Source organism: Rutidosis leptorrhynchoides, chromosome 7, assembly GCF_046630445.1.
Source record: "Rutidosis leptorrhynchoides isolate AG116_Rl617_1_P2 chromosome 7, CSIRO_AGI_Rlap_v1, whole genome shotgun sequence".
Classification (NCBI taxonomy): Eukaryota; Viridiplantae; Streptophyta; class Magnoliopsida; order Asterales; family Asteraceae; genus Rutidosis; species Rutidosis leptorrhynchoides.
In genome coordinates this window covers 21366274-21438362 of record NC_092339.1, presented here as the reverse complement: position 1 = coordinate 21438362, position 72089 = coordinate 21366274, and the positions used below count along the sequence as shown (strand labels likewise).

Below are 72089 nucleotides of genomic sequence, written 5' to 3'. Positions count from 1 at the left end.
TAATGTGGCCCGGTTTTCCACATTTATAACAAACTACATTGGCATAACTTGCTCCGACACTACTTGCTCCGCCATTACTCGTTCCGACACCATTTGTTCCTTTCGTTCTGTTAACCCCTGGTCCGTAGACCTCACACTTCGCCGCGCTATGACCATTTCTTTTACACTTGTTGCAAAATTTGGTGCAGAACCCCGAGTGATACTTTTCACACCTTTAGCATAGCTGCTTCTGATTGTTGTTGTTGTTGTGGTTGTTATTGTTGTTGGGATGATTGTTGTAGTTGCTGCTGTTGTTGTTGTTGTTGTTGTTGTTATTGGGCCGTTTGTTGTAGTTGCGATTGATGTTGCGATTGTTGGGATAATTGTTGCAATTATTATTGTAATTGCTGTTGTTGTTGTATTGGTGATTCTTATCACCGTTTTCCTCCCACTTTCTTTTGACTTGCTTCACATTGGCCTCTTTAGCCGTCTGTTCTTTAATTCTTTCCTCAATCTGGTTCACTAGTTTGTGAGCCATTCTACATGCCTGTTGTATGGAGGCGGGCTCGTGTGAACTTATATCTTCTTGGATTCTTTCTGGTAATCCTTTCACAAACGCGTCGATCTTCTCTTCCTCATCTTCGAACGCTTCCGGACACAATAGGCACAATTCTGTGAATCGTCTTTCGTATGTGGTAATATCAAATCCTTGGGTTCGTTACCCTCTAAGTTCTGTCTTGAGCTTATTGACCTCGGTTCTGGGACGGTACTTCTCGTTCATCAAGTGCTTGAATGCTGACCACGGTAGTGCGTACGCATCATCTTATCCCACTTGCTCTAGATAGGTATTCCACCATGTTAACGCAGAGCCTGTGAATGTATGCATAGCGTACTTCACTTTGTCCTCTTTAGTACACTTACTTATGGAAAATACCGATTCGACCTTCTCGGTCCACCGTTTCAATCCGATTGGTCCTTCGGTTCCATCAAATTCCAAAGGTTTGCAGGCAGTGAATTCTTTGTAGGTGCATCCTACATGATTTCCTGTATTGCTAGATCCAAGGTTATTGTTGGTATGTAGCGCAGCCTGTACTGCGGCTATGTTTGAAGCTAGAAAAGTACGGAATTCCTCTTCATTCATATTCACGGTGTGTTGAGTAGTCGGTGTCATTTCCTTCAAAATAGTCAAATGGAACAAGTTAATCATACAGAATATTAAGAGTAGTTAATAGTATTTCGTAGCATAATATGAACTCATTTATAAAAGTTTTTTCTTCATATTAGTGTTTTATAAGTTTAAATTCGGGTAATACCTACCCGTTAAGTTCATACTTAGTAGCTAATATACAATTCAACTACTACAATTCTATATGAAAAACTGATTATAATAATATTTCGCGTTCAAACTTTTATACAATATTTTACAAACTTACAATACCGCTTATTTTACATAAAGCATGAAATATAGCACACAATAACTTTGATACAAGATAGTTGTCAAGATAATTCTAGCTAGTACACAAGTCGTTCAGCAAAGGCAATAAAGACACGTAATTCATACGTCCAGAAACAAGTCATGCATTCTGGTTTTACTAGGACTACTTCCCATCCTTGGTCTTGTGGAACATAACCGTTATGGCCGTTGATAAGACAGCGTGTTGTAACGTCGTCAAAGAGACGAGGGTTACGTAATGAGCAACAGTCTCGTAATAACCTAAAAACCTCATTTCTTACCCCAATTACCGACTCCGTCACTTGTGGGAACGTTTTGTTTAATAGTTGTAGCCCGATGTTCTTTTTCTCACTTTGGTGAGAAGCGAACATTACTAACCCGTAAGCATAGCATGCTTCTTTATGTTGCATGTTAGCCGCTTTTTCTAAATCATGAAGTCCTATATTCGGATACATTGAGTCAAAATAATTTCTTAACCCGTTGCGTAAAATAGCATTTGGGTTCCCCGCAATATATGCGTCAAAGTAAACACATCGTAACTTATGGGTTTCCCAATGTGATATCCCCCATATTTCAAACGAAAGTCTCTTATAAACCAAGACATTCTTGGAACATTCTTCGAATGTCTTACAAACTGATTTCGCCGTAAATAGTTGTGCCGAAGAATTCTGACCAACTCTAGACAAGATTTCATCAATCATGTCTCTGGGTAGGTCTCTTAAAATATTGGGTTGTCTATCCATTTTGTGTTTTATACTGTAAAATAGACAAGAGTTAGATTCATAAAAAAAATACTTATTAATACAAGCAATTTTTACATATATCATAAAGCATAAGCATACTATATTACATATATTACACCACACGAATACAACTATCTTATTCCGACTCGCTCGTTTCTTCTTCTTTAGTTTTGGTTCGTTTTGCCAAGTTTCTAGGGATATATGATGTTCCCCTAATACGAGCTGTCGTTTTCCACAACGGTTTAGAAAAAACCTGGTGGTTTAGAGGTTCCCGGGTCATTGTTACAACTTAAGGGCTTCGGGGGTTGACGATACATATAAAGTTCATCGGGGTTGGAATTAGATTTCTCTATTTTTATGCCCTTTCCCTTATTATTTTCTTTTGCCTTTTTAAATTCAGTTGGGGTAATTTCTATAACATCATCGGAATTCTCGTCGGAATCCGATTCATCGGAGAATTGGTAATCCTCCCAATATTTTGCTTCCTTGGCGGAAACACCATTGACCATAATTAACCTTGGTCGGTTGGTTGAGGATTTTATTTTACTTAACCGTTTTATTATTTTCTCCACCGGTTCTATTTCCTCCTCCGTTTCCTCCTCTTCCGGTTCTGATTCTTCTTCCGATTCTGATTCTTCTTCCGGTTCTTCTTCGGGAACTTGTGAATCAGTCCAATATATATTCGACTCTTCGTTATTATTAGGTGAGTCAATGGAATTTGTGCTAGAGGTAGAAATCTATCACACAATATCAAACATGTTAAGAGATTAATATATCACATAATATATACATGTTAATAATATATAGTTTCCAACAAAAATGTTAAGCAATCATTTTTAAAGAAAACACGGTCGAAGTCCAGACTAACTAATGCATCCTAACAAACTTGATAAGACACACTAATGCAAATTTTCTGGTTCTCTAAGACCAACGCTCGGATACCAACTGAAATATCCCGTTCTTATTGATTAAAAACGTTCCATATTAATTGATTTCGTTGCGAGGTTTTGACCTCTATATGAGACATTTTTCAAAGACTGCATTCATTTTTAAAATAAACCATAACCTTTATTTCATAAATAAAGGTTTAAAAAGCTTTACGTAGATTATCAAATAATGATAATCTAAAATATCCTGTTTACACACGACCATTACATAATGGTTTACAATACAAATATGTTACATCGAAATCAGTTTCTTGAATGCAGTTTTTACACAATATCATACAAACATGGACTCCAAATCTTGTCCTTATTTTAGTATGCAACAGCGGAAGCTCTTAGTATTCACCTGAGAATAAACATGCTTTAAACGTCAACAAAAATTGTGAGTTATAGGTTTAACCTATATATATCAAATCGTAACAATAGACCACAAGATTTCATATTTCAATACACATCCCATACATAGAGATAAAAATCATTCATATGGTGAACACCTGGTAATCGACATTAACAAGATGCATATATAAGAATATCCCCATCATTCCGGGACACCCTTAGGATATGATATAAATTTCGAAGTACTAAAGAATCCGGTACTTTGGATGGGGTTTGTTAGGCCCAATAGATCTATCTTTAGGATTCGCGTCAATTAGGGTGTCTGTTCCCTAATTCTTAGATTACCAGACTTAATAAAAAGGGGCATATTCGATTTCGATAATTCAACCATAGAATGTAGTTTCACGTACTTGTGTCTATTTTGTAAATCATTTATAAAACCTGCATGTATTCTCATCCCAAAAATATTAGATTTTAAAAGTGGGACTATAACTCACTTTCACAGATTTTTACTTCGTCGGGAAGTAAGACTTGGCCACTGGTTGATTCACGAACCTATAACAATATATACATATATATCAAAGTATGTTCAAAATATATTTACAACACTTTTAATATATTTTGATGTTTTAAGTTTATTAAGTCAGCTGTCCTCGTTAGTAACCTACAACTAGTTGTCCACAGTTAGATGTACAGAAATAAATCGATAAATATTATCTTGAATCAATCTACGACCCAGTGTATACGTATCTCGGTATTGATCACAACTCAAACTATATATATTTTGGAATCAACCTCAACCTTGTATAGCTAACTCCAACATTCACATATAGAGTGTCTATGGTTGTTCCGAAATATATATAGATGTATCGACATGATAGGTCAAAACATTGTATACGTGTCTATGGTATCTCAAGATTACATAATATACAATACAAGTTGATTAAGTTATCGTTGGAATAGATTTGTTACCAATTTTCACGTAGCTAAAATGAGAAAAATTATCCAATCTTGTTTTACCCATAACTTCTTCATTTTAAATCCGTTTTGAGTGAATCAAATTGCTATGGTTTCATATTGAACTCTATTTTATGAATCTAAATAGAAAAATTATAGGTTTATAGTCAGAAAAATAAGTTACAAGTCGTTTTTGTAAAGGTAGTCATTTCAGTCGAAAGAACGACGTCTAGATGACCATTTTAGAAAACATACTTCCACTTTGAGTTTAACCATAATTTTTGGATATAGTTTCATGTTCATAATAAAAATTATTTTCCCAGAATAACAACTTTTAACTCAAACTTTATCATAGTTTTTAATTAACTAACCCAAAACAGCCCGCGGTGTTACTACGACGGCGTAAATCCGATTTTACGGCGTTTTTCGTGTTTCCAGGTTTTAAATCATTAAGTTAGCATATCATATAGATATAGAACATGTGTTTAGTTGATTTTAAAAGTCAAGTTAGAAGGATTAACTTTTATTTGCGAACAAGTTTAGAATTAACTAAACTATATTCTAGTGATTACAAGTTTAAACCTTCGAATAAGATAGCTTTATATGTATGAATCGAATGATGTTATGAACATCATTACTACCTCAAGTTCCTTGGATAAACCTACTGGAAATGAGAAAAATAGATCTAGCTTCAAAGGATCCTTGGATGGCTTGAAAGTTCTTGAAGCAGAATCATGACACGAAAACAATTTCAAGTAAGATTTCCACTCGAAATAAGATTGTTATAGTTATAGAAATTGAATTAAAGTTTGAATATGATTATTACCTTGTATTAGAAAGATAACCTACAGTAAGTAACAAAGGTTTCTTGATCTTGGATGATTACTTGGAATGGATTTAGAAAACTTGGAAGTAAACTTGTAATCTTGGAAGTATTCTTGATTTTATGAAACTAGAACTTCTGGAATTTATGAAGAACACTTAGAACTTGAAGATAGAACTTAAGAGAGATTAATTAGATGAAGAAAATTGAAGAATTAAAGTGTTTGTAGGTGTTTTTGGTCGTTGGTGTATGGATTAGATATAAAGGATATGTAATTTTGTGTTCATGTAAATAAGTCATGAATGATTACTCATATTTTTGTAATTTTATGAGATATTTCATGCTAGTTGCCAAATGATGGTTCCCACATGTGTTAGGTGACTCACATGGGCTGCTAAGAGCTGATCATTGGAGTGTATATACCAATAGTACATACATCTAAAAGCTGTGTATTGTACGAGTACGAATACGGGTGCATACGAGTAAAATTGTTGATGAAACTGAACGAGGATGTAATTGTAAGCATTTTTGTTAAGTAGAAGTATTTTGATAAGTGTCTTGAAGTCTTTCAAAAGTGTATGAATACATATTAAAACACTACATGTATATACATTTTAACTGAGTCGTTAAGTCATCGTTAGTCGTTACATGTAAATGTTGTTTTGAAACCTTTAGGTTAACGATCTTGTTGAATGTTGTTAACCCATTGTTTATTATAACAAATGAGATGTTAAATTGTTATATTATCATGATATTATGATATATAATATATCTTAGTATGATATATATACAGTTAAATGTCGTTACAACGATAATCGTTACATATATGTCTCGTTTCGAAATCATTAAGTTAGTAGTCTTATTTTTACATATGTATTTCATTGTTAATACACTTAATAATATATTTACTTATCATTTAACATAATTAACCAAGTGTATCAATATCTTAATATGATTCATATGTACCTAGTAAGACGTTGTTATAACGATAATCGTTATATATATCGTTTTCGAGTTTCTTAAATTAATAGTCTCATTTTTATGTATATAACTCATTGTTAAAATACCTAATGAGATACATACTTATAATAAAATCATGTTAACTATATATATAACCATATATATGTCATCGTATAGTTTTTACAAGTTTTAACATTCGTGAATCACCGGTCAACTTGGGTGGTCAATTGTCTATATGAAACCTATTTCAATTAATCAAGTCTTAACAAGTTTGATTCCTTAACATGTTGGAAACACTTAATCATGTAAATAACAATTTCATTTAATATATATATAAACATGGAAAAGTTCGGGTCACTACACATGCCGTCAACTTTCGATGTGATGAAAGTCTGTCTTTTAAAAACGAATGCAATGTTTGTAAAATGTATCGTATAGAGGTCAAATACCTTGAAATGTAATCAACTGTTGTGAATCATTTGTAATCGATATGGACTTCGTCCGGATGAATTAGGGCGGGTCTCTACACATTATGTATTGAAGAGTACCAATCTAAATTCTATAATCTATTTCATATCAAAAATCATTTCCCTAATTATACAAGATGGATCTCGTATCTAGTTCAAATTCCTTAATCTCCGACAGCTATTCTGATATGGATATTCACCTGAACTCCGAAGACAGTGTAACCGAAATGGATCAACCAATTAGCCATCATCTATTCTGGATGAATTGGGGATGGGTTCGTAATCTACTTAATCATTGGAGGCAAGAAGAAGGTAATCCCTTCCATCCACCACATTCCCCTCTTGGCGAAGAACCTGAAGCACTTACCGGCGAACCTGTTCGTAATACCATTTTCTCTCTCATTTCTAGAGTATCTCATCATGATTATATAGTATCTCAAATTCTAGATCTTATTCATCCGCTCGTCCGAACCGACAATCATCCCGGTGTAGTAGCAGAAGTCAACGAGCTTCGAGCTCGAGTATTGGCTTTGGAGAATATGGTGCAAAGATTACAAACACCATCAACAACACCAATACCACCAACAACACCCACATCGCAAGACTCAATACCACAAGCACCAGCGGCATCACCGGCACCAACAGGACCACCATCAGCAACATCAACAGTACCATTACCACCACCAACAACGTCCGTATTCCACACCTCCACATCACAATCTGTACCTCGAGCATCAACGTCATATGCACCGTAGATACCAAGGAGTACCAACAACAATAAACAACGAAGTATTCATTCATCACTTCATTGAAGAAATATTCTGCAGAGAATATGTAGTTTCTAAAAGTTTTAGAGATTATTAATTTCTAGCCAAAAATCAAATGAGTTTAATAGTATATTAACTCATTAAACCCGTATTACATCCGAAGAAAATATACATACATATATTTTCATAAAGATTGTAATAAAAATTATTTGGAACAAAAAAATCATTAACGGGTAGGTAATACTCGGGAAATATTTAAGTTCACAAGTAATATGTTGCACGGTACATTCTTCAAATACTCAATAATCACTAACTATACTCACTACTTTCGCAACGATATACATTCTTTCATAGAAATCAAAACAACCATTCGCATCCAAATTTGATTACATATTCTGATTTTGAAAAATCAGAATCCAAGCAATGATTTAACAGAAAACATCACTCTTAGATTCTTACATCTTTCAAATGCCATACTTTGAATTCAAAACTGTACTAGAACATCATATGTATACATATAACATCATCTCTTAGAATTATGAGCTTTCATTCTGAAATTCTGAAAAGCAACCAGTCTACGAATCAATACACTGAATGTTGAAAAAGCTGATGAAGCAGCAAAAACTGTAAACGATTTTAACAGTTGAAAGTTTGATGATAAAGAATAGTGTGTTGGCAAAGCTCAGAAAAGTTGGAACTGGAAAACGGATTGAGCAAACCATGAAGGAGGCTGTGGACAAATCACAAAGACTAAACCTGCCTTCAAAGAATCCAAATGATTCAGTGTCTGCTGAAGTCATTAAAAAGTACCTTGCTCCTGACTCTAAACCTTTACGGACAAATCTTCTTTATCATCTTTTGATATTAGAAATTCTAAGATATCATCATATCTTTCATTATAAATATCCTCGATATTTCTGAAGATATTGTCATAACTATCCTTATCTGAAATCATTTATCTCCTCGCGTTATCTGTATTACATCATAAAGGAAACTATTTTAGTTTCTAAATTCCGAAAAATTCAAATTTAAAATATGAATGTTTTTGAAGTAGTGTTGGGAACTGAAGCATGAGTTAGTATAATATAATGACACTTGATCAACGTGATTATATTACAGTAATTCATGCTGAGTTTCTAATGAAACATGATGATTCACAGACTATAACGTCATCATGTACCATGTTACACGACTCTTACATTCTACCAAATCTTTAAACATATCAAGAACATATTTCTTGATAGTTCTATCTTTTCTGTGACTTCTGGTAATTTAACCAATCAAGATCATGCTATTACAATCTCTCTCTTAGAACATTAGCCATGTTCATTCAAAATTTCATACCTACGAATTCTGGACCATTACTTGCTGTGCTTATTGGATAGAAGAGAAAACGGAGCATGAAGCTCCGAAATAGAAATGAGAGTATAAATCGCAGCAAATAGGAGAGAGCATTAACAGTGGATGTCAATGATTATTGAAAGACAGAAACCGGGATTCTGAAAAATAAGGAAAGATATAAAGCCCGGTGACAACACATAAATTACAAACCGTGTATATCGATAAGTATTGCAACGTAAAGACACGGGAGAACTAAAAACACTATAAAACCAAGAGTATAGTAGAAGTGAATAGATTCCTCCGGCGGCAGATGAAAAAGAAGAATGATAGATATGAAGGTTAGAAGTATATCAAGAATCAGAACTGGATGAAGCATATTGACGAATGCTTTAAATATATGAATTGAGGGAGAAAGAATAGAAGGTATGAGTTGTGGAGATAAGGAAACAAATAGGGTGGATTTATAGTAAAATATTCGACAGTGCAATCAAAACAGATGATCGCATTTAAAGTGGATCCTAATTCCCTTGATTACCGATGAATCAAATCTTATTACGAAGATTTTCTCCAAATCCCTTGAACTCTGGAAATCAATCTTATCTACATCAAAAGATATGACGAATATACACTTACTCATTTCACTATTTTATGATAGCTTCATTCGTACTCTTCACATAAATGAATTGTTTTATCCAAATTACTCGCTGATGATAAAACTCTAATTTTCAGCTTGTATGCGTCATGAAAACATACTTATTGTCAGCCATGACCATCGCAATCAAATTTCGGGACGAAATTTCTTTTACGGGTAGGTACTGTGACAACCCGGAAATTTTCAATCAAATTTAAACTTTATCTTTAGATGATTTAATGTTTCCGACACAATAAGCAAAGTCGTCAATGTTGGAATCTCAAAAACTTTGAAACTATATTCATGTAATCAATTACCCTTTTGACTGTGCTCGACGATTCACGAACATTTTTGTGTATATAGATATATATATATATATATATATATATATATATATATATATATATATATATATATATATATATATATATATATTAATTGGAGACATTAACAAAGTATTACGTGTATGATACCGTACATTAAACTTATTGAGTTCCATATTTATTTGATATATTGAACAATCAAAGTGAAAAGATAATGTCAAAAGATGGAATTAAAAGATAATTATCAAGTCTCTTAAGGATTATGATATTGTTACAGGTCTCTGTTACGAGGTCCATGTTGATTTGAGAAATCGTTTCTTTTAAACGATATTCGAAATGATTGGTAAAGTGATCTTCGAGTAAGGACAAAGTGTCAAGTAGCGAGAGCTAGACAGATTGGTGGAAATTCCCGTTGAATTCTAATACATGCCTTACAATAATTGCCTCGTGACTTTTGATAAGATAAACTATTTAACTTTCATATTATTTAATGTAAAAGTAAAATTGGGGAATATAGATAACTTGAAAAATGAATATCGATAAGTTAAGTAAACGATTGCAACACTTGTTTCTTGATTCGATTGATTTATAGATATGTTAATTAGAACGTTAGAGAAGTTAAATTAAACGTTGGCGCATAAATGAATCATATCAAATTATGTACTAGAGCGTAAAACGTAAGGTGATATAATAATAGCTAATATTTAAACGATTTTAAATATATTAAACTTTGAAATATAATTAGTTTTTGAAAAACTAAATATTATATTAGCAAGTAAATATTTCTAAAATATATTAGTTTATATTTTTAAATATCATTTGTTACAAAGTGATAAAATATAATATTAGCTTAGTCGTAAAACGTTTTGGATTTAAAATAGTATTATTATAATAATGGGACGTCGATTTATAGAAGCAAATGACCAAAACACTCAAATGAATAAGTTACATTTTGAATGGGATAATTTTTCATTGATTTGAGTCTAGTTATTGATAAATGTACATTACATGAAACGTAAAGTACCAGTTTTCTAAGAGTACAAAAATGCGTTCGAAAAATCGGAACCGGTACGTAAGTCGAGCAACAACGTACAATTCATCGGTGTAAAAATTACAAATTAACTATGCACGAGAATATAATATAATATTTAATTAATTCTAAAGATTAAATATATTGTATATTAAATATTATATATATATTTTTATAAATGTGTCGGCAGGCATTGTAGAACAAAACATATTATGAATTTAGGCCTCATGTGATCGCATGAGTGCCCCTCACACTCCTCATGCGATCGCATGAGGGGGGTAGGTGAACTAAGTTCTTTAAATTGACGACTTCGGTTCAGTTCTTCATTCTATCTCCCTCTTTCTATCTCCGCACTCCGTATTATTTATTTAAATTATTATTATTAATATTATTATTATTATTAGTATTAATAAAGATTATTATTATTAATTCTAATGTTATTATTAGTAGATTAATATTACTATTAGTATTATTATACATAAAATACTACGACGAGGTCATGAGTGCATTATTTTCAAAACGGATTTTATGAGCGGGATAGAGCTAAGGAAATTATGGGTTATGGCTATGGAGGTTATGGGTATTGTTGGGGGTATGCTCGTGATGTCAATCTAGTATTTATCATCTCCGTGGCGTCTACGTACTTTTCCTGCAATATTGAATTACAATATTGATACGTGAGCATTCATATCTTATCTTTTATATGTTAATAGTGTATCCATGTCTAGTGCTCGAGTATATATGTTTATGCATGCTTGTATGCTTTAATTTTGTAGTTAGATAGTTTATGATGAATCACGAATTTGATATATATGTTACTGATATAAACTATATGATATGCATGTTTTTGGAAAGCTGGCGAAAAATTATTAACTTTTCATTTAGAAATCGCGTGATTTCGATGAACGGATTAAAAGATATGGTCAACTGAATTATGTTTGACGTTAATTGAAATTGTGTTTGAAACTGTAAATTAATATTTAAACAACTTGTCTATGAGATTGATAAATTGGATTTTTAAATATTACTAATCGAGTAAATGAATTTCTATATAAGGCACATCTCGTTTTGTTGAACAATTGTCAAAGTTGACTGTCTTATCATGTTTTAAAGCTTTATAAACACTATAATCTGATTTTACAAGTATTGGAAAGCTATGTGAAATAATAAAATATTTTCGATTGCCATGATAATTCAAATATAATATAGCTCCTGAAATAAATAATATTTTGAGTTTGATAAACTATAGATTCGTTCAATTATCAAGACTTATACTATGATAATAAACATGTATAGATTTAAAGATTATATTGGGTCAGGTTGATTTTTGAGATGACTTTTGTTAACTTTTGCATGTCGGTCTCGAGCATTAGGATTATGATACACTATGACCTGACCTAGCTTGTTAGGCATGTATTGACCAACATATGTTCTCTAGGTTAAGATCTACGGTTATTTTGCATTCTGAGTTTCAGTCACATTTCGGTGAATGACCTTATGTGCTGCTAAGGTGAGTTTCATTTGCTCCCTTTTTAATTGCTTTTGAAACCTATATTTTTGGGCTGAGAATACATGCACTTTATTTTAAACGCAATGGATACAAGTACATACTAAATTCTACACTGAGTTTGAACCGAAAATCCCTTAGCTTTGGTAACTAGTAACTGCCGGTTATAAGAACTGGTGGGCGCGAATACTTGTATATGGATCCATAGGGCTTGACATCCCCGTCTGTTCCAGGTATAGAAACCCTAGCCTGAACTATAAAACAGACGTATACTATTTGAGTTTAATACACGTTGGATTGCGTGTATTGTACATGTTGGTTGCATGTATGTTAAAACAGGGGTACTTATTATATATACGTTAAAGTTTAGTTACCATGGTGCTCAATCTTGTAGAATATTTTGATAAACTTTTCTGGATGAAACAACTGAAATCTTGTGATCCACCTTTATATACAGATTATGCGCAAAATTAAAACTATGAACTTACCAACCTTTGTGTTGACACTTTTAAGCATGTTTATTCTCAGGTTCCTAGAAGTCTTCCGCTGTTTGCTTATACGTTATACAAGCTATGTGCATGGAGTCATACATGCTTTATTCGAGAAAACTTTGCATTCACAAAATCATCACCATGTATCTTATTTGACTGTATTGTCAACGTATGTATTGTTAAAAAACTATTACATACGGTGATTGTCTATACGTAGAAATCATCAGACGTCGAAAACCTTGAATTTATATATTCATTTATGGTGTACCTTTTCAAAAGAATGCAATGTTTACAAAACGTATCATATGTAGTGACCCGAACTTTTCCATGTTTATATATATTAATTGAGATTGATATTTACATGATTAAATGTTTCCAACATGTTAAGCAATCAAACTTGTTAAGACTTGATTAATTGAAATATGTTTCATATAGACAATTGACCACCCAAGTTGACCGGTGATTCACGAACGTTAAAACTTGTAAAAACTATATGATGACATATATATGGATATATATATAGTTAACATGATACTATGATAAGTAAACATATCATTAAGTATATTAACAATGAACTACATATGTAAAAACAAGACTACTAACTTAATGATTTTTAAACGAGACATATATGTAACGATTATCGTTGTAAAGACATTTAATGTATATATATCATATTAAGAGATATTCATACATGATAATATCATGATAATATAATAATTTAAAATCTCATTTGATATTATAAACATTGGGTTAACAACATTTAACAAGATCGTTAACCTAAAGGTTTCAAAACAACACTTACATGTAACGACTAACGATGACTTAACGACTCAGTTAAAATGTATATACATGTAGTGTTTTAATATGTATTTATACACTTTTGAAAGACTTCAATACACTTATCAAAATACTTCTACTTAACAAAAATGCTTACAATTACATCCTCGTTCAGTTTCATCAACAATTCTACTCGTATGCACCCGTATTCGTACTCGTACAATACACAGCTTTTAGATGTATGTTCTATTGGTATATACACTCCAATGATCAGCTCTTAGCAGCCCATGTGAGTCACCTAACACATGTGGGAACCATCATTTGGCAACTAGCATGAAATATCTCATAAAATTACAAAAATATGAGTAATCATTCATGACTTATTTACATGAAAACAAAATTACATTTCCTTTATATCTAATCCATATACCAACGACCAAAAACACCTACAAACACTTTCATTCTTCAATTTTCTTCATATAATTGATCTCTCTCAAGTTCTATCTTCAAGTTCTAAGTGTTCTTCATAAATTCCAAAAGTTCTAGTTTCATAAAATCAAGAATACTTTCAAGTTTGCTAGCTCACTTCCAATCTTGTAAGGTGATCATCCAACCTCAAGAAATCTTTGTTACTTACAGTAGGTTATCATTCTAATACAAGGTAATAATCATATTCAAACTTTGGTTCAATTTCTATAACTATAACAATCTTATTTCAAGTGATGATCTTACTTGAACTTGTTTTCGTGTCATGATTCTGCTTCAAGAACTTCGAGCCATCCAAGGATCCATTGAAGCTAGATCCATTTTTATATTTTCCAGTAGGTTTATCCAAGGAACTTAAGGTAGTAATGATGTTCATAACATCATTCGATTCATACATATAAAGCTATCTTATTCGAAGGTTTAAACTTGTAATCACTAGAACATAGTTTTGTTAATTCTAAACTTGTTCGCAAACAAAAGTTAATCCTTCTAACTTGACTTTTAAAATCAACTAAACACATGTTCTATATCTATATGATATGCTAACTTAATGATTTAAAACCTGGAAACACGAAAAACACCGTAAAACCGGATTTACGCCGTCGTAGTAACACCGCGGGCTGTTTTGGGTTAGTTAATTAAAAACTATGATAAACTTTGATTTTAAAGTTGTTATTATGAGAAAATGATTTTTATTATGAACATGAAACTATATCCAAAAATTATGATTAAACTCAAAGTGGAAGTATGTTTTCTAAAATGGTCATCTAGACGTCGTTCTTTCGACTGAAATGACTACCTTTACAAAAACGATTTGTAACTTATTTTTCCGACTATAAACCTATACTTTTCTGTTTAGATTCATAAAATAGAGTTCAATATGAAACCATAGCAATTTGATTCACTCAAAACGGATTTAAAATGAAGAAGTTATGGGTAAAACAAGATTGGATAATTTTTCTCATTTTAGCTACGTGAAAATTGGTAACAAATCTATTCCAACCATAACTTAATCAACTTGTATTGTATATTATGTAATCTTGAGATACCATAGACACGTATACAATGTTTCGACCTATCATGTCGACACATCTATATATATTTCGGAATAACCATAGACACTCTATATGTGAATGTTGAAGTTAGCTATACAGGGTTGAGGTTGATTCCAAAATATATATAGTTTGAGTTGTGATCAATACTGAGATACGTATACACTGGGTCGTGGATTGATTCAAGATAATATTTATCGATTTATTTCTGTACATCTAACTGTGGACAACTAGTTGTAGGTTACTAACGAGGACAGCTGACTTAATAAACTTAAAACATCAAAATATATTAAAAGTGTTGTAAATATATTTTGAACATACTTTGATATATATGTATATATTGTTATAGGTTCGTGAATCAACCAGTGGCCAAGTCTTACTTCCCGACGAAGTAAAAATCTGTGAAAGTGAGTTATAGTCCCACTTTTAAAATCTAATATTTTTGGGATGAGAATACATGCAGGTTTTATAATGATTTACAAAATAGACACAAGTACGTGAAACTACATTCTATGGTTGAATTATCGAAATCGAATATGCCCCTTTTTATTAAGTCTGGTAATCTAAGAATTAGGGAACAGACACCCTAATTGACGCGAATCCTAAAGATAGATCTATTGGGCCTAACAAACCCCATCCAAAGTACCGGATGCTTTAGTACTTCGAAATTTATATCATATCCGAAGGGTGTCCCGGAATGATGGGGATATTCTTATATATGCATCTTGTTAATGTCGGTTACCAGGTGTTCACCATATGAATGATTTTTATCTCTATGTATGGGATGTGTATTGAAATATGAAATCTTGTGGTCTATTGTTACGATTTGATATATATAGGTTAAACCTATAACTCACCAACATTTTTGTTGACGTTTAAAGCATGTTTATTCTCAGGTGAATATTAAGAGCTTCCGCTGTTGCATACTAAAATAAGGACAAGATTTGGAGTCCATGTTTGTATGATATTGTGTAAAAACTGCATTCAAGAAACTGATTTCGATGTAACATATTTGTATTGTAAACCATTATGTAATGGTCGTGTGTAAACAGGATATTTTAGATTATCATTATTTGATAATCTACGTAAAGCTTTTTAAACCTTTATTTATGAAATAAAGGTTATGGTTTGTTTTAAAAATGAATGCAGTCTTTGAAAAACGTCTCATATAGAGGTCAAAACCACGCAACGAAATCAATTAATATGGAACGTTTTTAATCAATAAGAACGGGACATTTCAGTTGGTATCCGAGCGTTGGTCTTAGAGAACCAGAATTTTTCATTAGTGTGTCTTATCGAGTTTGTTAGGATGCATTAGTGAGTCTGGACTTCGACCGTGTTTACTTGAAAAATGATTGCTTAACAAATTTTGTTGGAAACTATATATTTTTAACATGTGAATATTATGTGATATATTAATCTCTTAACGCGTTTGATATTATGTGATAGATGTCTACCTCTAGAACAAGTCCCATTGACTCACCTAATAATAATGAAGAGTCAAATGTAAATTGGAATGATTCGTGGACTGATTCACAAGTTCCCGAAGAGGAACCGGAAGAAGAGTCGGAACCGGAAGAAAAATCGGAACCGGAAGAAGAATCGGAACCGGATGAAGAAATAGAACCGGTGGGGGAAATAATAAAACGGTTAAGTAAAAGAAAATCCTCAACCAACCGACCAAGGTTAATTATGGTCAATGGTGTTTCCGCCAAGGAAGCAAAATATTGGGAGGATTACCAATTCTCCGATGAATCGGATTCCGACGAGAATTCCGATGATGTTATAGAAATTACCCCAACTGAATTTAAAAAGGCAAAAGAAAATAATAAGGGAAAGGGCATAAAAATAGAGAAATCTAATTCCAACCCCGATGAACTTTATATGTATCGTCAACGCCCGAAGTCCTTAAGTTGTAACAATGACCCGGGAACCTCTAAACCACCAGGTTTTTCTAAACCAATGTGGACAACGACGGCTCGTATTAGGGGAACATCATATATCCCTAGAAACTTGGCAAAACGAACCAAAACCGAAGAAGAAGAAACGAGCGAGTCGGAATAAGATAGTTGTATTCGTGTGGTGTAATATATGTAATATAGTGTTCGTATGCTTTATGATATATGTAAAAATTGCTTGTATTAATAAGTATTTTTTTTATGAATCTAACTCTTGTCTATTTTACAGTTTAAAAACACAAAATGGATAGACAACCCAATATTTTAAGAGACCTACCCGGAGACATGATTGATGAAATCTTGTCTAGAGTCGGCCAGAATTCCTCGGCACAACTATTTAAGGCGAGATCAGTTTGTAAGACATTCGAAGAACGTTCCAAGAATGTGTTGGTTTATAAGAGACTTTCGTTTGAAAGATGGGGGATATCACATTGGGAAACCCATAAGTTACGATGTGTTTACTTTGACGCATATATTGCGGGGAACCCAAATGCTATTTTACGCAACGGGTTAAGAAATTATTTTGACTCAATATATCCGAATATTGGACTTCGTGATTTAGAAAAAGCGGCTAACATGCAACATAAAGAAGCATGTTATGCTTACGGATTAGTAATGTTCGCTTCTCACCAAAGTGAGAACAAGAACATCGGGCTACAACTATTAAACAAAACGTTTCCACAAGTGACGGAGTCGGTAATTGGGGTAAGAAATGAGGTTTTTAGATTATTACGGGACTGTTGGACATTACGTAACCCTCGTCCCTTTGACGACGTTACAACACGCTGTCTTATCAACGGCCATAACGGTTATGTTGCACAATACCAAGGATGGGAAGTAGTCCTAGTAAAACCAGAATGCATGACTTGTTTCTGGACGTATGAATTACGTGTCTTTATTGCCTTTGCTGAACGACTTGTGTACTAGCTAGAATTATCTTCACAACTATCTTGTATCAAAGTTATTGTGTGCTATATTTCATGCTTTATGTAAAATAAGCGGTATTGTAAGTTTGTAAAATATTGTATAAAAGTTTGAACGCGAAATATTATTATAATCAGTTTTTCATATAGAATTGTAGTAGTTGAATTGTATATTAGCTACTAAGTATGAACTTAACGGGTAGGTACTACCCGAATTTAAACTTATAAAACGCTAATATGAAGAAAAAGCTTTTATAAATGAGTTCATATTATGCTACGAAATACTATTAACTACTCTTAATATTCTGTATGATTAACTTGTTCCATTTAACTATTTTGAAGGAAATGGCACCGACTACTCGACACACCGTGAATATGAATGAAGAGGAATTCCGTACTTTTCTAGCTTCAAACATAGCCGCAGTACAGGCTGCGCTACATACCAACAATAACCTTGGATCTAGCAGTACAGGAAATCGTGTAGGATGCACCTACAAAGAATTCACTGCCTGCAAACCTTTGGAATTTGATGGAACCGAAGGACCGATCGGATTGAAACGGTGGACCGAGAAGGTCGAATCGGTGTTTGCCATAAGTAAGTGTACTGAAGAGGACAAAGTAAAGTACGCTACGCATACCTTCACAGGTTCTGCGTTAACATGGTGGAATACCTATCTAGAGCAAGTGGGACAAGACGATGCGTACGCACTACCGTGGTCAGCATTCAAGCACTTGATGAACGAGAAGTACCGTCCCAGAATCGAGGTCAATAAGCTCAAGACAGAACTTAGAGGGTTACGAACCCAAGAATTTGATATTACCACGTACGAAAGACGATTCACAGAATTGTGCCTATTGTGTCCGGGAGCATTCGAAGATGAGGAAGAGAAGATCGACGCATTTGTGAAAGGATTACCGAAAAGAATCCAAGAAGATATAAGTTCACACGAGCCCGCCTCCATACAACAGGCATGTAGAATGGCTCACAAACTCGTGAACCAAATTGAAGAAAGAATTAAAGAACAGACTGCTGAAGAGGCCAATGTGAAGCAAGTCAAAAGAAAGTGGGAGGAAAACGGTGATAAGAATCACCAATACAACAACAACAGCAATTACAACAATAATCGCAACAATTATCCCAACAATCGCAACATCAATCGCAACTACAACAAACGGCCCAACAACAACAACAACAACAACATCAACTACAACAATCATCCCAACAACAATAATAACCGCAACAACAACAACAATCAGAAGCAGCTATGCCAAAGGTGTGAAAAGAATCACTCGGGGTTCTGCACCAAATTTTGCAACAAGTGTAAAAGAAATGGTCATAGCACGGCGAAGTGTGAGGTCTACGGACCAGGGGTTAATAGAACGAAAGGAACAAATGGTGTCGGAACGAGTAATGGCGGAGCAAGTAGTGTCGGAGCAAGTTATGCCAATGTAGTTTGTTATAAATGTGGAAAACCGGGCCACATTATTAGAAATTGCCCGAACCAGGAGAACACGAATGGACAAGGCCGTGGAAGAGTTTTCAATATTAATGCGGCAGAGGCACAGGAAGACCCGGAGCTTGTTACGGGTACGTTTCTTATTTACAATAAATCTGCTTACGTTTTATTTGATTCGGGTGCGGATAGAAGCTATATGAGTAGAGATTTTTGTGCTAAATTAAGTTGTCCATTGACGCCTTTGGATAGTAAATTTTTACTCGAATTAGCAAATGGTAAATTAATTTCAGCAGATAATATATGTCGGAATCGAGAAATTAAACTGGTTAGCGAAACATTTAAGATTGATTTGATACCAGTAGAGTTAGGGAGTTTTGATGTGATAATCGGTATGGACTGGTTGAAAGAAGTGAAAGCGGAGATCGTTTGTTACAAAAAAGCAATTCACATTATACGAGAAAAAGGAAAACCCTTAATGGTGTACGGAGAAAAGGGCAACACGAAGCTACATCTTATTAGTAATTTGAAGGCACAAAAACTAATAAGAAAAGGTTGCTATGCTGTTCTAGCACACGTCGAGAAAGTACAAACTGAAGAAAAGAGCATCAATGATGTTCCCGTCGCAAAAGAATTTCCTGATGTATTTCCGAAAGAATTACCGGGATTACCCCCACATCGATCCGTTGAATTTCAAATAGATCTTGTACCAGGAGCTGCACCAATAGCTCGTGCTCCTTACAGACTCGCACCCAGCGAGATGAAAGAACTACAAAGCCAATTACAAGAACTTTTAGAGCGTGGTTTCATTCGACCAAGCACATCACCGTGGGGAGCTCCTGTTTTGTTTGTCAATAAGAAAGATGGTACATTCAGGTTATGTATCGACTACCGAGAGTTGAACAAACTTACCATCAAGAACCGCTACCCACTACCGAGAATCGATGACTTATTTGATCAACTACAAGGCTCGTCTGTTTATTCAAAGATTGACTTACGTTCCGGGTATCATCAAATGCGGGTGAAAGAAGATGATATTCCAAAGACTGCTTTCAGAACACGTTACGGTCATTACGAGTTTATGGTCATGCCGTTTGGTTTAACTAATGCACCAGCTGTGTTCATGGACCTTATGAACCGAGTGTGTGGACCATACCTTGACAAGTTTGTCATTGTTTTCATTAATGACATACTTATTTACTCAAAGAATGACCAAGAACACGGTGAACATTTGAGAAAGGTGTTAGAAGTATTGAGGAAGGAAGAATTGTATGCTAAGTTTTCAAAGTGTGCATTTTGGTTGGAAGAAGTTCAATTCCTCGGTCACATAGTGAACAAAGAAGGTATTAAGGTGGATCCGGCAAAGATAGAAACTGTTGAAAAGTGGGAAACCCCGAAAACTCCGAAACACATACGCCAGTTTTTAGGACTAGCTGGTTACTACAGAAGGTTCATCCAAGACTTTTCCAGAATAGCAAAACCCTTGACTGCATTAACGCATAAAGGGAAGAAATTTGAATGGAATGATGAACAAGAGAAAGCGTTTCAGTTATTGAAGAAAAAGCTAACTACGGCACCTATATTGTCATTGCCTGAAGGGAATGATGATTTTGTGATTTATTGTGATGCATCAAAGCAAGGTCTCGGTTGTGTATTAATGCAACGAACGAAGGTGATTGCTTATGCGTCTAGACAATTGAAGATTCACGAACAAAATTATACGACGCATGATTTGGAATTAGGAGCGGTTGTTTTTGCATTAAAGACTTGGCGGCACTACTTATATGGGGTCAAAAGTATTATATATACCGACCACAAAAGTCTTCAACACATATTTAATCAGAAACAACTGAATATGAGGCAGCGTAGGTGGATTGAATTATTGAATGATTACGACTTTGAGATTCGTTACCACCCGGGGAAGGCAAATGTGGTAGCCGATGCCTTGAGCAGGAAGGACAGAGAACCTATTCGAGTAAAATCTATGAATATAATGATTCATAATAACATTACTACTCAAATAAAGGAGGCGCAACAAGGAGTTTTAAAAGAGGGAAATTTAAAGGATGAAATACCCAAAGGATCGGAGAAGCATCTTAATATTCGGGAAGACGGAACCCGGTATAGGGCTGAAAGGATTTGGGTACCAAAATTTGGAGATATGAGAGAAATGGTACTTAGAGAAGCTCATAAAACCAGATACTCAATACATCCTGGAACGGGGAAGATGTACAAGGATCTCAAGAAACATTTTTGGTGGCCGGGTATGAAATCCGATGTTGCTAAATACGTAGGAGAATGTTTGACGTGTTCTAAGGTCAAAGCTGAGCATCAGAAACCATCAGGTCTACTTCAACAACCCGAAATCCCGGAATGGAAATGGGAAAACATTACCATGGATTTCATCACTAAATTGCCAAGGACTGCAAGTGGTTTTGATACTATTTGGGTAATAGTTGATCGTCTCACCAAATCCGCACACTTCCTACCAATCTCTATTATCTCTGATAGGGATGGCAGATTTATTTCAAGATTCTGGCAGACATTACAGCAAGCATTAGGAACTCGTCTAGACATGAGTACTGCCTATCATCCACAAACTGATGGGCAGAGCGAAAGGACGATACAAACGCTTGAAGACATGCTACGAGCATGTGTTATTGATTTCGGAAACAGTTGGGATCGACATCTACCGTTAGCAGAATTTTCCTACAACAACAGCTACCATTCAAGCATTGAGATGGCGCCGTTTGAAGCACTTTATGGTAGAAAGTGCAGGTCTCCGATTTGTTGGAGTGAAGTGGGGGATAGACAGATTACGGGTCCGGAGATTATACAAGAAACTACCGAGAAGATCATCCAAATTCAACAACGGTTGAAAACCGCCCAAAGTCGACAAAAGAGCTACGCTGACATTAAAAGAAAAGATATAGAATTTGAAATTGGAGAGATGGTCATGCTTAAAGTTGCACCTTGGAAAGGCGTTGTTCGATTTGGTAAACGAGGGAAATTAAATCCAAGGTATATTGGACCATTCAAGATTATTGATCGTATCGGACCAGTAGCTTACCGACTAGAGTTACCTCAACAACTCGCAGCTGTACATAACACTTTCCACGTCTCGAATTTAAAGAAATGTTTTGCTAAAGAAGATCTCACTATTCCGTTAGATGAAATCCAAATCAACGAAAAACTTCAATTCATCGAAGAACCCGTCGAAATAATGGATCGGGAGGTTAAAAGACTTAAGCAAAACAAGATACCAATTGTTAAGGTTCGATGGAATGCTCGTAGAGGACCCGAGTTCACCTGGGAGCGTGAAGATCAGATGAAGAAGAAATACCCGCATCTATTTCCAGAAGATTCGTCAACACCTTCAACAGCTTAAAATTTCGGGACGAAATTTATTTAACGGGTAGGTACTGTAGTGACCCGAACTTTTCCATGTTTATATATATTAATTGAGATTGATATTTACATGATTAAATGTTTCCAACATGTTAAGCAATCAAACTTGTTAAGACTTGATTAATTGAAATATGTTTCATATAGACAATTGACCACCCAAGTTGACCGGTGATTCACGAACGTTAAAACTTGTAAAAACTATATGATGACATATATATGGATATATATATAGTTAACATGATACTATGATAAGTAAACATATCATTAAGTATATTAACAATGAACTACATATGTAAAAACAAGACTACTAACTTAATGATTTTTAAACGAGACATATATGTAACGATTATCGTTGTAAAGACATTTAATGTATATATATCATATTAAGATATATTCATACATGATAATATCATGATAATATAATAATTTAAAATCTCATTTGATATTATAAACATTGGGTTAACAACATTTAACAAGATCGTTAACCTAAAGGTTTCAAAACAACACTTACATGTAACGACTAACGATGACTTAACGACTCAGTTAAAATGTATATACATGTAGTGTTTTAATATGTATTTATACACTTTTGAAAGACTTCAATACACTTATCAAAATACTTCTACTTAACAAAAATTCTTACAATTACATCCTCGTTCAGTTTCATCAACAATTCTACTCGTATGCACCCGTATTCGTACTCGTACAATACACAGCTTTTAGATGTATGTACTATTGGTATATACACTCCAATTATCAGCTCTTAGCAGCCCATGTGAGTCACCTAACACATGTGGGAACCATCATTTGGCAACTAGCATGAAATATCTCATAAAATTACAAAAATATGAGTAATCATTCATGACTTATTTACATGAAAACAAAATTACATATCCTTTATATCTAATCCATACACCAACGACCAAAAACACCTACAAACACTTTCATTCTTCAATTTTATTCATCTAATTGATATCTCTCAAGTTCTATCTTCAAGTTCTAAGTGTTCTTCATAAATTCCAAAAGTTCTAGTTTCATAAAATCAAGAATACTTTCAAGTTTGCTAGCTCACTTCCAATCTTGTAAGGTGATCATCCAACCTCAAGAAATCTTTGTTTCTTACAGTAGGTTATCATTCTAATACAAGGTAATAATCATATTCAAACTTTGGTTCAATTTCTATAACTATAACAATCTTATTTCAAGTGATGATCTTACTTGAACTTGTTTTCGTGTCATGATTCTGCTTCAAGAACTTCGAGCCATCCAAGGATCCATTGAAGCTAGATCCATTTTTCTATTTTCCAGTAGGTTTATCCAAGGAACTTAAGGTAGTAATGATGTTCATAACATCATTCGATTCATACATATAAAGCTATCTTATTCGAAGGTTTAAACTTGTAATCACTAGAACATAGTTTAGTTAATTCTAAACTTGTTCGCAAACAAAAGTTAATCCTTCTAACTTGACTTTTAAAATCAACTAAACACATGTTCTATATCTATATGATATGCTAACTTAATGATTTAAAACCTGGAAACACGAAAAACACCGTAAAACCGGATTTACGTCGTCGTAGTAACACCGCGGGCTGTTTTGGGTTAGTTAATTAAAAACTATGATAAACTTTGATTTTAAAGTTTTTATTATGAGAAAATGATTTTTATTATGAACATGAAACTATATCCAAAAATTATGATTAAACTCAAAGTGGAAGTATGTTTTCTAAAATGGTCATCTAGACGTCGTTCTTTCGACTGAAATGACTACCTTTACAAAAACGACTTGTAACTTATTTTTCCGACTATAAACCTATACTTTTCTATTTAGATTCATAAAATAGAGTTCAATATGAAACCATAGCAATTTGATTCACTCAAAACGGATTTAAAATGAAGAAGTTATGGGTAAAACAAGATTGGATAATTTTTCTCATTTTAGCTACGTGAAAATTGGTAACAAATCTATTCCAACCATAACTTAATCAACTTGTATTGTATATTATGTAATCTTGAGATACCATAGACACGTATACAATGTTTCGACCTATCATGTCGACACATCTATATATATTTCGGAACAACCATAGACACTCTATATGTGAATGTTGGAGTTAGCTATACAGGGTTGAGGTTGATTCCAAAATATATATAGTTTGAGTTGTGATCAATACTGAGATACGTATACACTGGGTCGTGGATTGATTCAAGATAATATTTATCGATTTATTTCTGTACATCTAACTGTGGACAACTAGTTGTAGGTTACTAACGAGGACAGCTGACTTAATAAACTTAAAACATCAAAATATATTAAAAGTGTTGTAAATATATTTTGAACATACTTTGATATATATGTATATATTGTTATAGGTTCGTGAATCAACCAGTGGCCAAGTCTTACTTCCCGACGAAGTAAAAATCTGTGAAAGTGAGTTATAGTCCCACTTTTAAAATCTAATATTTTTGGGATGAGAATACATGCAGGTTTTATAATGATTTACAAAATAGACACAAGTACGTGAAACTACATTCTATGGTTGAATTATCGAAATCGAATATGCCCCTTTTTATTAAGTCTGGTAATCTAAGAATTAGGGAACAGACACCCTAATTGACGCGAATCCTAAAGATAGATCTATTGGGCCTAACAAACCCCATCCAAAGTACCGGATGCTTTAGTACTTCGAAATTTATATCATATCCGAAGGGTGTCCCGGAATGATGGGGATATTCTTATATATGCATCTTGTTAATGTCGGTTACCAGGTGTTCACCATATGAATGATTTTTATCTCTATGTATGGGATGTGTATTGAAATATGAAATCTTGTGGTCTATTGTTACGATTTGATATATATAGGTTAAACCTATAACTCACCAACATTTTTGTTGACGTTTAAAGCATGTTTATTCTCAGGTGAATATTAAGAGCTTCCGCTGTTGCATACTAAAATAAGGACAAGATTTGGAGTCCATGTTTGTATGATATTGTGTAAAAACTGCATTCAAGAAACTGATTTCGATGTAACATATTTGTATTGTAAACCATTATGTAATGGTCGTGTGTAAACAGGATATTTTAGATTATCATTATTTGATAATCTACGTAAAGCTTTTTAAACCTTTATTTATGAAATAAAGGTTATGGTTTGTTTTAAAAATGAATGCAGTCTTTGAAAAACGTCTCATATAGAGGTCAAAACCTCGCAACGAAATCAATTAATATGGAACGTTTTTAATCAATAAGAACGGGACATTTCATCATATAGAGGTAAAAACCTCACTATGAAATCAATGAATGGTGTATTCGTCCAAGTGGATTCGGACGGGTCATCACATGAACCTTTGACACATTTTATATAAGTAAATGGTTAGTATATTTTTTTGTTTAATTTTTAGGAAAGTTGCAATTTGATCATTTTTTTGCACCTTCAACCGCCTACGGGCTGTAAAAACTATTAAAACTCAAAATATTCAGTTTCTATACTATATAAAACTCAACAATTTTATTTCATCGTAACTCTTCAAATAACATTATAAATAATGTTTATCTAAATACACATCAACAAATGAACCAAGAGAATCAGGTAAAAAGAAAATATAGTTTTGGGTGTTGCTTACCTTTCACTCTTTGTTCATAAGAAGTTTTTCACGCATAAAAAGAGTCGCAACTTCTCCATTCAACGGATCTGAAGAGTTTGGGTACAACAAAAGTTGTGGAAGGATCACCTTAAACACGTTCACCAAGTCTAGAAACATATAACAACGACATATCACTTACTTTTGCTTCAGAAGTATAAATTCTTGTGGTTTAGGTTGTTCCAAAACGAAAATTAAACATACATTCCCTGTTTAAAAAAAGAATATAATTATGTATTATCGAACATTGGGCTCCACGTCTGATTGATCATATCCAAGCAAACTAAACCAGTGCTGACAATTAAAACTTATGAGAAATATGTGATTATATAAAATTATTTGCGATTTTTTTTCAGCTAATGAGTTCAAGATCATACTCTTAAACTCACATTTCATCCACATTTGGGTGGTAGATTTTATTAAAGAAACTGGTAGTTGGTTATCTTGTCCATGTCAGTAAGATAACCATCAAAGCTAAAGATCATATTAACCAAAATACAGTATAAAAATAATTATAAATATGAATAACGAAATAATTAAGATAACTTACGGTCAGCGGGTCCATGAAAATGCACATAATATCAAAAATTGAAAGCAACTTTTATAACATCCATAAACCCCTTAAAAATTTATGAATTAGAAAGGCTACAGTTAACTAATTTTCAAACTCACCAAAGCCATTTCACAATCTTTAAGTATAATAAAATCATTAGTAGATACAAATGAAACTGGAGAAAACAAACCTTGTGTGTGAGATTTTGAATCTTTTATACTCTTGACTTTTTTCAAAGCTCCATCTTTACTGCACCTATTAATGGAAAGATGGAAACTAATTTCGTAGAATAGATACAAATATACATAGAATTGATACAACAAAGAGCCAACACCTATTGAGTGAGTATTGAACTTTATATAGCCTATTTTCGTAAAATCTGAGTGAGTATTGAACTTTATGTAGCCTATTTTCGCTAGAAATACGAAGTTAACACTGATATCTAATAGAAACGATACAACAAAGAGCCAACACCTACATATACAAATATACATGGACACTATATTAAAAGAAAAAAGTGATTTTTTATTAAATTATGTAGGCTTAGCAAATGTTTTATCAGTCTAATCGATATCTCATGTCATGTTGAAGTAGAGTTTAAAGTCCAACAATGAATTTTCATGTGTACAGTAATCAACAAACTTATAAAACAAATAACCTTTTATATATTTTTGCATTAATATTATGTTTTGATACATACCCAATTTGATCATGCCCCATTTTGACCCATTAGACAACCTCTTATAAGTGGACACAAGCTTGCAGTATATATCTTTTACAAATACCTTTAGGCTTTAGCTGATGTTCGACAACATTTGCTGGGACCATCACATGAATAATAACCATTTGACATTACATGTGCAGCAGCAGACGATTGACTTTGTGATGGTTATCTGGATATAAAACTCACCGGGATCTGATTTTTGGGGCCACTTAGTGCACATGTCAACATCTAAAGCCAGTTCGTATTTGGTAATTGCACCTAAACTCACACAAGAGATGCAAACCTTTTGCTTGGTTAAAAAATGTATCCAACATCTTTTTTTGAATATCAAAATCAAAAGTGTAAATGTTAGTAAAAGCCCAATGAGAAAGAAATGTAAATATTGATACTGTAACTTGAGATTAACTTCTTGTCTTTTTTGATTTGGAACGATCTGTAAATTGGTATTGCAAAGGTAGTACCTATTACTCTATTAGGTTTAAAAAGCCATAGAGTATTACTAATGTCAAAGACACACATATCTTCATCTTTTATTGCAACTTTTTAAGATCAAATTGACCTCTTCCTACTTAGAGTTCACTATCTTTAACCTTGATAAAAAAAAAGTAAATATATAATAATATAACAGTATACAATAATCAAAATCTTGCCAATCAGCACCAACTAAATCATATATTTAAGACTTGAAACGTACATATTCGTGAAAATTCATTACCAAGACCATAGACAAACCTAAAACATTCAGCGAGTTTCAAAATTAAATACTCATTACATAAATTGGAACCCTAAATCAGTTTTACCTGTGAATTTAACCAGCGCGATGAATGTGAATTCGTATTGAAACCCGTCATTATTATCCTATCATTGTCGTGGACAATTTATACAGGAGTTGCATGAATCAGTGTCTCAAATGATATTAAATATGTTGGGTAATCATATATCAATAATTCAATTGTATTGTATTTGACAATCTAAAAAACAGAAAGAATTATGATAACTTTCTAGGATGAATCTGTTAGGAGATATATTTATCTATATTATGTATATATGCATTTAGCCCATGTTCTATAAGGGCCTTTTATTATGAAAGCCCATTAGGTATTTTGTTAGTATCTTGGGCTATTTAAACTACCTACTGTAATGTAGGAATCATCAATCAGTCTATCAATTATCAACTATTCATGTTAACATGGTATCCGAGCGGGTATGATCCTAAACCCTAAATAAATAAATAAATAAAAACTGCGTCTGCTACTCCTCACCGTACAACAAACAATCGTCGTTGTGCAAACTCACAAATACAAAGTCAGCCGCCAAGGAATTTCTTGTTCTTTCTTCCTTTTAATATTATTCCGATTGTCTCAAAAATAAAAAAAATAAAAATTATATAGAAAGTTACCAGCCGACTTCTTGCAAGAAAGATTCTTATTATCATGTATTGATCAAATTGCATATATCGATTTGCGTGAAAAGAAAAAAAAGGAGCAGAAAGTGGCGACCTAGCACCTGCATGAAGCACCTACTCAACCACAAAAAGTTAAGGTGTACAATATTATCCTTTTTCTCATCAATAGAATTTCACATTAATTAGGATAATGAATCAGACCGGATCAAGTTACAACAAGGCCCAACTTCTACAAATAATTCAGGCCCAACAACAACAATTGTTAACCTAAAATAGGTTGGTCCAACAACATGTCATAACTCAACAAAAAATGCAGCCACATCTTTCTACAACACAGAATACGTACAGTGGGCACAACTCCTATATTTATAATGGGCTGCAACAACATCCTTCTACTAGGCCTAGCTTCTTTAATCATCAGACAACTAGCCTTCCACAAGCTTTCAACAGTACGACACATGTGTGTGATCTTGCAAATTGGAACATGGACACAGGTGCTTCCACCCATCTTACGTCTAGCATTAATAATTTGAGTACAATTTTTAATTATTGCATGTACCCTTCGGTTGCCGTTGGCGATGGGAACACCATTCCCGTTACTAACACTGGCCATTGCGTGTTGCCTAATATCCACCGACCACTTCACCTTTCTAACGTACTTGTAACACCTAACATTGTAAAAAATCTTATTTCTGTTCGTCGTTTCGCCCGTGATAATAAAGTGTCTGTCTTCTTTGACGAGTTTGGTTTTTCTGTGAAAGACTACTTGACTCATCGACTGCTCCTCCGATGTGACAGCACCGGAGATCTCTATCCGTTCACACCTCACTCATCCACACCTGTTCAGCATGCTCTCCTCACTACCTCCACTACCTGGCACCAACGTCTCGGACATCCCAGCGTTGAATCATTTCGTCGTCTTGTTTCTAATAATTTCATCGTATGTAATAAAACGAAGCCTCCCGAGTTCTGCCATGCATGCCAACTTGGCAAACACGTGAGACTTCCGTTTAGTAGTTCTAGTTCGCATGTTACCTCTACATTTGATATCATTCATTCTGATTTATGGACCTCTCCAGTTTTAAGTCTTAGTGGTTTTAAATACTATGTTATTTTCTTGGATCATTATTCGCATTATTTATGGGTGTTTCCATTACGCAATAAATCTGAAGTATTCAATATATTTGTACAATTTCGTGCATTCGTTAAAACACAATTCAACACCGAAATTAAAACTTTCCAATGTGATCAAGGGGGAATTCGATAATACCCCTCTCCACCAATTGTTCCAATCAAATGGCATACAACTTTGACTATCTTGCACCCAAACTTCCCAACAAAATGGAAAATCTGAAAGAATGATCTGCACCATAAATAATCTCATCCGCACCCTCCTATTTCAAGAAAACCTACCTTCAACTTTCTGGACAGAGGCACTAAACATGGCCGCCTACCTTCTAAATCTTCTTCCATCTTCCGCCATTAACTACGACATTCCTCATACATGACTCTACAAAAATCCACCTAACTATTTCACACTACGTGTCTTCGGCTGTCTCTGTTACCCTCATTTAAACACAACCAACAAATTCGCTCCCTGCTCTACTCCATGCATCTTCCTTGGATACCCATCCAATCATCGAGGCTATCGATGCCTTGATCTCTCCACCAACAAAATCATCTTATCCCTCCATGTTACCTTTCATGAAAATTCATTTCCATACAGTTCCTCCCTATCCACGCCTACTCCTACCATCACTACCACTTCCTACAACTTCCTAGATCCACCACCTAACTTGTTCTCTCGTAACTTCACTAAAAATAACACTCCATCATCATCACCACCTACCTCCGATCACACAACACCACCCTCACCCGAAAATACCACACCTCCTGCACCTCCACCCTCACCACCACCGCAACCACCTCATATCCCATCAAATCCACCAAATCCAACCACTACTAACACTTCCTCCACTCATCCTATGGCCACCCGTCACCGCCTTGGCACCACTAAACCCATACAACGTCTAAATCTTCATGTGTCCACCACATCTCCCATTCCTACCTCTTACTCTCACGCGTTTAAAGACCCTAAAACTGGCAACAGGCTATGACCGAAGAATATAATGCTTTAATTAAAAATGGTACTTGGACTCTTGTGCCCCGCCCTTCGGACACAAACATAGTTCACTCCATCTGGTTGTTTAAGCACAAGTTTAATGCAGATGGGACTTTGAGCAGGTACAAAGCTCGACTAGTTGCTAATAGTCACAGCCAGCATGTTGGTATTGATTGTGATGAGATGTTTAGCCCGGTTGTTAAACCGGCCACCATTCGGACTGTTCTCAGCCTTGCTATTTCTCGACACTGGCCCGTTCATCAGCTAGATGTCAAGAATGCTTTCCTTCACGGTCATCTTTCCGAGACTGTTTATATGCATCAGCCTCCAGGTTTTCGTGACCCTTCACGACCAGATCATGTGTGTCTCCTGCAAAAATCCCTATACGGATTGAAGCAGGCTCCACGCGCATGGTACCAGCGATTCGCAAGCTATGCTCATAGTGTCGGTTTTCAAAAAAGTCGATGCGATACTTCCTTATTTATTTATCGACATGGTACTGATACTGCATATCTCTTATTATATGTGGATGATATTATTTTGACTGCTTCATCGACAGAGTTTCTTCAGCGGGTTATTGCCTCTTTACACCAGGAGTTCTCCATGACCGACCTTGGCCCGCTGAACTATTTCATGGGTATTTCAGTTACACGTACCTCTTCGGGGATGTTCCTATCTCAGAAGAAGTACGCTACTGAGCTTCTAGAGCGTGCATATATGATGGGGTGTCACCCGAGCAGAACGCCAGTCGAAACCAGCTCCAAGCTTAATACGTCAGGTGTAGTGACCCGAACTTTTCCATGTTTATATATATTAATTGAGATTGATATTTACATGATTAAATGTTTCCAACATGTTAAGCAATCAAACTTGTTAAGACTTGATTAATTGAAATATGTTTCATATAGACAATTGACCACCCAAGTTGACCGGTGATTCACGAACGTTAAAACTTGTAAAAACTATATGATGACATATATATGGATATATATATATAGTTAACATGATACTATGATAAGTAAACATATCATTAAGTATATTAACAATGAACTACATATGTAAAAACAAGACTACTAACTTAATGATTTTTAAGCGAGACATATATGTAACGATTATCGTTGTAAAGACATTTAATGTATATATATCATATTAAGAGATATTCATACATGATAATATAATAATTTAAAAGCTCATTTGATATTATAAACATTGGGTTAACAACATTTAACAAGATCGTTAACCTAAAAGTTTCAAAACAACACTTACATGTAACGACTAACGATGACTTAACGACTCAGTTAAAATGTATATACATGTAGTGTTTTAATATGTATTTATACACTTTTGAAAGACTTCAATACACTTATCAAAATACTTCTACTTAACAAAAATGCTTACAATTACATCCTCGTTCAGTTTCATCAACAATTCTACTCGTATGCACCCGTATTCGTACTCGTACAATACACAGCTTTTAGATGTATGTACTATTGGTATATACACTCCAATGATCAGCTCTTAGCAGCCCATGTGAGTCACCTAACACATGTGGGAACCATCATTTGGCAACTAGCATGAAATATCTCATAAAATTACAAAAATATGAGTAATAATTCATGACTTATTTACATGAAAACAAAATTACATATCCTTTATATCTAATCCATACACCAACGACCAAAAACATCTACAAACACTTTCATTCTTCAATTTTCTTCATGTAATTGATCTCTCTCAAGTTCTATCTTCAAGTTCTAAGTGTTCTTCATATATTCTACAAGTTCTAGTTACATAAAATCAAGAATACTTTCAAGTTTGCTAGCTCACTTCCAATCTTGTAAGGTGATCATCCAACCTCAAGAAATCTTTGTTTCTTACAGTAGGTTATCATTCTAATTCAAGGTAATAATCATATTCAAACTTTGGTTCAATTTCTATAACTATAACAATCTTATTTCAAGTGATGATCTTACTTGAACTTGTTTTCGTGTCATGATTCTGCTTCAAGAACTTCGAGCCATCCAAGGATCCGTTGAAGCTAGATCCATTTTTCTCTTTTCCAGTAGGTTTATCCAAGGAACTTAAGGTAGTAATGATGTTCATAACATCATTCGATTCATACATATAAAGCTATCTTATTCGAAGGTTTAAACTTGTAATCACTAGAACATAGTTTAGTTAATTCTAAACTTGTTTGCAAACAAAAGTTAATCCTTCTAACTTGACTTTTAAAATCAACTAAACACATGTTCTATATCTATATGATATGCTAACTTAATGATTTAAAACCTGGAAACACGAAAAACACCGTAAAACCGGATTTACGCCGTCGTAGTAACACCGCGGGCTGTTTTGGGTTAGTTAATTAAAAACTATGATAAACTTTGATTTAAAAGTTGTTATTCTGAGAAAATGATTTTTATTATGAACATGAAACTATATCCAAAAATTATGGTTAAACTCAAAGTGGAAGTATGTTTTCTAAAATGGTCATCTAGACGTCGTTCTTTCGACTGAAATGACTACCTTTACAAAAACGACTTGTAACTTATTTTTCCGACTATAAACCTATACTTTTTCTGTTTAGATTCATAAAATAGAGTTCAATATGAAACCATAGCAATTTGATTCACTCAAAACGGATTTAAAATGAAGAAGTTATGGGTAAAACAAGATTGGATAATTTTTCTCATTTTAGCTACGTGAAAATTGGTTACAAATATATTCCAACCATAACTTAATCAACTTGTATTGTATATTATGTAATCTTGAGATACCATAGACACGTATACAATGTTTCGACCTATCATACACATCTATATATATTTCGGAACAACCATAGACACTCTATATGTGAATGTTGGAGTTAGCTATACAGGGTTGAGGTTGATTCCAAAATATGTATAGTTTGAGTTGTGATCAATACTGAGATACGTATTCACTGGGTTGGATTGATTCAAGATAATATTTATCGATTTATTTCTATATATCTAACTGTGGACAACTAGTTGTAGGTTACTAACGAGGACAGCTGACTTAATAAACTTAAAACATCAAAATATATTAAAAGTGTTGTAAATATATTTTGAACATACTTTGATATATATGTATATATTGTTATAGGTTCGTGAATCAACCAGTGGCCAAGTCTTACTTCTCGACGAAGTAAAAATCTGTGAAAGTGAGTTATAGTCCCACTTTTAAAATCTAATATTTTTGGGATGAGAATACATACAGGTTTTATAAATGATTTACAAAATAGACACAAGTACGTGAAACTACATTCTATGGTTGAATTATCGAAATCGAATATGCCCCTTTTTATTAAGTCTGGTAATCTAAGAATTAGGGAACAGACACCCTAATTGACGCGAATCCTAAAGATAGATCTATTGGGCCTAACAAACCCCATCCAAAGTACCAGATGCTTTAGTACTTCAAAATTTATATCATATCCGAAGGGTGTCCCGGAATGATGGGGATATTCTTATATATGCATCTTGTTAATGTCGGTTACCAGGTGTTCACCATATGAATGATTTTTATCTCTATGTATGGGATGTGTATTGAAATATGAAATCTTGTGGTCTATTGTTACGATTTGATATATATAGGTTAAACCTATAACTCACCAACATTTTTGTTGACGTTTTAAGCATGTTTATTCTCAGGTGATTATTAAGAGCTTCCGCTGTGGCATACTTAAATAAGGACAAGATTTGGAGTCTATACTTGTATGATATTGTGTAAAAACTGCATTCAAGAAACTTATTTTGTTGTAACATATTTGTATTGTAAACCATTATGTAATGGTCGTGTGTAAACAGGATATTTTAGATTATCATTATTTGATAATCTACGTAAAGTTTTTTTTTTTAAACCTTTATTGATGAAATAAAGGTTATGGTTTATTTTAAAATGAATGCAGTCTTTGAAAAACGTCTCATATAGAGGTCAAAACCTCGCAACGAAATCAATTAATATGGAACGTTTTTAATCAATAAGAACGGGACATTTCAGTTGGTATCCGAGCGTTGGTCTTAGAGAACCAGAATTTTGCATTAGTGTGTCTTATCTAGTTTGTTAGGATGCATTAGTGAGTCTGGACTTCGACCGTGTTTACTTGAAAAATGATTGCTTAACAAATTTTGTTGGAAACTATATATTTTTAACATGTGAATATTATGTGATATATTAATCTCTTAACGCGTTTGATATTATGTGATAGATGTCTACCTCTAGAACAAGTCCCATTGACTCACCTAATAATAAAGAAGAGTCAAATGTAAATTGGAATGATTCGTGGACTGATTCACAAGTTCCCGAAGAGGAACCGGAAGAAGAGTCGGAACCGGAAGAAGAATCGGAACCGGAAGAAGAATCGGAACCAGATGAAGAAATAGAACCGGTGGGGGAAATAATAAAACGGTTAAGTAAAAGAAAATCCTCAACCAACCGACCAAGGTTAATTATGGTCAATGGTGTTTCCGCCAAGGAAGCAAAATATTGGGAGGATTACCAATTCTCCGATGAATCAGATTCCGACGATGTTATAGAAATTACCCCAACTGAATTTAAAAAGGCAAAAGAAAATAATAAGGGAAAGGGCATAAAAATAGAGAAATCTAATTCCAACCCCGATGAACTTTATATGTATCGTCAACCCCCGAAGTCCTTAAGTTGTAACAATGACCCGGGAACCTCTAAACCACCAGGTTTTTCTAAACCAATGTGGATAACGACGGATCGTATTAGGGGAACATCATATATCCCTAGAAACTTGGCAAAACGAACCAAAACCGAAGAAGAAGAAACAAGCGAGTCGGAATAAGATAGTTGTATTCGTGTGGTGTAATATAAGTAATATAGTGTGCTTATGCTTTATGATATATGTAAAAATTGCTTGTATTAATAAGTATTTTTTTTATGAATCTAACTCTTGTCTATTTTACAGTATAAAAACACAAAATGGATAGACAACCCAATATTTTAAGAGACCTACCCGGAGACATGATTGATGAAATCTTGTCTAGAGTCGGTCAGAATTCTACGGCACAACTATTTAAGGTGAGATCAGTTTGTAAGACATTCGAAGAACGTTCCAAGAATGCCTTGGTTTATAAAAGGCTTTCGTTCGAAAGATGGGGGATATCACATTGGGAAATCCATAAGTTACGATGTGTTTACTTTGACGCATATATTGCGGGGAACCCAAATGCTATTTTAGGCAATGGGTTAAGAAATTATTTTGACTCAATATATCCGAATATTGGACTTCGTGATTTAGAAAAAGTGGCTAACATGCAACATAAAGAAGCATGTTATACTTACGGATTAGTAATGTTCGCTTCTCACCAAAGTGAGAACAAGAACATCGGGCTACAACTATTAAACAAAACGTTCCCACAAGTGACGGAGTCGGTAATTGGGGTAAGAAATGAGGTTTTTAGATTGTTACGGGACTGTTGGACATTACGTAACCCTCGTCCCTTTGACGACGTTACAACACGCTGTCTTATCAACGACCATAACGGTTATGTTCCACAAGACCAAGGATGGGAAGTAATCCTAGTAAAACCAGAATGCATGACTTGTTTCTGGACGTATGAATTACGTGTCTTTATTGCCTTTGCTGAACGACTTGTGTACTAGCTAGAATTATCTTCACAACCATCTTGTATCAAATTTATTGTGTGCTATATATCATGCTATATGTAAAATAAGCGATATTGTAAGTTTGTAAAATATTGTGTAAAAGTTTGAACGCAAAATATTATTATAATCAGTTTTTCATATAGAATTGTAGTAGTTGAATTGTATATTAGCTACTAAGTATGAACTTAACGGGTAGGTACTACCCGAATTTAAACTTATAAAACGCTAATATGAAGAAAAAGCTTTTATAAATGAGTTCATATTATGCTACGAAATACTATTAACTACTCTTAATATTCTGTATGATTAACTTGTTCCATTTGACTATTTTGAAGGAAATGGCACCGACTACTCGACACACAGTGAATATGAATGAAGATGAATTCCGTACTTTTCTAGCTTCAAACATAGCCGCAGTACAGGCTGCGCTACATACCAACAATAACCTTGGATCTAGCAGTACAGGAAATCGTGTAGGATGCACCTACAAAGAATTCACTGCCTGCAAACCTTTGGAATTTGATGGAACCGAAGGACCGATCGGATTGAAACGGTGGACCGAGAAGGTCAAATCGGTGTTTGCCATAAGTAAGTGTACTGAAGAAGACAAAGTAAAGTACGCTACGCATACCTTCACAGGTTCTGCGTTAACATGGTGGAATACCTATCTAGAGCAAGTGGGACAAGACGATGCGTACGCACTACCGTGGTCAGCATTCAAGCACTTGATGAACGAGAAGTACCGTCCCAGAACCGAGGTCAATAAGCTCAAGACAGAACTTAGAGGGTTACGAACCCAAGGATTTGATATTACCACGTACGAAAGACGATTCACATAATTGTGCCTATTGTGTCCGGGAGCATTCGAAGATGAGGAAGAGAAGATCGACGCGTTTGTGAAAGGATTACTGGAAAGAATCCAAGAAGATATAAGTTCACACGAGCCCGCCTCCATACAACAGGCATGTAGAATGGCTCACAAACTAGTGAACCAGATTGAAGAAAGAATTAAAGAACAGACTGCTGAAGAGGCTAATGTGAAGCAAGTCAAAAGAAAGTGGGAGAAAAATGGTGATAAGAATCACCAATACAACAACAACAGCAATCGCAACAATTATCCCAACAATCGCAACATCAATCGCAACTACAACAAACGGCCCAACAACAACAACAACAACAACAACAACAACTACTACAACAATCATCCCAACAACAATAATAACCGCAACAACAACAACATTCAGAAACAGCTATGCCAAAGGTGTGAAAAGTATCACTCGGGGTTCTGCACCAAATTTTGCAACAAGTGTAAAAGAAATGGTCATAGCGCTGCGAAGTGTGAGGTCTACGGACCAGGGGTTAATAGAACGAAAGGAACAAATGGTGTCGGAACGAGTAATGGCGGAGCAAGTAGTGTCGGAGCAAGCTATGCCAATGTAGTTTGTTATAAATGTGGAAAACCGGGCCACATTATTAGAAATTGTCCGAACCAGGAGAACACGAATGGACAAGGCCGCGGAAGAGTTTTCAATATTAATGCGGCAGAGGCACAGGAAGACCCGGAGCTTGTTACGAGTACGTTTCTTATTGACAATAAATCTGCTTACGTTTTATTTGATTCGGGTGCGGATAGAAGCTATATGAGTAGAGATTTTTGTGCTAAATTAAGTTGCCCATTGACGCCTTTGGATAGTAAATTTTTACTCGAATTAGCAAATGGTAAATTAATTTTAGCAGATAATATATGTCGGAATCGAGAAATTAAACTGGTTAGCGAAACATTTAAGATTGATTTAATACCAGTAGAGTTAGGGAGTTTTGATGTGATAATCGGTATAGACTGGTTGAAAGAAGTGAAAGCAGATATCGTTTGTTACAAAAATGCAATTCGCATTATACGAGAAAAAGGAAAACCCTTAATGGTGTACGGAGAAAAGGGCAACACGAAGCTACATCTTATTAGTAATTTGAAGGCACAAAAGCTAATAAGAAAAGGTTGCTATGCTGTTCTAGCACACGTCAAGAAAGTACAAACTGAAGAAAAGAGCATCAATGATGTTCCCATTGCAAAAGAATTTCCCGATGTATTTCCGAAAGAATTACCGGGATTACCCCCACATCGATCCGTTGAATTTCAAATAGATCTTGTACCAGGAGCTGCACCAATAGCTCGTGCTCCTTACAGACTCGCACCCAGCGAGATGAAAGAACTGCAAAGCCAATTACAAGAACTTTTAGAGCGTGGTTTCATTCGACCAAGCACATCACCGTGGGGAGCTCCTGTTTTGTTTGTCAAGAAGAAAGATGGTACATTCAGGTTGTGTATCGACTACCGAGAGTTGAACAAACTTACCATCAAGAACCGCTACCCACTACCGAGAATCGACGACTTATTTGATCAACTACAAGGCTCGTCTGTTTATTCAAAGATTGACTTACGTTCCGGGTATCATCAAATGCGGGTGAAAGAATATGATATTCCAAAGACTGCTTTCAGAACACGTTACGGTCATTATGAGTTTATGGTCATGCCGTTTGGTTTAACTAATGCACCAGCTGTGTTCATGGACCTTATGAACCGAGTGTGTGGACCATACCTTGACAAGTTTGTCATTGTTTTCATTGATGACATACTTATTTACTCAAAGAATGACCAAGAACACGGTGAACATTTGAGAAAGGTGTTAGAAGTATTGAGGAAGGAAGAATTGTACGCTAAGTTTTCAAAGTGTGCATTTTGGTTGGAAGAAGTTCAATTCCTCGGTCACATAGTGAACAAAGAAGGTATTAAGGTGGATCCGGCAAAGATAGAAACTGTTGAAAAGTGGGAAACCCCGAAAACTCCGAAACACATACGCCAGTTTTTAGGACTAGCTGGTTACTACAGAAGGTTCATCCAAGACTTTTCCAGAATAGCAAAACCCTTGACTGCATTAACGCATAAAGGGAAGAAATTTGAATGGAATGATGAACAAGAGAAAGCGTTTCAGTTATTGAAGAAAAAGCTAACTACGGCACCTATATTGTCATTGCCTGAAGGGAATGATGATTTTGTGATTTATTGTGATGCATCAAAGCAAGGTCTCGGTTGTGTATTAATGCAACGAACGAAGGTGATTGCTTATGCGTCTAGACAATTGAAGATTCACGAACAAAATTATACGACGCATGATTTGGAATTAGGCGCGGTTGTTTTTGCATTAAAGACTTGGAGGCACTACTTATATGGGGTCAAAAGTATTATATATACCGACCACAAAAGTCTTCAACACATATTTAATCAGAAACGACTGAATATGAGGCAGCGTAGGTGGATTGAATTATTGAATGATTACGACTTTGAGATTCGTTACCACCCGGGGAAGGCAAATGTGGTAGCCGATGCCTTGAGCAGGAAGGACAGAGAACCCATTCGAGTAAAATCTATGAATATAATGATTCATAATAACATTACTACTCAAATAAAGGAGGCACAACAAGGAGTTTTAAAAGAGGGAAATTTAAAGGATGAAATACCCAAAGGATCGGAGAAGCATCTTAATATTCGGGAAGACGGAACCCGGTATAGGGCTGAAAGGATTTGGGTACCAAAATTTGGAGATATGAGAGAAATGGTACTTAGAGAAGCTCATAAAACCAGATACTCAATACATCCTGGAACGGGGAAGATGTACAAGGATCTCAAGAAACATTTTTGGTGGACGGGTATGAAAACCGATGTTGCTAAATATGTAGGAGAATGTTTGACGTGTTCTAAGGTCAAAGCTGAGCATCAGAAACCATCAGGTCTACTTCAACAACCCGAAATCCCGGAATGGAAATGGGAAAACATTACCATGGATTTCATCACTAAATTGCCAAGGACTGCAAGTGGTTTTGATACTATTTGGGTAATAGTTGATCGTCTCACCAAATCCGCACACTTCCTACCAATAAGAGAAGATGACAAGATGGAGAAGTTAGCACGACTGTATTTGAAGGAAGTCGTCTCCAGACATGGAATACCAATCTCTATTATGTCTGATAGGGATGGCAGATTTATTTCAAGATTCTGGCAGACATTACAGCAAGCATTAGGAACTCGTCTAGACATGAGTACTGCCTATCATCCACAAACTGATGGGCAGAGCGAAAGGACGATACAAATGCTTGAAGACATGCTACGAGCATGTGTTATTGATTTCGGAAACAGTTGGGATCGACATCTACCGTTAGCAGAATTTTCCTACAACAACAGCTACCATTCAAGCATTGAGATGGCGCCGTTTGAAGCACTTTATGGTAGAAAGTGCAGGTCTCCGATTTGTTGGAGTGAAGTGGGGGATAGACAGATTACGGGTCCGGAGATTATACAAGAAACTACCGAGAAGATCATCCAAATTCAACAACGATTGAAAACCGCCCAAAGTCGACAAAAGAGCTACGCTGACATTAAAAGAAAAGATATAGAATTTGAAATTGGAGAGATGGTCATGCTTAAAGTTGCACCTTGGAAAGGCGTTGTTCGATTTGGTAAACGAGGGAAATTAAATCCAAGGTATATTGGACCATTCAAGATTATTGATCGTGTCGGACCAGTAGCTTACCGACTTGAGTTACCTCAACAACTCGCGGCTGTACATAACACTTTCCACGTCTCGAATTTGAAGAAATGTTTTGCTAAAGAAGATCTCACTATTCCGTTAGATGAAATCCAAATCAGCGAAAAACTTCAATTCATCGAAGAACCCGTCGAAATAATGGATCGTGAGGTTAAAAGACTTAAGCAAAACAAGATACCAATTGTTAAGGTTCGATGGAATGCTCGTAGAGGACCCGAGTTCACCTGGGAGCGTGAAGATCAGATAAAGAAGAAATACTCCATGCATCTTCCTTGGATACCCATCCAATCATCGAGGCTATCGATGCCTTGATCTCTCCACCAACAAAATCATCTTATCCCTCCATGTTACCTTTCATGAAAATTCATTTCCATACAGTTCCTCCCTATCCACGCCTACTCCTACCATCACTACCACTTCCTACAACTTCCTAGATCCACCACCTAACTTGTTCTCTCGTAACTTCACTGAAAATAACACTCCATCATCATCACCACCTACCTCCGATCACACAACACCACCCTCACCCGAAAATACCACACCTCCTGCACCTCCACCCTCACCACCACCGCAACCACCTCATATCCCATCAAATCCACCAAATCCAACCACTACTAACACTTCCTCCACTCATCCTATGGTCACCCGTCACCGCCTTGGCACCACTAAACCCATACAACGTCTAAATCTTCATGTGTCCACCACATCTCCCATTCCTACCTCTTACTCTCACGCGTTTAAAGACCCTAAAACTGGCAACAGGCTATGACCGAAGAATATAATGCTTTAATTAAAAATGGTACTTGGACTCTTGTGCCCCGCCCTTCGGACACAAACATAGTTCACTCCATCTGGTTGTTTAAGCACAAGTTTAATGCAGATGGGACTTTGAGCAGGTACAAAGCTCGACTAGCTGCTAATAGTCGCAGCCAGCATGTTGGTATTGATTGTGATGAGACGTTTAGCCCGGTTGTTAAACCGGCCACCATTCGGACTGTTCTCAGCCTTGCTATTTCTCGACACTGGCCCGTTCATCAGCTAGATGTCAAGAATGCTTTCCTTCACGGTCATCTTTCCGAGACTGTTTATATGCATCAGCCTCCAGGTTTTTGTGACCCTTCACGACCAGATCATGTGTGTCTCCTGCAGAAATCCCTATACGGATTGAAGCAGGCTCCACGCGCATGGTACCAGCGATTCGCAAGCTATGCTCATAGTGTCGGTTTTCAAAAAAGTCGATGTGATACTTCCTTATTTATTTATCGACATGGTACTGATACTGCATATCTCTTATTATATGTGGATGATATTATTTTGACTGCTTCATCGACAAAGTTTCTTCAGCGGGTTATTGCCTCTTTACACCAGGAGTTCTCCATGACCGACCTTGGCCCGCTGAACTATTTCATGGGTATTTTATTTACACGTACCTCTTCGGGGATGTTCCTATCTCAGAAGAAGTACGCTACTGAGCTTCTAGAGCGTGCATATATGATGGGGTGTCACCCGAGCAGAACGCCAGTCGAAACCAGCTCCAAGCTTAATACGTCAGGTGTAGTGACCCGAACTTTTCCATGTTTATATATATTAATTGAGATTGATATTTACATGATTAAATGTTTCCAACATGTTAAGCAATCAAACTTGTTAAGACTTGATTAATTGAAATATGTTTCATATAGACAATTGACCACCCAAGTTGACCGGTGATTCACGAACGTTAAAACTTGTAAAAACTATATGATGACATATATATGGATATATATATAGTTAACATGATACTATGATAAGTAAACATATCATTAAGTATATTAACAATGAACTACATATGTAAAAACAAGACTACTAACTTAATGATTTTTAAACGAGACATATATGTAACGATTATCGTTGTAAAGACATTTAATGTATATATATCATATTAAGAGATATTCATACATGATAATATCATGATAATATAATAATTTAAAAGCTCATTTTATATTATAAACATTGGGTTAACAACATTTAACAAGATCGTTAACCTAAAAGTTTCAAAACAACACTTACATGTAACGACTAACGATGACTTAACGACTCAGTTAAAATGTATATACATGTAGTGTTTTAATATGTATTTATACACTTTTGAAAGACTTCAATACACTTATCAAAATACTTCTACTTAACAAAAATGCTTACAATTACATCCTCGTTCAGTTTCATCAACAATTCTACTCGTATGCACCCGTATTCGTACTCGTACAATACACAGCTTTTAGATGTATGTACTATTGGTATATACACTCCAATGATCAGCTCTTAGAAGCCCATGTGAGTCACCTAACACATGTGGGAACCATCATTTGGCAACTAGCATGAAATATCTCATAAAATTACAAAAATATGAGTAATCATTCATGACTTATTTACATGAAAACAAAATTACATATCCTTTATATCTAATCCATACACCAACGACCAAAAACACCTACAAACACTTTCATTCTTCAATTTTCTTCATGTAATTGATCTCTCTCAAGTTCTATCTTCAAGTTCTAAGTGTTCTTCATATATTCTACAAGTTCTAGTTACATAAAATCAAGAATACTTTCAAGTTTGCTAGCTCACTTCCAATCTTGTAAGGTGATCATCCAACCTCAAGAAATCTTTGTTTCTTACAGTAGGTTATCATTCTAATTCAAGGTAATAATCATATTCAAACTTTGGTTCAATTTCTATAACTATAACAATCTTATTTCAAGTGATGATCTTACTTGAACTTGTTTTCGTGTCATGATTCTGCTTCAAGAACTTCGAGCCATCCAAGGATCCGTTGAAGCTAGATCCATTTTTCTCTTTTCCAGTAGGTTTATCCAAGGAACTTAAGGTAGTAATGATGTTCATAACATCATTCGATTCATACATATAAAGCTATCTTATTCGAAGGTTTAAACTTGTAATCACTAGAACATAGTTTAGTTAATTCTAAACTTGTTCGCAAACAAAAGTTAATCCTTCTAACTTGACTTTTAAAATCAACTAAACACATGTTCTATATCTATATGATATGCTAACTAAATGATTTAAAACCTGGAAACACGAAAAACACCGTAAAACCGGATTTACGCCGTCGTAGTAACACTGCGGGCTGTTTTGGGTTAGTTAATTAAAAACTATGATAAACTTTGATTTAAAAGTTGTTATTCTGAGAAAATGATTTTTATTATGAACATGAAACTATATCCAAAAATTATGGTTAAACTCAAAGTGGAAGTATGTTTTCTAAAATGGTCATCTAGACGTCGTTCTTTCGACTGAAATGACTACCTTTACAAAAACGACTTGTAACTTATTTTTCCGACTATAAACCTATACTTTTTCTGTTTAGATTCATAAAATAGAGTTCAATATGAAACCATAGCAATTTGATTCACTCAAAACGGATTTAAAATGAAGAAGTTATGGGTAAAACAAGATTGGATAATTTTTCTCATTTTAGCTACGTGAAAATTGGTAACAAATATATTCCAACCATGACTTAATCAACTTGTATTGTATATTATGTAATCTTGAGATACCATAGACACGTATACAATGTTTCGACCTATCATGTCGACACATCTATATATATTTCGGAACAACCATAGACACTCTATATGTGAATGTTGGAGTTAGCTATACAGGGTTGAGGTTGATTCCAAAATATGTATAGTTTGAGTTGTGATCAATACTGAGATACGTATACACTGGGTCGTGGATTGATTCAAGATAATATTTATCGATTTATTTCTGTATATCTAACTGTGGACAACTAGTTGTAGGTTACTAACGAGGACAGCTGACTTAATAAACTTAAAACATCAAAATATATTAAAAGTGTTGTAAATATATTTTGAACATACTTTGATATATATGTATATATTGTTATAGGTTCGTGAATCAACCAGTGGCCAAGTCTTACTTCTCGACGAAGTAAAAATCTGTGAAAGTGAGTTATAGTCCCACTTTTAAAATCTAATATTTTTGGGATGAGAATACATGCAGGTTTTATAAATGATTTACAAAATAGACACAAGTACGTGAAACTACATTCTATGGTTGAATTATCGAAATCGAATATGCCCCTTTTTATTAAGTCTGGTAATCTAAGAATTAGGGAACAGACACCCTAATTGACGCGAATCCTAAAGATAGATCTATTGGGCCTAACAAACCCCATCCAAAGTACCGGATGCTTTAGTACTTCAAAATTTATATCATATCCGAAGGGTGTCCCGGAATGATGGGGATATTCTTATATATGCATCTTGTTAATGTCGGTTACCAGGTGTTCACCATATGAATAATTTTTATCTCTATGTATGGGATGTGTATTGAAATATGAAATCTTGTGGTCTATTGTTACGATTTGATATATATAGGTTAAACCTATAACTCACCAACATTTTTGTTGACGTTTTAAGCATGTTTATTCTCAGGTGATTATTAAGAGCTTCCGCTGTCGCATACTTAAATAAGGACAAGATTTGGAGTCCATGCTTGTATGATATTGTGTAAAAACTGCATTCAAGAAACTTATTTTGTTGTAACATATTTGTATTGTAAACCATTATGTAATGGTCGTGTGTAAACAGGATATTTTAGATTATCATTATTTGATAATCTACGTAAAGTTTTTTTTTAAACCTTTATTGATGAAATAAAGGTTATGGTTTGTTTTAAAATGAATGCAGTCTTTGAAAAACGTCTCATATAGAGGTCAAAACCTCGCAACGAAATCAATTAATATGGAACGTTTTTAATCAATAAGAACGGGACATTTCATCAGGTCCCCCCGTTTCTAATCCGACATTGTATCGCAGCCTCGCCGGGGCTCTTCAGTACCTCACCTTCACGAGACCAGACATTGCTTACGCAGTACAGCAGATATGTTTATTTATGCACGACCCACGAGAGCAACATTTTTCTGCACTTAAGCGAATTCTTCGGTATATTCAGGGTACACTTGATCTCGGCCTACAGCTTTTTGCATCATCTACATCATCTCTGACAGCCTACTCAGATGCTGACTGGGCTGGGTGCCCCAGTACTCGCCGCTCGACCTCGGGATATTGTGTCTTTTTGGGTGATAACCTTCTGTCGTGGTCATCAAAACGACAGTTGACGCCATCTCGCTCCAGTGCCGAAGCAGAGTACCGCGGGGTTGCTAATGCTTTTGCCGAAACATGTTGGCTTCGCAATCTACTTCGCGAGCTTCATTGTCCTTTGTTTTCCGCCACTATTGTGTATTGTGATAATGTGAGTGCAGTATACATGTCAGGTAACCCGGTTCAGCACCAACGCACGAAACACATAGAGATTGATATTCATTTCGTGCGAGATCTTGTGACGCAAGGACATGTGCGCGTTCTTCACGTTCCATCGCGATATCAGTATGCCGACATCTTCACCAAAGGCCTTCCTACTGTCCTTTTTGATGAGTTCAGGACCAGTTTGAGCGTTCGTAATGCTCCCGCTCCAACTGTGGGGGGCTATTAGGAGATATATTTATCTATATTATGTATTTATGCATTTAGCCCATGTTCTATAAGGGCCTTTTATTATGAAAGTCCATTAGGTATTTTGTTAGTATCTTGGGCTATTTAAACTACCTATTGTAATGTACGAATCATCAATCAGTCTATCAATCATCAACTATTCATGTTAACAGAATCTCCTTTTTGTGTGGAAAGGAACAAAATGTATGAAACCCTAAAAAAAATGTTTGATAAGGCAGACCCATGTTATCTCAACTCGTGCTTTTTAGTTTTGGGAGGGGTTTTTTAGGGTTATTTTTGACATTAAACAATTGAAATAGAGGAGAGAGATAAATGTTGAGTGATCAAACAATCTAATGGTTGTTATTGAAAGTTAATTTTTAATCCAATGGTTCTTTTTACTCCATTTAAATTTTTTTAAGTTTGATTAGCAAAATTTGACTTTATTATTATTATTATTATTATTATTATTATTATTATTATTATTATTATTATTATTATTATTATTATTATTATTATTATTATTATTATTATTATTATTATTATTATTATTATTATTATTATTATTATTATTATTATTATTATTATTATTATTATTATTATTATTATTATTATTATTATTATTATTATTATTATTATTATTATTATTATTATTATTATTATTATTATTATTATTATTATTATTATTATTATTATTATTATTATTATTATTATTATTATTATTATTATTATTATTATTATTATTATTATTATTATTATTATTATTATTATTATTATTATTATTATTATTATTATTATTATTATTATTATTATTATTATTATTATTATTATTATTATTATTATTATTATTATTATTATTATTATTATTATTATTATTATTATTATTATTATTATTATTATTATTATTATTATTATTATTATTATTATTATTATTATTATTATTATTATTATTATTATTATTATTATTATTATTATTATTATTATTATTATTATTATTATTATTATTATTATTATTATTATTATTATTATTATAGAATTATAGATATAGATTATAGATTACAATAAGCATCGAATTACAATTTACAATTACGCTAAGCATCAAATTAAAGAGTTCTAAATTACACATAACGGACACCTAGAATGTATGTTACATGGATGTCAATTACATCTTTTTTATTGAATGAAAACATAAATATATTGTACATATGAATAACCAGTCGTCAAAAAATCATTATCATTATTAACTAATATATACAATACATTTATGCATGTTAACAACAATTTAACTGTCGTTATAAAAATGTTAAATGGAATCACAATCCAAGATAGTATCTATGCAAAAAAGGAACACGAAAACAAGTCAATGTAGCAAATATACAAAATCTTGATGTCTTGATGTATTATTATTTCTATCCCAATATCCGACCAATTAATTAACCAAAAAAAAGAAAAGGCTCCTCAAAGTAATCACAAGAGATGGGGGTAAACAAAACCAAAGCTGAAGCAGCCCTAATCAAACACTTGGGAAGGCCTACCTGCTTTTATGCCAGCCATCTCACAACTTACTACTTAAGATTTAAAATACAGTTTACAGAAAAGATAAATTTAAGTTAAATAAAACACATGTTAAAAAAAAAAAAAAAAAAAAAAGAACCTATAATTGATTGTACAAATGGCTTTGCATCGATTTCGATTTTAGAGCCATCATTTTCTTCCCGTTCTGAAGCCGTGTGTCACATAAAGTAACTGAGAGTCTTCTTTCTTCTAGATCCTCCTTCTCCGTAGAGCTCATTCCATTGCACAAGCTCGTTCATGTTTGCAGACTCCGAGGATACGCTCGCACAAACCTACATAAAAATGGTAGTTGTATTTACATGTGTCAGAACGTCTATATGACAAAAATATCATATAATACTTTGCTAATTACCTGTTCATGAGCAAATTTAAAGTCCTCCAAGTTTAAAGGCCGAATATCACAACTTTCACTTAGAGCTGGAGCAGGTTTGCCTTGTGCTGTAGCCGCAGCACTCTCCTGCCATCAAACCAAAATATTAATTTTGAAATAACAAATACATCCAAATTTTCACACACAAATTATGGGTCAACTCTGGTATGATTTAATCTCAAATGGGTCATATAAAATAATATATAGCAAAAATGAAAATGGCCAAATGGGTTGAAACTTGAAAGTAAGCCCAAAGTGCACTTCCAAATGTATACACTCCCCTCAACTGTTATATTCACAAATATTTAGACTTTTATTGTAGTAATATCTTTTTTGTAATCATCATTAACACTTTAACCATTTAAATAAATGAACAAAAAGGAATTAGTGGAACAACCAGCCCACTTTGACCGTTTTGGTCGCCCGTTTTGCCCTTCATCCACCATTGTCCATCTTACAGCCTCTACAACTTAAACAACATGTTCTACCTTAATCATTATCCCTCCGTTCTAAAGAAGTACATATTCTCTTTTGCCAGTTGCTTACAGATGTATTACATTATAAAAAGGAAAAGAAAAAGAAAAAAAAACTACCTTTTTTTCTCTCTCAATGATCTCCCTAATTGGTCGGTGTGCAGCGGTGACACATAGATTCTGCAATATAGGATAATCACATTAATTTTTACTATCATTTCCCACTATTCACGAATATCAAGAGAGGTGTGTGTGTGTGTGTGAGAGAGAGAGAGAGAGAGAGAGAGAGAGAGAGAGAGAGAGAGAGAGAGAGAGAGAACCTTAAGGTCACTTCCGGAATACCCGTCGGTCATGTTGGCAACGGCATCCAAATCCATATCTGGAGATAAATCCTCTTTCGCGAGTATAACTTTTAGGATCTTTGCTCTGTTGGGAGCATCTGGTAAATTCACCATCAACCTAAGAAACAAAATGAATACATTATTAAAATGGATTCGTGTTTTAATCAAGATTTAAAAACAAAGAGTCTTTTATATGTTAGGCTAGTTTACCTACGAGGAAGCCGTCTAATCACAGCCTCATCAAGATCAAAAGGTCTGTTTGTAGCAGCAAGCACAAGAACTCTTTCCGTATCTTTCGTCCGCAAACCGTCCCAATTCATCATGAATTCATTTTTCATCTTACGCATCGCTTCATGTTCTCCTGGATTCTCTCTTCGCCCCAGCATACTATCCACCTATAATAAAATTTAAAAACAAAACAAAAGAAAAAAACTACTAAATACAGTTTGAATTGCAACCCCTCTAATTAAAATTACTTTTTTGCGCTGGTGGTCCCTCGTTGATACATCAAATTGCAAGCCCCGTCTCTGTCATTATCTTTTAGCAGCAGTGGTCCCTTAATTTTACAAATGTTTCCTTGGTGGTCCCTCCATCTATTTTCCGTTCAAAATGTCCGTTAAGTGCCATCACGTGATGTCGTTTTATGGCGTTCAATTCATCTTAAACGACATCACCCGATGGTACTTAACGGACATTTTTAACGAAAATCTGACGGAGGGCCCACCAACGCAACATTTGTAAAATTAAGGGACCACCGCAGCGCGACATGCAATTTGATTTATAAACGAGGGACCACCGGCGGAAAAAAAAATCAATTAAAATTAAGAAAGATGATATATTTCATAATTATACTCACTTCATCCACAAAGACAACACTTGGAGAAATTTTGCTAGCGAGTGTAAACACGGCCTTTACGTACTTTTCACCCTCACCGAACCACTGAATAAGAGACACGAGGATACAAAAGTGAGCAAAAAAGTTCTTTCGACGGAATAAACTGAACGAGCTGGCCGAAAATCGTAATAAATTAATTACCTTTGATGAGATACTTGACATAGATATATTAATGAAATTAGCACCAGCTTCGGTAGCTACAGCCTTAGCCAACATAGTCTTTCCAGTTCCAGGTGGACCAAACAAAAGAATCCCCTTGCATGGCTGTATTTTTAAAAAAAGCCAATATATAAACAATAATCTAAATTTATGTCTTAACAAAAAAAAAATTAAAAAAATTAAAACCTTGGTTAATTGGCCCTTGCAGAAAAGCTCGGGTCTTTGTAAAGGGAGCATCACCAACTCCTTCAATGTATCCTTGACCTTTTCCAGTGCACCAATATCATCAAACGTTACTCCAATGTCATTAGGAGGTATCACATCAGCTAATAGCCTTTTCTCAAAATCATTTTCGGTCACAACATCCTATATACATATACATACATGTATTTATAAATAGTCGGTAAAAGTTGGTATGATAAAACGATTTTAACATTAACAATTTACAACATATAAAAGGGATTAAGTTACCTTGAGAGACTTCTTTGAGCTCTTGGATTCATTCTGGTTTCCTTGAAGAATTTCAATACCGTACTGAATACTGCCAGGTGGCCATGTCACAAATCAACAGTTATGAGTAAAATAATAGTAAAAAAAATATTGAAAGCAAAATGCTAAAATATGTGAGACGTTAAGATACCTCTCATTTGAAAGTACAAGTTTCACATCTGGATCAAATTGAGCATGTTGCATTAGATGGTGGCTTAAGGCCCAGCCAACAACTTTTTCAGCACCTTTAATACAACAACAAAAGATTTAACTATCTAACATAACAATTTCTCTATCAAACGTAATATCACTTATATGCAATAAATCTTTTGTAAAGTATATCTTGTAGTAAAAGGAAAGATAAGTTTGAACATACTTTCGTGTGTAAGCAACTGATCTTTGATATACAAAGTTTCCAACTCGTCACATTCTAACCCAGTTCGATTAAGTACCTGTTATCGTAATTGTCAAGTGATTAAGTTTCTAATCCAGTCCGATTAAGTACCATTAATTTGCATAAATTGCCTATTAAGGTATTTTGATAGGTCCCACAAAATGGAACATTTCCTTGTGTTAGAAAGTATTTACAAGTTAAAAAATCTATTGGTTCCCATACACATTATTATGAAAGTTATAGATCCATCTTATCATTTTTAGCAAAGAAAATTTCCGGCATTTAGCATTAAGTCTACAATAATTTCTGAAAAAAAGATACAATTTTAGAAACATGTAATTTAAATAATGTGATAAGTTGGTGAAAAGAAACCTATTATTTTCCTTAACCTGCTAACAGAGTTAATGATATAATATCATGTAATAGACATATATAAGACATAAATACATGATATTAGCAAGAAAAAGTCAATTAATTAATTACTCACATTACGTATACTATTAATGTTTGCCTTCATCTTTAAAGTTTCTGCATCTCGGTCTAATTGTTGCTTCCAGCTAGCAAGAAGTTTCTCATCCTGTCGAAGCTCACATAAGTATTATACACAGAAATAGTCATGACACATAAGATTATAGGCGGGGAAATTTTGATTTTCGACTAATTTACTTGTATAAATGGGTTGGAATTAGTACATAGACCAAAAAATGCATACAACAACAAAGATGTTCAACAAAAAAACCAATCGAAAATTAGGGTACAAAAAACCTGGGGGATGTGAATGACGACTTTATTAGGAAAAAGTCTTGTTAAAAGCTTAGTTGCCTTAGGGACCTCTTTCCCCCTTTCATGTACTCTCCCAAAACCATCCTGAAATGAGACAAAACGCAAATATAAATAATAAATGCTGAACATCGAAACTGACATTCATCACGAATAGTGGTAGTTTTAATTTATTAATAAGAAGTAATGCATGAATAAATAAACACATACAATAATTACAAATACTTACTGACGACGGGAAACCCAAATCGAGTAGAGCAGTTTTAGTACTGCCAAATTTCGTGAAAAGTAGTCCACCAGGAAGCGACTGAAAAAACCAAATGAAATGCAATTAGCAGCAATTATATATATTTTTATTTTTATACACATTATAGCTGTAGTACAGGAACCTAAAAATCACATTGCATCAATCAAGCTACAAAAATAACTTTGTAGTTGTGAGTTATAATTTCATACATCTCCCAAATTTAACTGCACACGAAGTATTTTGCACAATCAGGAACTAGTCTTATACAGTCATAAGCATGCATGGTATAAAATTTAAGATAGCAGTACTTAGGTACCCCAAAAGATAAATAGTGCATCAGTATGTACATACATAAATATATGGACACGAGCTCTTTCGAGATATTACCTTTTCTTTGCGACTATCGGTAAGAGTTTGTGAACCAATTACAACAACATTGTCCGGGAGCTTTTCGATCCAGACCTTAAAAGTTGCATATAATTCTGAGCTCCCAACAATGAACTTTTCAGCATCTTTCATATACAAAATAAACGGATGATTCCTGCTCTCACTAGATACAACCTGGCAGTTAAACAGGGTACAGTCAAATGACGTGCCCTAAAAGAATTACTATAAAATTTTATTGGGAAATAAATATAAATTACCTCAAACAAGGTGCTGATGAGTAGTTTATCCAAATCTTCTACACCCGTTGAATCCAAACGAATATCATTAGCTGGTAAAAGATAGAGAGTACAATAACAACATTAACTGCAAGCTTTATCAATGGGAGTAACGAACCACAGAGACAAAAAAAAAAAAAAAAACATTTAAAAATAAAAAACTGATTCAATTTTAAGAGAATATGACAAATTACCAGCGCAGAAATATCCATAACCCGGATCACAAATTCCACCAAAATCAACACCATCAAGAACACGTTTATCAAATTTTATACCGATTTTTGAGAGAGGATTGTCTTCAAAAGGTAACAAAACCGTCCCACGAGCTCCAGAAAGAGGGCCCCTAAGGTGAAGAAGACCATAACAATGTGTGGGGACAAATGAGAGCATTCGATGTCGATCGCCGTTAAAAAAATAAATAAATAATAATATAACAACATAATTAAAAGACCATGTTTAACACTCAACAAAAACAATAAAGGTTCAACTACATTAAAGGTTGGAAAAGTTGCAAGACGAAGACGAGCCAGTAGGGACTTTGAAACGACTAGTCGGTCGAATCGGACACTGATCAGTGTTGACTTTTAGTAATTCATATATATAATATAACATGTATTTTATTTTATACAAAAATATATCAAGCGTAAATATTTCAAGAGTAAATATTTCAAACATATGAATAGGGTACAAAATTTGAGTATAAAAGTACTAACCTTTGGACCTAACTTTGACCAACCTTGACTTTCACCGACTCAGACCCGATTCAAACACACTCAGACCGACTTTGATTGACTTTGACCTGACTTTTTAGTGTTGACCAACTAATTAGACGTTTTTGGGCAAAACGAACGAGCTACTCACCAAACAGACTAGTCGGCTGAGACGGCCGCCGTTTACAACACTGAATATATTTGTGCACTGATAAACTTAAAAAAAATGAAATAAAAAAAATCATAACAATTATACCTTGAAGAAGGGTGTATGCCTCCTCCAGAAGCAGAACCTATAAACTTTACTCTATCACCTACATAATTTCGGTTTGATTAGTTAATACAAGACGAATACATTATATTAAACAAACATTAAGCAGCTAAATTCACAATACCCAATTTAAATGCAGGGCTTTTGGATGTTCCGGCAACAAGGGGCACAAAATCGACCTCCATTTTCTGTTTTAAATCAACGGGAAACGAAGATGAAACATTTTCATTTTCACTAGGAGTATTTGTGGTAGTGTTTACTTCTTTCAATAACTCGGCTTTTAAAGATAAACCCTGTAAGAATTGCACAAATGAATTATCATCTTCAGAGTATAATAATATGTTGATTGTATGCGGACCGATTAAACTTACACCCAGAAATGAAATGCTATCAAATATAAGCAATTTGGCCCCGTAATAATGAGCAAGTGCTTTTACAAGCATTTCCTGATAGATTTCGGATCCTGAAAAATAAAATATATAGCAAAGTATTATTTAGAAATTCAAACGAATTAAATGATAAACAAGAAAAATAAATAAAAAATAAACCATACCTGCAGGACCAGAAAGCAAGATTCTAGGGTTCATCGTAGCGAGTTCGGAAGCATATTTAACTTGGTCTTTGTACTTCAAGTGTATGTAAGAAGCCGCAATAAGCACCATTTTTGTGTTCTCACTGCATAAGAAAACATAATTAATATTAATTAATTAATATTACAATAATAATACTCTAGATTTACTCTAAAATGGTCATTTGGACCCACTCAAAGCACTTGCGCCATAAGATAGGCAGTTATAATCGGTTATGTAAACCAAATGTGGACGCATAAAAACATCATTTAAACAATACCCATTTGTATAACATGGAAAACTGACAATGAAGAATAAAACCTTAAATAATAGGGGAATTCCTCAAAAGAAACTTCTAATTCTCGTCCGTCAATAATCAAAGAAAGAATCTCTTCCTTAAACATTGGTGTTAATGATGTTTTCGATGCCTGCTGTAAATTAGTAATAAAAGCTCGATCAACTTTTCTTTTAAGCCCCATCACATTTTCTTCTAACCTCTCAAGCTTGGCCTAACAGACATTGTAAATTGGAGGTGTTAATTAGAAACTTAATCAATTTAATAATAATATAAAAAGCTTACATTGCACGTGTCAGTGATTTTGCTTACTTCTATATCGTCCAGATAATCATCTTGATTACGCAAACGAGGCTCCATCCCTAAATAAGTTCTTGGAACAGTTTGACCAGTTGACTTTAAACGAGATAAATCTGATCTTAAATCTGATACTGATGCCAGTAAAGAAACACCTTCTGCTCGTCTTTCAGCATGCTGTGTTTTCAAGTCTCTACCATCAACATATGTACGAGTTCTTAACAAATCATCACTTGGTAGTTGCTGGAATATCTATCACAAATAAATTTAAGCAGAAACAAAATATAGAACACAATATATATAGCATGGTTGCAAACGAAAGTTGCGGCGGTTTGGTGACTAGGCAGTCCGGTTTCGCCTAAAATCAGGTCAAAGTCGGGAAAATCGGTCAGCGTCGGTCAAAAGTTGACTTTTTGTCTGGCCTTGGAAACAAAAATCCCAAACCCATTTAACTATTAGCTAGAAAAAGACCGATTTACATAGTATCCCTTGAAGATAAATTACTAAATACACTATAACTATAACTATTATAATTATAAAAAACATTATAAAAAACCTATATATATTATAAACGTCAACGTCGGTCAACATAATGCTCGACCCCATCTTGACCGATTCAACCTTTCAAGGTCACGACTGACTCGTCTCGCGTCTTTTCAACCTTGATATTTAGTGCAATGTGCATTTTGAACCTGATTACCAGATTATTTGACTCTGATTATACTAAAATGCATATTCAAACACCTCATAGAATTGATAAAAACAAGAATTATTGTTAAGCGAAGGATACATAAGCATGATTCCCTAGAGTTCCAAAAACGACTTCATCTCCTGAATTCAATACACATGTTGTACCCTTCTTAATAATCTTTCCATTAACACAAACAGATCCTTTGGTTCCTTTGATATCAAGAACAGCAACAACACCGCCTTCACGCTGATCATGTCGACAAATAGTAAGTATTCATACTGCAAGTACATAATTTGGAGTTCATCTCCAAAAATCCAATAAACAGGGTGAAGTATTTGTGCTTATAATGCAACATGAACTCCTAAAATGAAAGCAATATTTGCAAGAAATATTACACAGTACCTCAGTAAGCTTAATAATGCAAAGAACTGGACTTATATCCTTGATGTTAAGATTAGCAGTCTTGCTTGATCCGACTACAAAATTGGTTTTATAAGCAGTCATGGTTTGATTCTGCAATACAATGCAATTTATAAACCATCTGCTGAATCAACAAAATTCAATTAATCACTCAGTTTTAGCCAAATAAACTAACCATCGAAGACTGAGCAAATAGCCTGCACCAAGGTGTGGGTGTGGCCATCTCACTACTCTGATTTTGCTGTTTCAATGAAGAAAACGAACCTCTTGGCTTCGCCGCTGAAACCGGCACCGACTCTTAATAACATCCAATACAAATTATCAAACCTTGATTGCTTAATTAACTCAAATTCATACCAATACGACAATAAAATTTGGCCCTAAATATGTTTCAACTGATTACAACATTATATGTTGACTTCTATTAATATAGACATGCAATATATACATATATAGTGGTAGGATCAAGAGGGAAGTAACTATTCGGGGGGAAGCAAAAACTTTTTTTTTTCGTTTTTTGAAAAAGCTTTGTTCACGAGCATTATAGATGAGATGAAAATATGAATATTTAATAGAGACACTTTGTGATAAATGTTTTTATTTTGGAAAACGCTCGAAGAAGTAATATATATAACAATTATCGTGTTTTTCGAGCGTATTTTGAGGTTTTAGCTATTGGAGTTTAGATATTAGGGTTTAGATATTAGGGTTTATAGGGTTTAGATATTAGGGTTTAGAAATTTAGGGTTTAGGGTTTAGATTTAGTGTTTAGATTTAGGATTTAGATTGAGTTTTTAACACGAACGGTTTAGAGTTTAGGGTTTATTCCATAAACCCAAAACACCAAACCCTAAACCCTAAACCCTAAAACCTAAACTCTAAATCGGGCTAAATTTTACTTCACAAAACATGGAAAAAAAAACGTTCATATTCTTCACGAACAATATTATCTTGAATGTTATTTTTGTCGATCGTTTTCCCGCCTAAATAATAACATTCATCACGAAGTGTCTCTTCTAAATGTTCATATTTTCGTGTGATCTTGATGCCGGAAAAAAAACGAAAAAAAAAAAAACGAAAAAAAAAAAAATTTGCTTCCGCCCGATTGGTTACTTACCCATTGATCCTGCCCCTACATATATATATACAAACAACTTTTACTGTTATTCTAAACTCTTAACAGTTCTGTAACTACACTCTTACTAAATTCATGAAAGCAGAACAAAACACTATCAGTAATCTACTAACCTAACATGCACGGGCGGTTTTATGTAGGGGCAAGGGGGGTCGCCCCAGTGGATTTGGAAATTTCAGTGTAAAAATTTTGATTTTTTCGACTTTGACCCAGTGAATTTTTTCCCCCAAAACCTTCAAATTTTGCCCAAAAACCTCACATTTTGCCAAAAAAAATTGATGCGTTTTTTAAAAAAATTCGCCCCGTTGAAAAAAAATCCTGATTCCACCACTGCAGTAACATGCATACATGCATTACATATGAATATATATTTATATTATATATACATAAATAAAGAACTAACCTTGAGCGATTGGAGTAGCAACAGAAGTAGCCGGAGCGACATCAGTCTTGGCACCACTAACAACTTCACCTTCATCATTCCGATTACAGCCTCCGGCGACATTTTCCGGCGGATTTAGCACCGGCGACGAACTCAGTTCCTTAGAATTCTCCACAAGAGGCGGTTGTGATTGTTCCTTTGGCGTTGATTTCTCCGATGCACATCCGTTATCAACCTAAAAGAGAAATTCAATTAAACAACAATTTATATTAAATAATTCTATTTACTATATAATAAATTGAATTAGAATTTAGAATTTAGAATTTAGAATTAAATTTTAAAAAAGAAAGGGAAAAAATAACATTCGGAAGCTTTTGGCGTTTGGGAGAAGGGGGTTTGTGTTCAGGAGAAGAAGATGTTCGCTCGTTATTATTCGGAATAGATCCACTGCGACGCGTGGACACCATAACTATGGTGTGCTTCTTTGTGTCTTCGTCTTTGTTTTCTTGAAACAGAGCGAGAGAAAGAGACGAAGGGAATAAGGGAGCGAGAGAGAAATCAGAAATTTATTTATTTATTTATGGATTTTAATTAATTTTAATTAATTATAATTAATTAATTAATTAATTACGGAGTATATTTTTTGTTTGCTGAAAAGGGAAAACGGTAGTGGGGTTAGTATTTAATTTATGGAAGCAATTTTTAAGTAGTAGAACATTTTTTTTGAAAGGCTTGGTTAGTTGGTAAGACACACGCACGCGTCGAGGAGAAACCTATGATCGAATCTCACAAGAGGGCTCTGAGATCTATTTCACTCTCAAAGCCATTGGAAATTAAATCAGGGAAAACTCCCCCCACGAGGATCGAACCTGCACCATTGCTGGAAACAGGGGAGATTTTATGGGTGGCCACCCAGGCTAGGCCCGGATGGTTTTTAAGTAGTAGAACATTAGATTTACTGATTTTGTTTATATTGCATTTTAAGTACCTGTGCTTTCAATGTATATAATTATAACCACAAAGGTTTAGTAGTGTGTTTATATAAAAATGTGTGTGTGATTTAGGGGGTGCGCTATTTGGTTTCAAACCGAATCAAATGAATATCGAATCAAATCCAAATATATATAAAAAACCGAATTTTTTAAACGGTTTTCGGATCGATCGAAACCGAAATCGAATTCGTAATTGGATTTTCGGTTTGGTTTTCGATTTTGAAAATTTTAAATTCGGTTAGCCGAAAACCGAATTGAAAACCGAATTCAAATTAAACATATTTATATTTATAATATTTATATTTGTATTATATTTCATGTATTATTTTATTTTTATTAAACAATAAGCATGTTATATACCATGTATACTTAAATTAATTTCAAAATCGTTATTCCTAATTTATATATAAGTAATATGCTCGTTAGGATTTTTATTTTTAGTGATTTTCGGCTTTAACTGAAACCAAATCGAAATCAAATTCGGTTTTTGATTCGATTTCGGTTTTGGTTTTGGTTTTGATATTGTTTCGATTTGATTTTCGGTTTTGATTTTATAAGTTTCAAAGCCGAAAAAACTGAACCGAATATTGTTGTGGAATATTGGAAAAAAATGCATTGTCTCCAAAAGCTTGGCAGTTGATTCATGCATTAAAGATCTTATAAAGAAGCATGACAAGAGAAAAGTTAGGACTACACCTTAAAACGATACCTTATATCTGCTTCGCTGGCTTTGCAAGCTGAAACATATCATCATTCATCATAATCATAAAGTATTATAGTTATATAGTTATTAATTATTAATTATAAACATTAAATAGCACGGAGAATAATATTATATCAAATGTAGAATGAGAGTATACATTTGGTAGGGTTATCTGGCTCTTTTGAATATTTCACCTAGAAGATGATAAAAAAAAAGTCAGCACAACAAAAACTGTACAATAATATATAGCTTAAATCTCGTATATTTCATATGTTATATAAATATAATAAATATAAAATATAGAATATAAATGTAACGTGATGAATAATTGAATACCGACCATGGCTGTTGCTGTTTACGACTGCTACGGAATGGAGAGCTAGCTAGGGTTTATTTGTGGGTTTGATAACTTAATTACGAAGAGAACGTCAACGCCAGAGTTTGTGTTGCTATGGATTCGGGTCGGGCTTTTCTAGGTTCTTTTGGACCAATATCATTTAGGGGATTACAGTGGATGAATTTGGCCCAACATATTTTAGCCCATTGGAATAGTTTTTTTGTTATGCCCCACGTTAATTGTAGTGTGTCCAATAGAAGTTACCTTGTCCGTTCCAAAATATTTGTCTTTCTTTGTTTCTTCTACAACTTTAACTTCCTATATATTTTTACGTTATATAATATTTGATATAATAAATTATAACATTGAAAATTGAAAATACGTTTTAAAATATAAGACAAAATTTCATTCCCCGTCCTTGAACTTTACATCAACTTTGAGTCCTCGTTCTTTTTCTTTTTTTTGTGCATCCCTCGTCCACAGTGTATCACAAATAAACATCCCTCGTCCTCCTGTCTAGTTTCTGTCAAATTCAGCCGTTAGGTATAGTCATGTGCTAAGCATGTGAGGGTATTTTCGTCAGTATACATTTTTCTTTACCATTTTAATCTCTTTTAATAAAAACAAGAACCCAAATTAAATCAAACCCAATACACCACCATTAGATCTTAAAAACATAAATGAAAAGATTATAATTACAACCAAAATCACCATCAAATATAATAAAACCATGGTTAACTGCTGCAAATCATCAACCAAAATCCCTAAGTCAATTAAGTACAATCTTTAGTACTACTTGATTACAAAGAAACATGAACCAAATAACCAGTGGAATCATAAACGACACATTCTAACTGATTCCAAATGCTCCTAATTTACATGGGAACTTTATAAAGAACTTCAAGGTCATTCTTACCCTTCACAAATCAGGTTGAACCATCATCATCAGAACCAACATCACCGGAACCACTTTCCGGCCACCTCAGGGACCGTTAATACGTTTTGAGGGTTATAGTGAATGGAATCTGAAGCTAACTGAGATAAACCTTCTTCGTTTTCTAAACGCCCTCCAAATGTTCGATGTTTTGCGCGACATCAGCCATATCGGATGGTTTAACTTGATATCCTAAAACAGCCAACAGATCGTCAACGCCGGAGTCTTGCTGGTCAAGTTCATCCCACATCTTTGATTTTCCGGCGGCGGCGGAAGTAGAGCCGGTGCTACCGTTTCATTTTTAATTTCGTTTTGGGAAATGAAATCAACAAGTTTTAGGGTCAGCCACGCGCTGCGGCGGCGGACCCTTTATTTTTTATATATAACATAGTTCGTCAGTTTTTCGTTGTACATAACTTAGGTTTTATATTAAATACTAAAACGTTAATAATCCTAACAAAATCAAAAAGAAAATATGTTTAAAATTAATAATTAAAATCAACATAATTTAAATATTCTTGTTATTTAATACCGTAGTAAAGTGTGAGAGTAGGAAAAAATTGTAAAGAAAAAGTAAAAAAAAAAAGATTTTAAATAAAATATATTCATAAAAAGTGATTAAGAAAATATAAAGAAATCATATAAATATTGTTGGGAAGTTAGATTATAAAAGGATTTAAAAATAAAAGAGAAAGTGGAAGGACTCAATTAAAAATAAAAAACATTAAAGGGTGTTTATGGAAAAAAAGAGAGATAATATGGGTAAAAACTATAACAACCCTCATATTTCTATACCTGAATTGACTAATTTGACTATAGGGTTGTTATCCATACGTAATATATAATTAAATTTGACATTGATCAAATATTTATTTTTAGTCGACACTTTTTGTTAACTAAAGTTTACACTAATTATATAAAATAACTTTAGTTAATATTAATATTAATGCGTATTATATTTAAAACTATATGAAACATAATTATTAATTAAATGATAAGTTATTTTAATCATTATATATATATTTTTAGCTTATAAAAAAAAGAGATTTTTTTATAAATTAAATAATGAGCCCATGAATTTTGACTAAATATTTTCAAAAACAAAAACTTATTAAAAATATTTTTAACATGTTTTTATTTTTTTGTCAAAATTGGCACCTTTATTTTATTTATATTTTTTATTTTCACCAACCATTTTTTTTCTATAAATACACACTTCCATTTCATAAAAACTTGTATCAAATCTTTAGAAAAACTCTCTCACAAACTTGGAAAAGTACTTGAGGTATTTTCTATATTTTTATCGAATTGCTTTTATTTTTTTGTATATTCTTTAAAAATTCAAATTTAATATATATAAATTATTTTTACATGTTATAATTAGTATTATAAGTATTATGATGTATAAAAATAATTTTGATAATTTATGGAATATTATTTATAATTAAATACGAATTATGTAGTATTTAAACATAAAAACAATATAAAATTCGTAATAAAATATTAAACAGTAATAAAAATAATTATAATTTTTTTTGAGATTATTATACTTTTATAAACAATAGAAAATTATAAAAATTAAATAAATGGGACGATTAGTATTTAAAAAGAATTTAATTTTTGCATTATTCTAAACCGAGAGAAATAATAAAGAAAATACAAAATAAATACAAACGTGTATTAAATATTTTTATAAAATTTTTATATGATTAGTAGCATCACTAGATACTTTAAAAAAATATAAAAATTAATTTTAAATTATTTTTCCTATTTATTTAATTATAGGCCGATTACAATGGTTAAATAATTAGAAAACATTAAATAAATAATATTTTGATATAAAATTTGATTTAATAATTTTTATAACATTTTTACATAATAGAGAACCTGTAAAAAATATAAAATTATGTATTTAGGTAGATTTAATATTTATTTCCTAATTAAATTTGATTAATATAAACCGAGTATATATATAAAGAAAAGTGGGAAATAAATACAAAAACTTGATAAAATTATTTTTATAAAATATCCTACTGAATTGTATAATTAACTTTATAAAAATTATAAATATAATATTTAATGAATTAATATTTGAATTAACATATATTAGTATGATTCTCGATTAACATAAGTATATTACATATACTAAATTAATATTATTATTATAACTTAACGTTAATAACTAAGTATACTATATAATAAAGTATAATGCTTATAATGTAAGTTAATAACAATACATTATTAATAAACACTTATTTTATAACTATACTAATTTAATAATAATAACTTATAGTATATAATATAAGATAATCAAATTGTTAATACATTAATAAATATAATATAACATATATAATAACATATAAACCTAAAGTGAAGGTTAATCAAAGATAATGTACAATTCATGTGAACTTCATCGCTACTCACGGTCGTAAGTGAATGATGTGTATGTTGCCATTTATGGGTAAGCTTGTGGATCTCGAATGCCATGACATAGATTCTGGTCAAGAGTCCTGGGCCCCCCGGTTACATCTGGTCATTCCTGACTTATTTGATAGCAACGAAGTTTGAGTAAAGTTATACAACGTCTTGCTAAAGATTAACCCGAACTTTCTAAAATTGGAAAATTACTATAAGTGGAAACTTTCCATAAATAGTAACCTTCCGAAAATGGAAATTCTTTAGTGAACCATTACTATCAATATAGTACTATATACTATTGTCTGTTAGGCAATGTCTGATCATACGTTCTATCTCTAGGTTGAGATCTTGGTCACGTCCTTCCGTTCAATTCTTTCGTAGAATACTCTTTTGTGCTACTAAGGTGAACTTCATAGCCCTACTTTTTACTGTTTCATAACTGTTTTACAACTTTTGGGGTGAGACACATGCTTGCTTTATAACTGTTTTACGCTTAGACACAAGTACTAAATTGTTAACTATGCTGTCATGCTTTGATTCATGCTAAATCCCTACCGTAATATCGTTAATTGCTACGTTTAAATGCAAACTTAATTATTGTGAGTAGGCCTATTGAGAGTAACGTCTCTAACCATTCGACCGTTGGTCTTTGGTTACATAATAATGATTCCACGACACTGACAGTACAAGGTGTCATAGGGTAAATTGTTTAGTAGCGATATTACAAACTGCAGCAACACTTTTAGATTGATATATCTATATTGATCAAATTTAAACTAAATCTTGTGGTCTAAAACTTTGGATATTATTTATAAACCTGTGAATTTCACTCAACCTTTTTGGTTGACACTTTAAGCATGTTTTGTCTCAGGTGATGATTGAGCTAGCTGTTTGCAACTCTGTGATGATAGATTTGATGCTTGCATGGAGTCCACATCGCATATTATATTTTAGTTCATAAACATTTATTTTACGTTTTAATAATAATGTAAACATGTATTACTGCTTCCGCTGTTTTATTAACAAAGGTTTTATTTAAAAAGTCTCATATAGAGTCGTTCTCGTTTATACAACTGTGTTATGATATGATTGGTCACAATTACCCCTGGTCCATTTTGGGGGGTGTGACAGATTGGTATCAGAGCAGGCTGTTGTAGAGAACCAGGATTGCATTTTAAGTGTGCTTATACAATTAGGTACCTTAGCAATGTAGGACTACAACTTCCTTTGACTATAGTGCCTTTAATTGTTAAATGCTACACTATACTTTAGAAACTTTACTTATCTTAGAATGCCGAGCCAATCTAAGAACTCTGCTCATCCTCCTAAGTACTATTCAATTCCGCCACCACATTTAAATGCGACACCGTTCTCGACATTCCTATGACATCTATCATAGTTTTGTGTATTACATATGTATTACATGAAATATTATCCATGATTTTTGAAACTCCAATATTTGTTACTATTCATACTCAAACGTATATAACCTCCTTGTTATACCACGTACCTATATGCTTTACGCCTTTATGCATCGGTTTGCGAACTGGAAAATGTCATTGAGTTATCGAGAATCTCAAAGATATTATAATGTCATCACTACTCATATTCGTTACTTTTAAATCTTTGTTTTCTCGTTATTTTTGATCATTGAATTTTCTCGACGGATGGCGTCTACGAAACTCTAGAATGGAAAGGTTTGGATTACCAATTTAAAGGATCCTATAGCTCAAGACCTAGACCTGAATAGGCCATTACGAATGGAAAGTCTTTAATCATTATCTGATTACATACTTATCATTTTTAATCTAGACACGTCATACTACAATTATTGCATAAATGGAGTATAGACAAATCATATCTTTTCATATCTATCCCAATAGACTTTGTCTAACACTTTTCCTAAATTTCCTCCGTAAATTACGAAATTCTTTTTCTATATATACGTATTCAAGGAGACGAATATATCATTCAATATTCAACACCCATTTCATATCAAACCTTATTCCAAATACATAATATGGATTTCTCACCTGATTCCTCAAGTTCCTCTAGCTCCGAAGATAGCGTGACGGGAGCACACCTACCGATCAATTACCGAGATTTCTTCAGAAAATGGGGATGGGTTCGCGAAATACTCACCCTATGGAGAAATGAAGAAGGTACTCCTTATCACGAGCCAAACTTACCACCAAACGTCGGAGTACTCGATCCACTTACCGGCGAACCTGTTCGCAATACCACTTTCACTCTTTTTGCAAGGATTTTCCACCTCGAAGGTTGACTCGATGTAGCCCAAGACAGTATTCGTCCTCTACTCCCGAATTCTAACCAGATAGGGTTATTAGAAGAAGTTAGAAGACTTCGAACTAAATATCAAGAATTGACAAACCTTACGGAGGAATGGGTAGAACAAATCCATAGACTCGAGCAAAAAGTAGAAACCCTGGAGGAAATAGTGCACGATTTGGAAGCTAGGCTCACACTTACTACCCAAGTACCACAAGCAACACCAGCAACATAACCAGCACCACTAGTACCAACAATACCACCAACATTACCAACACCACAAGCATTGTAAGCACCATCAGCATCACCACCAACAGCATCAGCATCACCAACAATAACATCTGCATTTCACGCCTCAACATCACACTCAGTACCTCGGATATCAACATCATACGCCCCATAGATACCAAGGAATATTAGTAATAATGAGTTAAGATGTATTGACTCATTCTTCCTGAAGAATTATATATGTATACTTTATATATATATGGTTTGAAACAATAATAAATCTTTTCGTACTAAGCTATTACGTGTAAATCTTAACTAGTATGTACTACTTGGTTAATTCATATCACTAATATGCTATAATGTACATCCTTCGTTAATGACTTAATGATCGTTAATCACTGCTTCAGCACAATAAACTCCATTTCATAATAAATCAAGTGTATTATTCAAATACATGTCTGATTTTACACTTCCATTTTCGATGTACTCGAAACTTTTTAGAAAACATTATTCGTGTCTTGTGAATTTCACAAGAATTCCACGAGCACCAACATCATATACCGAGGTATATCAATAACAATGAACGATGAAGTATTGATTCATAACTTCATTAAAGAAATATTCCGCGACGATTATGTAATCTCTAAGATTTTGGAGATTATTTACTCTCGTTTCAACAGCAAATTAAATGACTTTAATATTATATTACTCATTAATCCTATCTGAAGAATACATATATGAAAGTATATCTTCATAAAGATTGTAATTCTTTTGTACAAACTGTTAATTGTGAAAATATTTTAACGGGTAGGTAATACCTGAGAAATATTTAGATTTCACATTAATATGTTACACCGTACATTCTACAAATTCTGATTCAATAATCAGTAACTATACATCCACAAGATATATGTATCTGTTCACTAAAAAGAACAACCATCTTCATACAAATTCAATTATCTATTCTAATTTTGACATATCAGAATCCAAGTAAAGTTATAGCAGGTGTTATCCTTCTAAAAAAAATCACTACATTCATGAATTATATTCATTCGTATTCTATGATGAATTATCACATCAAACCACCGAAATTATCGTTCATTTCTTTTGAAATCAACAACGCCTATTCATCAACCATTAGATCCGTTGACGATTACAATCAGCGTTTAATCATCTAAAAACGAAATTTCTTAAAACCATCTCAGATTGATAACCAATGATTCAAATATGGCTGCATTAAATGCAGAGGAAACAACAAAATTGTAGATGGTCTCAATGGCCAAAAGTTTTATAATAAAGAATGGTACATTGGAAAAGCTCAAAAGAAAATTTGGAACTGAAAAACGGATTGAGCTAACCTTGGAGGAGACCAAGGACAAATACAGGGACCAAACCCTATATTCAAAGAATCCAGGTAATTCTGGATCCGATGAATTCTTTAGAGAATATCTTGCTCCGAAGTCAAGTTAAAAGCTTGCAAAAAAAATTTCTTCATCAACTTTCGAACTTAGAAATTCCAAAATATCATCATAAATATCCTCTATATTTCTGATGATATCATCATAACGATTCTTGTCCGCAATTAATTATCTCTTTGCGATATCTTTATCACATCATAAAGGAAACTGTATTAGTTTCTATATTCTGTAAAATTCAAGTTTAAATTATGAATGATTTGAAGAAGTGTTGGGAATTGAAGCATGAGTTAGTATAATATAATGACGTCAGGCCAACGTGATTATATTACAGTAAGTCATGCTAAATTTTTAATGGAAGATGATGATTCATAGACTGTATAAATCACCATTTGCCATGTTACACGACTCTTACATTCTATTTAACCTCTAAACATATCAAGAAAATATTTTTCTTGATGATTCGGTCTTTTTCGAATATTCTGGTAATTTGACAAATCAAATCGTGCTATTACCTTTCCTTTCTACTTTATAAATTATGATCATTCGAAACTTCATACCTACGAGTTCTGGACCATTATTCGCTTGACTTGAAGTCGGGAAGAAGAAACAAAAGCATAAAGCTCCGACATATATGGGAAAATATAAAGCCCGATAACAACACGGAAATTACAAACCGTGCATATCAATGCGTATAGCAACATAAAGACATGGGAGAATTAAAAATACTATAACCCCAAGGTAATTGTAGAAGTAAACAGATTCCTCTGGGGGTAAATGAAAAAGAAGAATGACAGAAATGATAATCATAAAAATATCCAGGATAAGAACTGGATGGAGCATTTTCACAATCTTTGGAAGTATGAATCGAGAAAGAAAGTATAGAAGTGGTGAAGATAATGAAACAGAAGAAGCTAATTTATAGCAAAATTCTAGACACAACAATCAAGACAATTTTAATTTCCTTAATTACCGGAGAATCAAATCTTATACAGATTATAAAGATTTCCTTTAAATCCCTTGAATTCTGGAAATCACCTTTAATTATGTCAAAAGTTAAGGCAAACTGATATTTCCTTATTTCAAACTTTTAAGATAACTTCATTTATACTCTTCCTATAATCGAATCGTTTTATCCATATTACTCAATGTTGATAAAACAATATTTTCAACTCATATTCATCATTTTTGTTGTAAAGAATGACAATCTCTATCAAATTTCACGACTATGATTTTCATGATGAAAGGACCCGTTCATATACATTATAAACGATTCACAATAGTTGATTACATCGCGAGGTATTTGACCTCTATATGATACATTTTATAAACATTGTATTCGTTTTTAAAAGACAAACTTTCTTTACAACGAAAGTTGACGGCATACACACCATTTCATAATACATCCAACTATAATTGGCTTAATAATAATCTTGATGAACTCAATGACTCGAATGCAACGTCTTTCAAAATATGCCATGAATGACTTCAAGTAATATCCTTAAAATGAGCAAATGCACAGCGGAAGATTTCTTTAATACCTGAGAATAAACATGCTTTAAAGTGTCAACCAAAAGGTTGGTGAGTTCATAGGTTTATCATAGCAATCATTTCAATATATTAATGGACCACAAGATTTCCGTTTATAAATATATGTACACTCGCAAGTGTATAAAAGTATTCTATAAGTTGTAGGCACCCGGTAACAAGCCTTAACATTCATGTTTTACCCTCTGAAGTATACCAGATCAGGTGTGTTTAAAATAACCTCGAAGTACTAAAGCATCCCATAGTCAGGATGGGGTTTGTCAGACCCAATAGATCTATCTTTAGGATTCGCGCCTACCGTACATAGACAAGTAGTTTAATATTACCAAGCTAAGGGTATATTCCTGGTTTAAACCCACATAGAATTAGTTTTAGTACTTGTGCCTATTTCGTAAAACATTTATAAAATAGCGCATGTATTCTCAGCCCAAAAATATATATAAAAAGGGAGCAAATGAAACTCACAATACTGTATTTCGTAGTAAAAATACATATAATGTCATTTAACAAGTGCAAGGTTGGCCTCGGATTCACGAACGTATCAATATTGAGATTCAATATTGCAGGAAAGTACGTAGACGCAACGGAGATGATAAACACTAGATTGACCTCACGAGCATACCCATGAACCATACCCATCACCTCCATAGCTATAACCCATAATTTCCTTAGCTTCGACTCATTCAAAAAAACTATTTTGAAATCACTCGGACAGCACTCCATCGTAATATTTTATGTATACTAATAATATCTTGAAATAATACAAATATTTATAAATCGATTGAGAGAGTTTAGAGAAATATATTTTCAAGTTTCTATGAAATAATGAAACCTATTGAATTCTATTTATAATAGATTTTTGAATTATTAAAGTGAATTATTAAAGTATGAATTATTAAAGTGAATTATTAAAGTATGAATTATTAAAGTATGAATTATTAAAGTGAATTATTAAAGTATGAATTATTAAAGTGAATTATTAAAGTATGAATTATTAAAGTGAATTATTAAAGTATGAATTATTAAAGTGAATTATTAAAGTATGAATTATTAATGTTAAAGTAAAGTAAAAGTAAAGTAAAGGTAAAGTTAAAGTATAGTAAAAGTATAAAAACTATGTATGTATAATACGCATATAAATATATATAATATTAATTTAAATCGTTATATATATTTAATGAAATAAAATATAAATATCGTTATATTTATTATACTGGTTAAGTAATGAGTTGTCAAAAGTGATTCTAGATATTTATAAAAGTTATATAAGTTTTAATAATAAAGTTCTTTTTAAACTGAAAACGTCTTTGTACGTTTGAAAATAGATTAATAGAATATTATGAAAACCAATTCTCCACTAACTTTTGTCTAACTTTCATAAATGACACTTTTTGTTTTTATTTATAAATAGATTTATAAATTATTCTGAATATCGTTAAGAGGAATAGATTTTCTCAAATCATAGTGGACCTCTCAACAGAGACTTGTAATCATAATTCAATATTTCTGATAATTCAATCATTTAATATTTTTTTTAATTTCGTCAAAAATCATATTGAAACAAATACGTTCGTGTAAAGTATTATACGTTTAATACTTTATTAATATTCTCAAGTTATAATATATATATATATATATATACATATACATATCTATTTATATATAACGGTTCGTGAATCGTCAGAATTTGGTCGAGGTTATAATGAATGTATGAACACAGTTTAAAATTCTTGAGATTTAACTTAACAAACTTTGCTTATCGTGTCTGAATAATATAAAGATTAAAGTTTAAATTTGGTCGGAAATTTCCGGGTCGTCACAGTACCTACCCGTTAAAGAAATTTCGTCCCCGAAATTTGATAGAGGTCGTCATGACTAACAATGAGAATGTTATTATAACGATTATAGAGTTTTATCATGTTCAAGAAGAATGGATAAAATAATTCGATTACTCGAAGCGTATGAGTGAAGTTATCGTAAATGAATGAAATAAGATAATAGTGATTCGTCGTATCTTTTGACGTCATCACGATTGATCTCCAAAAAGAAAATCTTTGTAATCTATATTGGATTTGATTATTCGGCGATTAAGGAAATTATGATCCTCTTCGAATTAATGCGATAATACATTTTGATTTCTCTGTCGGATATTTTATTATAAATCCACCTCATTTGTTTTCTTACAACTCACACCTTCTCAACTCATATTTTAAAGTATTTGTCAATATGCTTCATCCAGTGCTGATTCTTGATATACTCCTCACTTTCATATCTGTCGCTCTTCTTTTTCATCTGCCTCCGGAAGAATCTATTTACTTCTACTATACTCTTGGTTTTATAGTTTTTTAGTTCTCCCGTGTCTTTATATTGCTATATGCATTGATATATACGGTTTGTGATTTCTGGGTTGTTGTTGGGTTTTATATCTTCCCTTATATTTCAAAGTCCTTGCTTCTTCTATAATCATTGTCATCCACAGTTAATGCTCTCTTCTATTTGCTATGATTTATACTCCCATTTCTAGTTCGGAGCTTTGTCCTTCAGTTTCTTCTTCTTGCGATTAAGCACCGCTTGTAATGGTCCAGAATTCGCAGATATAAATTTCGGAATGAACATTGTTAATGTTCTAGGAAGGAAATTGTAATGACACGATCTTGACTTGTCAAATTACCAGAATACCTCGGAAAAGGCCGAATCATCAAGAAATATTTTCTTGATATTTAGAGATCAAAGAGAATACAAGAGTCGTGTAACATAGCACATGATGACGTTATGATCTGTGAATCATCATGTTTCATTTAGAAACTCAGCATGAATTACTGTAATATAATCACGTTGATCAAGTGTCATTATATTATACTAACTCATGCTTCAGCTCCCAACACTTCTTCAAGAATATTCCTATTTTAAACTCGAATGTTTCAGAATTTAGAAACTAAAATAGTTTCTTTTATGATATAATACAGATAGCGCGAAGAGGTAAATGATTTCAGATAAGAATAATTATAAAAATATCTTCAGAAGTATGGATGATATTTA

The 72089-nt window shown here is 33.5% G+C and overlaps 3 protein-coding genes across 3 annotated transcripts; all 3 read right to left on the bottom strand.

Moving 5' to 3' along the window:
* Nucleotides 1-48256: 48256 nt before the first annotated feature.
* On the bottom strand, nucleotides 48257-54857 carry LOC139857575 (uncharacterized). The gene is made up of 20 exons (XM_071846390.1): nucleotides 54769-54857; nucleotides 54522-54690; nucleotides 54383-54440; nucleotides 53611-53759; nucleotides 53399-53469; nucleotides 53142-53315; nucleotides 52737-52814; nucleotides 52493-52594; nucleotides 52215-52304; nucleotides 51710-51785; nucleotides 51485-51578; nucleotides 51316-51385; nucleotides 51031-51210; nucleotides 50827-50949; nucleotides 50647-50730; nucleotides 50001-50185; nucleotides 49770-49908; nucleotides 49570-49629; nucleotides 48959-49063; nucleotides 48257-48878 (listed from the first exon to the last, which is right to left on the bottom strand). Exons 1-20 carry the CDS (start codon nucleotides 54838-54840, stop codon nucleotides 48765-48767), a joined length of 2193 nt encoding a protein of 730 aa, XP_071702491.1. The 5' UTR covers nucleotides 54841-54857; the 3' UTR covers nucleotides 48257-48764.
* A 34-nt stretch (nucleotides 54858-54891) lies between these two features.
* LOC139859012 (uncharacterized) lies at nucleotides 54892-56963 on the bottom strand. Its single transcript, XM_071847834.1, has 6 exons — nucleotides 56845-56963; nucleotides 56652-56762; nucleotides 56349-56495; nucleotides 55574-55810; nucleotides 55288-55475; nucleotides 54892-55072 (listed from the first exon to the last, which is right to left on the bottom strand). The coding sequence occupies exons 1-6, from the start codon at nucleotides 56890-56892 to the stop codon at nucleotides 54892-54894; spliced, it is 912 nt and encodes a 303-aa protein (XP_071703935.1). The 5' UTR covers nucleotides 56893-56963.
* A 1239-nt stretch (nucleotides 56964-58202) lies between these two features.
* Nucleotides 58203-58697, bottom strand: LOC139859011 (uncharacterized). Its single transcript, XM_071847833.1, has 2 exons — nucleotides 58549-58697; nucleotides 58203-58421 (listed from the first exon to the last, which is right to left on the bottom strand). Exons 1-2 carry the CDS (start codon nucleotides 58651-58653, stop codon nucleotides 58203-58205), a joined length of 324 nt encoding a protein of 107 aa, XP_071703934.1. The 5' UTR covers nucleotides 58654-58697.
* Nucleotides 58698-72089: the final 13392 nt, after the last annotated feature.

What these genes read in the sequence shown, in the direction of transcription:
- LOC139857575 (XM_071846390.1), bottom strand. Translation starts at nt 54,840, where the DNA reads ATGCTTGTAAAAGCACTTGCTCATTATTACGGGGCCAAATTGCTTATA. An exon ending in GCTCAAAGAAGTCTCTCAAG is followed by an intron (nt 51,211 to 51,315) that starts GTAACTTAATCC and finishes ATATGTATATAG; the next exon opens with GATGTTGTGACCGAAAATGA. An exon ending in TTAAATTTGCTCATGAACAG is followed by an intron (nt 48,879 to 48,958) that starts GTAATTAGCAAA and finishes ATTTTTATGTAG; the next exon opens with GTTTGTGCGAGCGTATCCTC.
- LOC139859012 (XM_071847834.1), bottom strand. Translation starts at nt 56,892, where the DNA reads ATGGCCACACCCACACCTTGGTGCAGGCTATTTGCTCAGTCTTCGATG. An exon ending in GCATTATTAAGCTTACTGAG is followed by an intron (nt 56,496 to 56,651) that starts GTACTGTGTAAT and finishes CGACATGATCAG; the next exon opens with CGTGAAGGCGGTGTTGTTGC. An exon ending in CTCTAGGGAATCATGCTTAT is followed by an intron (nt 55,811 to 56,348) that starts GTATCCTTCGCT and finishes TATTTGTGATAG; the next exon opens with ATATTCCAGCAACTACCAAG.
- LOC139859011 (XM_071847833.1), bottom strand. Translation starts at nt 58,653, where the DNA reads ATGGTGTCCACGCGTCGCAGTGGATCTATTCCGAATAATAACGAGCGA. An exon ending in AACGCCAAAAGCTTCCGAAT is followed by an intron (nt 58,422 to 58,548) that starts GTTATTTTTTCC and finishes TTTCTCTTTTAG; the next exon opens with GTTGATAACGGATGTGCATC.